This window comes from Haliotis asinina, chromosome 11 (assembly GCF_037392515.1).
Source record: "Haliotis asinina isolate JCU_RB_2024 chromosome 11, JCU_Hal_asi_v2, whole genome shotgun sequence".
NCBI lineage: Eukaryota > Metazoa > Mollusca > Gastropoda > Lepetellida > Haliotidae > Haliotis > Haliotis asinina.
This window is the reverse complement of record NC_090290.1, coordinates 43,890,941-43,951,888: the sequence shown is the minus strand read 5'-3', so window position 1 is coordinate 43,951,888 and position 60,948 is coordinate 43,890,941. Positions and strand designations below refer to the sequence as shown.

The 60,948-nt window shown below is 38.7% G+C and overlaps 2 protein-coding genes and 1 pseudogene across 2 annotated transcripts in view; all 3 read right to left on the bottom strand.

The window, feature by feature from the left end:
• Positions 1-1,947: 1,947 nt before the first annotated feature.
• LOC137255849 (sodium-dependent dopamine transporter-like) lies at positions 1,948-28,743 on the bottom strand. Its single transcript, XM_067793422.1, has 14 exons — positions 28,682-28,743; positions 17,233-17,360; positions 16,902-17,033; positions 16,206-16,461; positions 13,791-13,923; positions 11,536-11,670; positions 10,994-11,097; positions 10,035-10,159; positions 8,551-8,663; positions 7,973-8,101; positions 6,535-6,634; positions 4,588-4,688; positions 4,086-4,256; positions 1,948-3,635 (listed from the first exon to the last, which is right to left on the bottom strand). Exons 2-14 carry the CDS (start codon positions 17,345-17,347, stop codon positions 3,525-3,527), a joined length of 1,725 nt encoding a protein of 574 aa, XP_067649523.1. The 5' UTR covers positions 17,348-17,360; positions 28,682-28,743; the 3' UTR covers positions 1,948-3,524.
• A 5,735-nt stretch (positions 28,744-34,478) lies between these two features.
• Positions 34,479-43,124, bottom strand: LOC137256557 (sodium- and chloride-dependent creatine transporter 1-like; annotated as a pseudogene).
• Positions 43,125-55,167: 12,043 nt separating this feature from the next.
• LOC137256100 (sodium-dependent dopamine transporter-like) overlaps positions 55,168-60,948 on the bottom strand; it is an 18,845-nt gene continuing 13,064 nt past the window's right edge. Inside the window, exons 7-13 of the mRNA XM_067793799.1 lie at positions 60,380-60,504; positions 59,351-59,463; positions 58,888-59,016; positions 58,353-58,452; positions 56,894-56,994; positions 55,834-56,004; positions 55,168-55,333 (exon numbers count right to left, since the gene is read on the bottom strand). Coding sequence (XP_067649900.1) covers positions 55,214-55,333; positions 55,834-56,004; positions 56,894-56,994; positions 58,353-58,452; positions 58,888-59,016; positions 59,351-59,463; positions 60,380-60,504 — 859 coding nt within the window. The 3' untranslated portion in view covers positions 55,168-55,213. The remainder of the gene's footprint in view (positions 55,334-55,833; positions 56,005-56,893; positions 56,995-58,352; positions 58,453-58,887; positions 59,017-59,350; positions 59,464-60,379; positions 60,505-60,948) is intronic.

Sequence of the window (60,948 nt, the reverse complement as noted above, 5' to 3'; positions counted from 1 at the left end):
GTTGGAATGGAGTGTGTATCTATTTCATGATTGGGAAAGTGTGTCAAAGGTATAGCAAGCAAATATCTTTGGAAGCAAATATACACTATGCAACTACATATACCTTCCTTGGTATATACCTGAATGTACCACACATGTATCATGTAAACTATGGAAATGAAGATAATTATAAAAAAATAATAATACAAATCATCAATGGTATACCATTTGGTATTAATAACTGCAAAAGATAAGTGTTCGGTGGATGCTCATAGAGCTAACAATCTGATTATTATTACTGGGTAACCCAAGCTACGTAGGAAACGCGAGAAGGTTAACAATCACATGACATATCCCAAGGGGTACCCATTTTCTGCTGGGTGAACAAAGGCAATTTTGAACAAAGTCACTTGCCTAAGGTGAGACCACGTGCATCACATGTGCTTCGTTGTGGGGCACGACTGAAGTCCTAGAAACCATCAGAAGTCATGTTGCCATAGACGGTCACCCATTAAAGGACGTTGATGAACTTCAACTGATTCAGACTTGGACTCTGTGCACAGGACTACACACCACCACAACTAATATAAAGTTGTCATTTAGGGGGTATTGATAAGAAACACAGCAGGTGCGCCCGTTAAGGTATGTATGTCTACCCTACAGCGAGCGCCCAAGTATAACGATCAAATACAAACAAAATGTACATAGAATTACCGAAAAAGGTAGGGGTGGTTGGTTGGATGCTGATTTTAGGGGCGACTCGCCCATATTGTTCCCGGGAGGTATAGCCTGTTTGCAGCGGGAAAAAAAGATTAATTTTAATTTCACTTTAAACAAGAAAGTACATCTGGAAATAAAATTGCAAATCCTCATAATTTTACCCCGCTGATTGGAAATACAAATCTCAGAATTTTCATCAACTTACAATGTAAGTTGTTAAACATACGATCATAGTTTCAAATGGCTGTTACTGGTTTGTTTCACACTGTATATATTGTGAACAGTTAAAACCACTATTCAAATTGGTAACCATGCCGGAATTGGTACATTGTGTTGTTAGATACTTCGTTCTGGAACGTGGAAGTTTCTTCCATGGTAACACCATGTGCATGATACATTGGTATTTTTTGCCTAGGAACATTGGTGTTTGTTTGAGATTGGAATCGTTATATTACATTATACCCCAAAAATCATGCTGGTAGAAATTCACTACAGCATGCAGTTTGGATGTAATTATTGTCTGCATTTTAGATCCGGGTTCGATTTTCTACATGGGCACAATGTGTGTAGCCCATTTCTTGTGTCCCCCTCCGTGATATTACTGGAGGCGGCATAAAACAACACTCACTCACTTTATGTAACATATTCATTATGATGAGGAATTAAGATGTTGTACTGGAATATGTGGAATCCCATTGGGTATGTTATGATTTGCCGTCATTCCTGTACCCTACTTGCTCATATCCTGTAACCAACATTTAATCAGCTGTATACATCCCTACACATGTACCAAGAACAAGAATTAATAAGGAATCAGAACTGATACCTCTTGGTTATAATATGTGTATCTCCGCTCTACCATAACAGAGTTATTAAGCTGTAAAATACTCTATTGTGATTGTGTATGATTGCTATATAACGTGATTACATATCTCTGAATGACTAAATCAACCACAATCAAGTATTTACTGAAATCATGGTAGAAAATCATACGCACTGTTACGAGAGTTTTATTTGGCAAATCGTGTTATTGATTCGTATGATAAATGTTCAGTGCCGTATTGTGCTCGAATATTCAAGAATCAGTGACACTGTATATAAAGGCTGGTTGGTGTGTTGACACATGGACACACACATGGATTAACTGGAGTACATAATTCAGCTGTCATCAATCTTTGTGAACGCTTGTCCTACATAACCGCTGCTTGACCGCTCGCCCTGTTACATTCAGTATAACTGTTTCTCACTTTCAAACCAAGACTTTATATTTTGACATTATATTTGTGACCGCAGGGGGTCGAATCTCTGTTTGGATGATAATTTTCAAAAGTATATATCTAGACTTTTATAATGTTTGTAGATGCTAAAATTGACACATATTTCAAATTTGAATGAAATCGGTGAAGAAATGGATTTTTAGGAAATTCTACCACTACACTCATTACATAAAATACACAAGGGTTGACACTCGCGATCCTAGACGCCTGATCGAAAACCGCACTGCCCAACTATTTTAAAGTGCAGTTTAAAGTGCGGCTCATTCTTTGAACAAACGTCTGGCCTCTCTTCGGTAAACTTCGACAGTGTCAGTAATCTCTGAATGGCTCGGAAACGCAAGACGGCTCTCATTGGCCAATTTCCAAACACAACAAACAAACATGGCAGACAAAGCATTCTAAAACCATGTTCGAGTTTTCCGAACACAACAACATATCACCTGTCAACACAATATCCAGCAATATTTGCACACCAATGAGAGTCGTCAATGTGACTTCTGTAGAATTTGCTAGAGAAAAGGAAACATTGTTTGATAGGTGGTGTGGGTCTAAGGAGATCACAAATTTTAATGGTTTGAGACAGTTAGTTTTGATGAAGAAATTTCAAGTAGAGTGTTCATTCTGATCTCAAGACTTACTTGTATGAACAAACGGTTGATGACATACATGAGGCAGCGATTCTGGCACATGAATATTGCTGTTATAGAGTTCTTTTAGCCTACCTTGCCGCCTCCCCAAATTAATTCATGCATCCAAATGCCCAGGCGAACATTAGTGTCATTATTGTTTGACTTGAATTGCTGAAGATATGTCCTGTGATTGTAGGGAAATTTCTTCTCAATGCACGTTTTACGTATAACATTTTGCTTTTAAAATATGGTATAATAATCATTCGTTATATATGTGTGTATAACCATTCTTGTCTGCGCTATGTCTGATTCTTTGTGGGTGTGGGTCAAGCCAAACATCGCTCTGGACTTCTGGAATTCTCTTCGTTATAACACATCTTACAGTGACCCGTGAAGATCCGGGTTAGAATTGGTCTTCAGAAGCCCATGCATGTAATACGAGGTGACTAACGGGGATCTGGTGGTCAGGCTTTCTGACATGGTTTGATATCCCAATTAATGCTCATGATGTTGATCAGTGAATTGTCCATCTTTGCATTCAAACCGTAACATGTATAGACATGTACAGTACATGACCAGTAATTTCATTATTGAAAACGATAAAAATGTCACATACAACATAATAAAAGGTTGGAGTTGTCTGTTTGAGACAACATAATACTAGCGAACCCTTTCATGATCGGAAGTCATCACCATTTGACTCATACACCAGGAGAGGGATTTGGACTGATATTCAAATTGGCGCCAGATGTCGTGGGAATCCTTGATAAATCAGATCGCATGGTACACCTCGTTGATTTGATCGACACGTGACATATCCCACTTGTGCAGATTGCATCAGGGATGTAGTATTAAATACATCTAATGAACGTAAAATGACGATACTTGGGGTTGTCCTAGACGTAACACATTTCCCATGTCAGACTGTGTCATTCTGAAGTGCTTCCAATGCTTGGAACCTATCCAGGACACCTTCATCCGGCGGTGACCTGTCCCAGTATTCACTGTGCTGGAAGGATTTCTTAAATTTCTGAAAAATTGTCAATGTGATATAACAATATTGCTAATTATCAAACAGTTGGTGATATGTGATGAAATATTGCTTTGGATGCTAGGTGACATGACATGTTCATGTGACAGATTCCCCACAGCCCGGTCTTGTAAGCGATATGTGCACGGACATTTATACACGTTATCATAAACTGGCTGTATTGAGAAATTATTGAAAAACATCTGAAGCAACGAAGAGTACACGCCTAGGTCCCTAGTTCTTTGAAGTTCTATAAAAAGGGAAAGGTTAACATCTGAATGCCTTTCTTGCGACCTGTAAGTTACAAACATTTTGTTGTGGCATACCGTCACTTTCAATGAAAAAATACACGCCAGAATACATTAGTTATACATTATATAAGTGACAACATACAACAAATGAGTTGTAGAGTGAGAAGCAATAACTTCGAGTCTTTTAGTTGTTTTTTACCTCTCTCATGGTTGCTCCTGGGGTGTTGTAAATCGTCCAGATGAAAACAACTGGAAACGGCAGAAGTGATGAAAAGGATATGAGCCACCCAATTGCTGTTGCCCAGACTGGGTAGATGTAGACCTCTAACTTCGGGGGTCGGTAGGAGTAGAAGGAGTAGCAGCAGATCACCTGGTACAACAGTTGGAACGTAAAACATACACAAAGTCACCCTAGGGGGAAGACAAAAAAGAGGATCATATGGTGCTTTAAATACAAATAGCTTTCTTTCAGTACTATAATAAACTACAGTTTGGAATCATGTTCGTCATGTTCAATATTTGTAAATATTCATCACTCACAACATTGATAAAATTTCATCACTTACAAGATTTGTAAATCTTCACGCACACGTTTCTGACCCCTTGCAAAGGGAGGTAATATGTATCATGACTGATTACTTGCTGCGAATTTGCCCTCTTGTTTGGTAGTGTATAATATTTAGCAGTCGAGAATTACTTACACATAGAAATAGAGGGCACACAAACTTAAAACTTATGGACATGGCCCGAGGTATCGCTTTTCCCCACATCGTACGAATGTCCTCTTGAAGCCGCTTTGTGCCTTAGGGAGAAAAATCGTCTTGTAATACTAGTCTTTTCACATAAAAAATAGCAAGCATGACAATTTTGCAAAAAACAAACAGAAAACAATGCACCCAACGAAACGAGCATGGCCAAAGATAATGTGTAGATAGTTTTTGGAATTATTCACGTCAATCTTTGAGAAACAGGTTCTAAAACCAAAAACAGGACTGACTGTGAGTCGTTCCTGAAGCAGGGACCAGGCAATACCAGCTGTTACTTTAAAAGCATTACCTTTTCATCTTGAATCTGAATCTGAAGGTCAAGCTACAGTTTACTACAATCGGCTACTAATATGTTGAAACGTGGGTCACTCTCTTCAAAACTGTAATAACAACTTTTGAAATCTTTAGCTTGTGGACCTCGGTTAAAGCAGGCGAATTTAATAGTCCGGCGAAGGTACTTAGGTCCCATGACAATAATAATGTTTTGTATGCCCTGTGGTTTAATAGTAGTGTTTGTATGCGTTAGTTGTAACTATGCAAATCACTTGGCCTAGCTTTTCGACACTCTCTTAGCGCTAAGATAGTCGTAAGTGCCATTCATTAACATTATCTTACGACAATCTTAGCGCTAAAAGAGCTTCGAAAATCTAGGCCCTGGAGGCCAGTGTAAATCCTGGTTCAATGGTCATGGTCCAGTGGTCTAACTATTTTACTGTCCTTTGTTGACGGGATTGTGTTTGAATTGTATTGGTTTAAATATATGCATTATTAAATATCTGGTTCAAGTCAAATTACGTCTTAATGTAAACTCACTCATTCACGACAGTACAGATTTAAGTTGAACACGAGGATTTGAACAACTCTCTCCATTCTGCTACTGGAATTGAGCTAGAAAATATATCTACTTCCTTCTCCTACGTGGCAGTTAGTGAGGTCTCATGCTTACTTAACACTGACAGTATTTAAAAAGCAGGAACCAATTAATATATACAAGAATTTAATCTGTTAAAAAGTCAATATAATACAATCATGAATATTTGTTGAAGGCTAAATATCCTGCATTGAGTTTCCCTTGTCATGATAGAATCAAGGTCTGCTTTTTTCATTTTTCCATGACAAGAAATACATAATTTAATGTCAAACAATTGAGGATCTTTTGTAAAATGTTTATTATCAGTTGATAACTATGTAAAGGAAATAGTTAAATTTATTTTGTAAATCGATATATGCTATTTTGTGTAATGGTAGTATAAACTAGCAACTGCGATTGCTAGTGGTTGTATCCTGCAATGGGGTTAAAATATCGGAAACTTATTGCCCTCTTGTGAGGATACGCACAAAGTAAACCTAGACTTAAAGATTGTTTAAACGTAGTAAAATATTGTTTAAACGTAGTATTTTTGTTATTTTAAATTATTACTAAAGTTGCAGTCGCTAGTAGTTGAAGGGATGGTGTAAATCCAAATAGGACCTATAGTCCCTATAGTGTGGTGATCTACCTTCAACTGTTGGTGAAGTAAGGCCTGTTTTTACATTGTATTGGCTGCGTAAATAAAACAGTTTCACATCCACGTTAAAGTTAACAGAAAAAGGTGAGATGTTTTTAACTTTATTTTTCAACCAAACCATTCAAAATGCAACAGGAGAGTTTATATGTACGTTGATCAGCACTCCAGTATCTCCTGTCTTGGATGTCTACATATCTCAGATATGTATGTGCCCAAAATAAAATAACAGATTTTCAAGTGGACGGACCAGTGACTAGAATGATGTCTGATGCAATACTTTATTTGACTTATTTATTTATTTTATTCATCTGAAATTATCGAGATGTAAAGTAATTTGAGATTTTTAGGGGCGTCCAAAAGAATGCATTCTTACCATAACACCAACCCACAGCAATGCACTCCAGGACACCAAACACGGAGGTCGTTGGAAAGTAGGCGTACCAGTCCACAAGCGTCATGGCATATACCCCACCCTGAAATGTGTAGATTGTTCAAAAGGGATGAGAGACATGGAATAACAACTGCCTGATATTCATATGTGTGCATTGTTTAGACTAGTATATTAATGAATTCGTCATTTTTCGGATGCGACTGCGTGACGTCGGTGGTCAAGGAGACTCTTTTGCGCCGTAATGATTATGCTTTGTATCTGTTGTCAGGTCTGGTGCCCCATACACGATCTCTATGTACTTTTGGTATAGTGAGTGAGTGAGTTTTGTTTTACGCCGCACTCAGCAATATTCCAGATATATGGCGACGGTCTGTAAATAATTGAGTCGGGACCAGACAACCCAGTGATCAACAACACGAGCATCGATCTGCGCAATTGGGAACAGATGACATGTGTCAACCAAGTCAGCGAGCCTGACCACCTGATCCCGCTAGTCGCCTCTTACGACAAGCACAGTCGCCTTTTATTGCAAACATGGGTTGCTGAAGGCCTATTCTACCATGGACCTTCACGGGTCACTCTTGGTATATCACATATGGTTCGTGTGTAACACTTGGTGCCATTTTCGCATCAACATCGACGTCGAATTGTGTTTCAGAATGCACAGTGTTGGTGTCGGAATTGAGTGTCATAACATCTAACTATGGACATATGGTCACACGTTGCCGCCCATCAAACATATCAACATTAACAACAACCAACCCCTTTCCAAGAACTGCAGAGATAATGGTTTAGAATGAATCACGTTGAAACTACACATCTGATCAGCAGTATCACTCAACGAATCCGGAATTGTATCGATGACTGAGACGGATTCACTTGATATGCATAAGCGGTAATTGATATAACTGACAGGGAATTGACTTTTGGCCAGTCATTGGATTGCATCGATGGTCCCTTTACAATGTTACATTAGTAACGATAGATAAAATCAAAAGTTGTGACACCTTTTATTGAATATCCCTTAAACTGTGTAATAGAAGACTACATATTCCAAACGAGTTGAAGCTGTTCACTGTTACACGTGAAATGTATAGTGAGTGAGTGAGTGAGTTTAGTTTTACGCCGCACTCAGCAATATTCCAGATACATGGCGGCGGTCTGTAAATAATTGGGTCGGGACCAGACAATCCAGTGATCAACAACACGAGCATCGATCTGCGCAATTGGGAACAGATGACATGTGTCAACCAAGTCAGCGAGTCTGACCACCCGATCCCGTTAGTCGCCCCTTTCGACAAGCATAGTCGCTTTTTATGGCAAGCATGGGTTGCTGAAGGCTTATTCTACCCCGGGACCGTCACGGGTCCGTGAAATGTATATCAAAGTAAACATGAAGAGACTTTAAGAGTACCATTACCCGTGAAACATATATCAATCCAATCAAGAAGAGCACTAGGAGCACAGCAGCGATGCTAAGCCAGCGTCGCCTCGTCAATTGCGGAAACATGTCCTCCAAAGCTGAGATGACTAGTTCAGCACCGGGTGCCTGTAATATGCGTATTCGTAAACACCCACAGCGTGATAATTATGAAGTGTTTTGTGCTAGAAGGCTAGCAGTGAAAGTGTCCACTCGTCACACCAAGGACCCGGGTTCGATTCCCCACATAGGTACAGTCAAGTCTATTTGTGTTGTCCCCTTCCGTAATCCTTCTGGGCTATTGGTAAAACACATGAACAGAAACGCTGAACAGAAACTAAGTGGTAGTTTCATATTTATCATTTATGTATCGTAATGACCGTGGGTTCCTCGTCGATATGTCAAACAGTAGCCAAAACGGAGGTAAAACACGTGTATAACATATGCAACATTTAAAAGTCAGGACATCCATTCACACCAACATGTTAGTACAAGGGTCAGATAAGTGTCAGTATAACTGATTCTTTGGTAACTGAAACAGTTCAGTGATTCTGAGAGACCTGAGGCGTCATCATTACCATAGAATCAATAGCCAAAGACATGAACATCAGGAAGGTCATCACAGACCATAGCTGAGGCAGTGGGAGAGCGGAAATGACCTCAGGGTAGATGATAAAGGCCAAGTCAAGCCCTGGAACACAGTAGGAGTAGCAATTCAATGTAGAGAGTGATAATTGTATTAGTACCCAAATGAAAGCAACAAAAATTATAATCTCATTTGTGTTTTGACCAGTCGACATAACATCAAACAAGAAGACAACGTCATCGCTATCCCTCACAATGGCAAAATACTGTTATGAATATGTCTGCTAGTTATGATTTTACGTGCCAAATTTAGCGAAGAAATAGGGAACGGTTTTAAAATTCTGCTCTGGAAAAGAACACGACCACCAATTTGAGTCTAAGTTAAACTGTTGCCATGGAAAGGACAAACGTATTTAATTCATAATTCCTCAACTACCAAAGAATAAAAGTTCAGACTACCGATGTGCCAAATTTGGTGAGGAAACTTTGAATGGTCATAGAGTTCCGCTCCAGAGTAGAGCACTACCACCAATTTGAGTCGAAGTCAAAACGCGTTGCCATGAAAACACAAACCTGTTTTATTCAGAATTCCACAACTACCAAAAGGCAGCAGTACACTACCAGACCTATATATGTGCCAAGTATTGATTTCGAAAACGAAACTAAAAAGAACTGATTTTCTTAAAAAAGATTCTTAAGAAACTGTGTCTTGAAAACGGTATGTGATACGCAATATGTTTATCTTTATTCGGACGATTTTAATTAAGTAATTAATTTTCTATTTTGATAAATCATTGCCTGTCGATATAAAATGTTTACATATGGTTTTTGAAAGGAAGGTGGGGATAAACTCAATATGCCAGACACTTCGCGCTATGCTGTTTTCGTGAGGTGCGATTTGATAATTATCAGCGTAAATCGCGCGTCCTAGAATAGACATTGATGGTCCACAACAACAAAATACTTCCTCGTAAACATCTCTGGCTGTCGCAATATCCTAAAACGTAGAAAGGAAGGAAACAACTGTCTTAAACTTGTGTTTCTACGTAGAAAGTTATGCATGGTATAAGAGCATGCAATCGTTTTAGATAAACAGTCATATACATAGATACTGTACGTAACGTAAGTACATATAATTTCCGGTGTTAGCTAATTTCTTGTTTGGCATAACAATAAAATGCACTACTGAAAAATTCTTTTATCACTGAATGTTTATTATGAAAGGAATACCTTGTTGATAGCTTCAGTGTGACTCTTGATATGGCTCGATGCATCCTACATTTTAAAGGATAAATGATAGTGATGCTGGCCTTGTATATTTACTGTTTTGATTACATTTTTAACAATATTATTACATATTGTTAACAAACCATAAATCATCAGTTTTAAAGCCTTCGACGACAGAGTCTTGGTACCTTTGTACCACTAACTTCAGCAGCAATAGATAACAGTTTCGAGATACCCATATGTTACTCACCAGAGGATTCAAACGCTTCAACAGTTACTCCACGTTGGAAGGCCACGTGACCAACGACAGAGAAGAAAGCGAAGCCAAATAAAACGTTGGTGAGTGAATCAATCATGCAGAATATTATTGCATCCCTTTAAGAAATAATACATGAACACGTTATTATTGAAATAGAATTAAAATACTGAATGTTTTAATAAATGCAAGAATATCAAGCTAATCATTAGTCCTGGGTTGGGACGTACATTTATACTTATCTTATATTGGTTAGCATCTATTCCAAGATGCTTCGGTGAAAGATCAAAGGCCGACAATACTTTATCAGACGATAATGTGCACTTTTTGCATTACGTCACAATGTGTTGACGTCACTGCGCCATTCCAGTCTGCCCCCTCGAAATCGAACTTTTTTGCATTACGTCACAATGTAACCGACGTCACGATGGATGTCAGTTGTCATCGCCTCGTACAGCCTCCCACAGTAGACTGCTTCGACGCTTCCCATTTCATGCTTTGTAGTTGCATCACACAGCATTCCCACGATACAATCGTGAAATGTCGCATGACTAGTCAGCTTCAGCTGCATGTACTGATCTAAACTTTCGTTGGTAGTAGAAATGAGATGGTCATATTGCCATGTATGGTTTAAGAGAATCACAGATGTAATTAAAATGATTTAGAGAAGATATTTAACCCGAACATAAACCGTCACCAAACTGTGATGTATAGTGTAATGAAGCACACTTCCGCCCTGAACTATTATATCGTTAAAGCTTTAACAATATAATAGTTCAGGGCGAAAGTGTGCTTTGTTACGCTATACATGGTAGTAGAACGAACTCTATTTACTAAATACTGTCCTTTGAAAATACGAGAGCTTGATTCTGACCAGTCACAATCAGTGCCTTATTATGAACTAAAGCAACGTCTGAAGCATATGTGTGAAATTTGTATGATCTTAAATATACCTGAAGCAGTTGTTATCCTTTCTGTTGTGTCCAGACAAAGTGATGATACACCCCATGGCTATACCCATCGAAATCACAGCGAAGTTGCATGACTGAATCCACACCTTAAAACCATACAAGCGTGTCATGTATATACATCGCTGATCAGCTTAATGAACTGTAACATTAGCTTTGAAAATTGCATTTACGTTCATCACAAGGTGATCTTGAACCCCTTCTCATTGATTCTGTTCTGCACTTTTCCACATTAGAACACCTTTTCTAATCCTTCATCTCTGGTGATCAAGGTGTAATCTTGAAACCTTTCTCATTGATTCTGTTCTGCACTTTTCAACTTTTGAACACCCATTTCTAACCCTTCATCTCTGGAGAAAATGAATAAAATGAACATACCTACAGGTAAGCAAATTATTACGATGTAAAGGAAAATTGTACAGATAAAACAAACGCTGTGATAAATACGAAACAGGAATGCAACCTACGGAAAGAGAAGACCAATGCAATTCCATATGTCACATTTGTGTAAACATGTTTATCCTCACTTTGGAATCTTTGAGCTTGTCAAATTTAGGGTAGATGTAGTAGTATATTCCTTCTGCTGAACCCGGAAGTAGAGAGCCCCGGATGAGGAAAACCAAGACGAGAGTATAGGGAAGGATTACAGTGATGTAGACAAGCTGGATGAAAACAGTTATTCAGTGATCAGCGAAACATGTTAGCTATTTTATAGGACACTGTATATCGGTTTCGAGTAAACTAAACATACCTACCAAATACATGCATCAGAAATATACGTTTTCAGCTTCCTTATCGAATCTCATAGTACCCGGTACAGCTGTCTTCTGTTAATCCACATATTTGTAAAACATGGTTCAGTACCGAATGCAAACTGACCAAAGGCCAGAAAGCTTAAGTGCTTTTCGAGGACATTCTACAGTCCATAATTTAAATAAGGTTAAAATTTGGAATGTAGTTTTTGCTGAATAAGCCTCACGTTTGAAAGAACTATGTTTCTAACATAAATTTACACCTTTTTAATAAAGTTTATCCTCATTTAGTTCTTAGTTGCTTTAAATGTAATTGATTTAATTGATTATTTTTATTTCGATCTGTAATTACTTTATAATTTGTTATATTGAATACATTTGTGTTTCAGTGGAATAGAACTTTCCAAAAAGGATCTTATCACTCTTTCATGTGTTATCTTTATCAAGGACCTTTATGACTTCCGGAAATATTTTCAGTTCAAAATGGCGTCGATAGCAGAGGATCTAGTCGGAAAGCACAAGCCATGAATCTGAATTTTGAGAAATTAAATGTGCGTGAACTATACACCTACTTATGGAAAGGATCGATTAAAGATACACGTGGTTAGTGTAAGACAAAGACGATTGGAGAAGTTTGTCAACCTCTCTAGGAGCTATTACCACACCTGCTACGCAAGAAAAATGTCTGGAATAGCAACTTCGAAATTTGTGTAATTATTTGGTTTTTCAAGCAGCAGACACTAGACACTGACCCAAAGAATACTGAACATCAGTTGAAAGCTAAAGTGTTCAATAATGATAGACTCGTTCATTCAATCCGATATCACCACACATCCGCGGACTGTCCTCATTGTTATGGCTATGTCAAAGTGATTCAAAGTGAATTCCATTTACTGACAAAAATCTAAAATTGTGTATATATGATCGTGATGATTGTTCTTCACTTGATTTATAGAACTGTAAGATGAATAACCAAATAACGTTGAAGGTTTCGTACTCCTCACGGCTAATACAGAGGTGAACCCGGTTTACCCCGGTTTGCAAAACTTAATCCTACAGTGTATGTTACGCTAGTTCACCCAATTGTCGAGTGAGTTCAGCCAAGTCGAGACGAGAATTCATATCATACATTATAATTAATGGTAAATCGTTAAACGTTGTCAACGAAGGACAGTAAAATAACTAGATTATCACATATTCGAATTTAAAACTAGTAATTAGATCTAAAACAGTTGAATTTAAGATGACAATACAAAGTAAAAAGCTATACACTGCCAACGACTGAAGGTAGATCATTATACCAGGGACGGATATGAGATTAGATGTTTTTGTACATGTTCAGTTTGACAATCCGACAAGGAGTTATCTGTCTCACTGAAACTGAAACATGCACCCATGTCGCTGTTATCCTGTCAGCTTTGGCTGACATCTCAGAAAATAGACTTGAAACATGCATCTATTTCAAAGGAATGGGCATTAAACTAGGCCGCATTCACAGAACACATGTGTAGTCAGTGTCATTGGTAATGGCTACGCCTTCTATCAAAGGCCTTTGAGCTTTTGAAACTGATCTCTCTTCCCTTCGCCCTAAACATTCATTCAAAGAACCTTTCTTTTAATCGCAGAATATATGTTGTTATTGTGCTTGTGTAAATCAGATTATAATCGCTACCAGCCGAAGGGACGGCAAAATGTACACCGGAGTCCATTCCAGAAGCAAAAGAAGTCCCTATTGTCCCTGGTGTACGATCTGCCTTCAGTTGTTTGTCATCTGTATCGTCCTTTTTATACTGCGTTGCATTAATAGTTTAAAAAGCGTTTAGGGTTATACGGGAGCTTTACAACTGCATTTGTTATCTCTTAGTTCTTTTATTGTTCTTTCCAGGTTTGGGGGAGTGTATTTATCGTGCAAGTTGAACCTCATGAAATAATTCCAATGTGACTTTAAACCTTCACTGATGCGCTGATGTAAGCTCAGTATCAGAGATGAATTAGGTTCAAAGTTGCATAGCTTTGATTGCGTAAATTACTTTTCCTGATACTTTGATTCCTTGAAATATCCAAAGGAATAAGATCACTATGGTGACGGCCAGACATCCAACAAGAGGCCATCTTAGACCTCCGAGATTGTGCAGTCCATCGCTCACTTCCAGCGTCTTGAATCTGTGGATTGAATAACCGTAAGTCATGGACAAGATCTTGTGAATGAGGTGGGCGTTACGCAAACAATATGTAAGTCAGGAGAAAGAATTCAACAAAACAGATTAAGGTCTAGCTCTGTGAAGCGTATGGCAACGACAGCACGGGTGTGGTGCTGGGAAAGAGGCTACAGTACTGTCGGAAATTCAGAAAAAAAACAACTTTTCCACATTTATGCCTACAGTTTTTGTAGTTCATATGTGTGAAATATCTGTTAACCTTAGTCTGGCCCAAATATAGCAAACGTAGAAAAAAGGAGAAATTTACAACAGCGAAATTAGTGTAGAAATGAGCAGCTTATTTGGAACAGACCATGGCTTTATGCATATTTATGAGCGATTATGTAAGCAACTAAGTATTAATAAATCTCATGCTATAAAACCCTGGTGTTGTCAGTTCAGTTTTGAGGAGGTCATCATGCGACGATGTCGCATTGCCCACACAAGATACACACATGACGGAGGTGATGCTCCGTTTTGTATCCTTTGTGATGAAGGAATATGTGAAGCATGCCCCGTATTGTAATAGTATTGTCCTGCTGAGTGACAATCGCCAGCAGCTGAAGGGATGGTGTAAGTCCATCTCGGCTCCATGCAGGAAGCTCCTAATATAGTGATACATCTTATATATACATATGTAAAATTTTCTTTTATGTTTTTTATATATTATTATATTATATATATAATCATCACTTTTGCTAGTGTTAATTGTAATTGTGATATTCTAGTTGTTTTACTGTCCTTTGATGACGAGTTTATATAATATATATGTGTTCCATTTCAATATCATATATCTTCTCGCACGATATGGCGGCAATATTGCCGATGGGACGTTAAATGGTATCTCACTCACACAATCATTATTCCATACTATGATTACAAAGCTGGCATCACAGGATTGATCCGTGATCTGATGCAGAAGTGGAACACTTACGTTGTTAAAAATAAATTAAATTAAATAAAATCCTATATTGCTTTCACCTGTCTGGATTGTCAGTCCAGATTTGAGAAGGTCTTTATGCGGTATAGAACTGGCCACACTAGATATACTCATAAATACTTGTTAAAAGGTGAAGATCCTCAGTTTTGTATCCCTTTTGATGAAAGAATCGCTTGACAGTGTTGACGTTTCCCCCACAAGTGATAAGTATTTCCCTGTGCGAACTGTCAGGAATCTTCACAGTACTGTTACGATTTACTGTTAAGTAGGTTTAATTAAATTATTGATTTTATAAAAGAAATACATTATTAGTTTAATTTTGATGAATAGTTTGTAAATAGAGCAATATAATATTTTTGGGGTAGTTTACATAAGTAACTGAGATAGTTTGTGGCTGTACCCTGAAAGTGCGTTGAAGTATTGTAAAATTATTGTCCTCCTGAGAGGGTAAGTAAATCCATTCATTGTTAATGTAAACTTACTACTATTTCTAATCGTAGTATATATTCTGTTTTAATGTACAGCTAGATTTATCTAAATTGCTAACGGCTGAAGAGATGATGTAAATCCAGTTAGGATTCATATGGAAAGCAAAAGTACTGTAAGTTCCCATTGTCCCTGGCACGGTGATCGTACCATAGGTTATTGGTAGTCTATAGCGTGTTTTTATATGGTATTGCCTTCTCAGCTGATAGTGTTTAGCTTTTCATATTACTCTTACTTCTATATCAGTGATATACTTATTTTCCTAGTTATCTTATTGTCCTTTGATGACGGCTTTCAGAATGTACCATTTATTACTATGTATACAATATGGCTGAAGTATTGCCGATACGATGATAAATTTCAACTCACTCACTCACTACGGTAGCCATGCAACCTATATACTTAAGACATTACAAGAATGTCTTGTTTTTGGTCTGTTTATATAACACTTTTTTTACCATTACATATAGTCTGATCTATTATTTTCAGCCTGCCAGTTATTCGTATTTTCTCGATTTTACGAGTAAATAGGCTTTTCTGGATATCCTAACACGCATCCCACTAAACGACAAGTAACGTTATTTCGACCTATGCTATTTGCAATTGTGTAATTTTTATGGATTCAGAGTAACAATATGAAATTATTTTATTCTGTTTCAGGCAGTACTTTAATGTTAATGTTGTTATGTTTTCATTCAGCTCAGATCATAGAATAAATTGTCAAAAGAATTATGTTCTTACGATCCAGACTCATTTGGAAGGAATATACTCTCCACCTCATAAACAACACCTTGTAGAAACCTAGGTATTCAGAAACTAACTTCCAGAATTCCTCGGCAGCTGTCATCCCTCCGTCCGTTGTGTTAGACGTTGTGTTAGACGTTGTGTTAGACATTTTGTCGTTGGATGTAGGGATCTTGTTCCATATGCATGCTGGGGTGTTCCAGGCGTTGTCGCATTTGTCCCAGGGCAGGTTGTATGAGAACGAGTGGTAGAAGTAGTACATATACCATGTGAACTGGGCAGTGTAAAAGCTAACATTCATCCATGTAACGACAACAGAACCGACACCTAACCCTGCAACGATGTAAGAAATGTGTATTAAAGCCCAGCGTTTTGATTTACGAAGTATTGTTACAACTGAAAATCCCTGTTCCTTTCGAGATGTTAGCTGCTATTTCACTTCACTGATTCACCGACTGCCATGACTTTGGACGTTGTGGCGACAAAACAAGAAATATAAAACCTGTGATTGAAATCAATATCACCGGCTTACCTGAAGGATGCCTCACAATCGTAGCACCATGACGAATAGATCACCCATGCAAACGTTACATGTTGAAACTAGGGCATATTTAGTTTCAAAACAAGACTGGTTACCATTTGGGTATTCATTTTATCTCAAATTTCTTTCCTGATGCACAGTGAAAGTTGCCCTCATGTTGCAAGTCGAAATACATTACTTCATTCTTCTAGGCAGTTTGTTTTTTGTCACTTGAATGAATTGTATTTGTTACCTTTGAAAGCAGGACACATATTCCAGACTTTTATAGGTCCACTCTGAGAGAACTGTCCAATTGTCATCTCCAGAAACACACAAGGGATGGCTCCAATGATTGTGAAGAACGTGTAGAGTATCAGGTAAGCTCCTTGCAAACAAGCAATACGAAATATATTTACTTTCCAACATATAGCTGCTGTGTAAACATTAATGCCATTGTATATCAAGTATGATAAACAGTCGGAAGTTAAAGCGCTTACCTTTTAAGAAGTCGATCATTATAGTCTAAGGCATGAAGGTGTGTACGTTTGTTGGTGTTGGGATACAGATCTGAAACTTAGGATTACCTCCTCCGTTGCGCATGCAGTAGAAAGGGAATTTGATGAATGCTCCCGATCCCACTCCATATCCAACTAGGGTGATGATGTAATCCACTTGACTACGCCATTGTTCGTGAACCATGGTTACATTCAAACTATAACAAAATCCACAATAACAAGTGAAGTATCAACAATGTTAGCAATATGCTATATTTTACTATGCTTTTCTTATCACGACAATTGTTCTGTTCGTTAGTGAAAGGTGGGATGCTGTCTGACTTTCTATTTCTGGCTCACATTAAGTAGTCGTGGGTTGGTCAATATACTGAACAAAGCTAAACTATGAGGTAAACAGCTTTGCTTGTACAATTTAATAGAAATGTTTGAGATGATTAACATACCGAGTAAGGAAATGAAACAGATCCAAATGCAGCCAATGTATTCCCGAATGACTGGATTTGCGTATTATTTCCGATTTGGAGAAGTTTTTGTGCCCTCGACAATACTTGTTTGATCAAAGAACTTTGTATTTATTGATGAAGAACTCTGCCATGAGCATGTTCACAAGAAGGTTTTTGACATGAGTGGAAACAATACTAAGGAGATTCATAAAAGGGGAAAAGACGAAGATCAGTTATGAGAAAACGTTTGATTTATCACATGATAGCCCACTATGCCATATGTTGAAGTAAATCAAACGCTTTAGTCATATAGTTTTTGTCATGAGACATGGTAAATAGAGATAAAATTAGATATCTGTTTGGAGGTAATCCTCAAGGTTTGACAAAAGTGGAAGCAAATATCACATAAAGGGTTACTGAAAAAGCGATTTTCGAAATGCTCTAGATCTATAAATTACAGACCCAGGCCTACTGAGTGAATTTTAAATGTCGGCCCATTATGACCTCTGTGGAAGTCATCATTTTCAAACGGTATTAACCCATTTGACAGAACAGCACGAAGAACGACGTGCAAAATATATGCTAAGAGTCCGAAGTGCTTTGTCATCACTCCGAAAGTCAACACAGAAACACCACCACTCCACTCCATATTTGTGCCTGTTAAAATCTGCAGCCTGTTTGGAATTGACACCATCATCTCCCTACAAGAGACACCAGGAGGCAACAAGTACATTGTTGTGGTGACCGACCATTTTGTCCTAATGGTCAACTGCTGTCCTGGAAATCGGTTCGACTGTGATGCATGGACATATTGATCATTGATCAACAAAGTGATTGACTCACCAATAGAACATTTTCATTTCGCATAACCTCGGCTTACCATCCTCAGTCAAACAGCCATTGGGAAAGCTACAACATGACTTTAAACGCAGCTCTGAAGGAACCCGTCAGTGACCATCTTGATGACTGGAACGAAAACATTCCCGGTGCCTTGTTCGCACACCACACACCAGCGCATGCTTCGACTAAATGCACACCATGGTAGCCCAGCAACCGACAGACCTGAACCCGACGGCACAGCTACAGCACCTTCACCAAACACTTCTTGCCCCAAAGTGCTTGAAACCTAGATCTATGCAAAGGCACCTGTTCCATTGTTTCTGACAATATTTCCAATGCACAGGATCACCAGAAGGAAAACTATCAGCGACACACTACCAACAGGGAGATAGAAGTTGAATCAACAGTGTATATCAAGAACAGCCGTCGAGACCAGAGGATGGGAGGCACGATGGATCCATGATTAAATGGACCATACTCCGTAGTTGAGACTTTGACCAAAGGTCGTTCGAAGCTACAGAACCAACAAGATCCTGAAAAATCCACATACCACGCCAAATCTACTCCAGTGACCCATTCACTAATGGCAACGCCGAAAGACTCGGTGATTCTGTTAACAATCTGAAGCCACCACAAAGACTCCGAGATGAAAAGAAGTCCTTACTACTGTAAGTATGTGTGTGTGAACAAATATAAATATATAAAATATATAAAAGCAAACAGACAAAAAAATCACAGGCTATATATCGCCATCAACTGTTGGTAGATCTGTTAGGATGAGTCGTTTGTTTTTACAGTGCAGTTGGTCAGTCAATGCAAAGGCTGACATACCATCCCAGCTTCACCTTGAAACCCAGACTAGCTCAGATTATACCAGGGCCTCATTTCACAAAATACTAACGTGGTCGTTAGTCAGCAAGGTAACCTTAGTAAAATGTTAAATTGGAATGAAGGTTAACCTCCGCAAAGGCTGCTTCGCGTAAGGAGACCCAGGTGTGTGGTCTGGGCTGACCCCGGGTTAGAATTGACCTTTACCAACCCATACCTCAAACGGCTGCGTCAAACGGGATCAAGTGGTCAAGCTCCATGACTTACTTGTCACATGCCATCGTATCCAGCTGTTGATGACTGGACTGTTAGGTCCATACGTGATGATTTAACGACCTCCGCAATATGGCTGGAATGTTGCCCTATTCGGCGTTAAACAACAGACGAATCATGAACTTTATGTTTAGTTTCACTTGAGGTGAAAACCACATGAGTAGCTGAATGCTTCAAACAATGTTCATAGGGCTCTAATGACTCTAAAGTAAAAATATGAGGAATTCATTTGAACCATCACCTCGTCACTTCTTAGAACTGCACTTTATGGGTCCAGGAAAATTTGAACACTCTTCAGTGTATGATAGTCGTTTGAAATAGCTAAGAAACACATACCGTTTATGCGTGGTTTCTATACCGCCAACAGGAAAATCAGAGAAGAAACAGCAGTTCCACTTGGTATTATATGTATATTATGCGAGACTGTGCAACAGATGGTAATACAGGTACAACAGTAATCGTGCTTAGTTCTTACTCAGCATCTATTACTCCGAAATCCATTCGACATACAATTCATCTGTCTGTTAACGCCTTGGGACAAACATGTGCATGATTAACAGACTTTACAATAAATAAAGCCATATTTATGAGGGCAAAATATCCTACCGACCGTCTGGCGAAGAATGTTTCGAAATGGCTTATGTTTTAGCTATATCAAGTCGGAACTGAATTTGGCATTAGTTACGAGAATTAGACATGTATTATGGGTAACCGCCCCCTCCCCCCAAAACATTTGCAACGGGCAGTTTTAGATTTTGTCTCGTCTTCTGGAAAATATGATAATTATCTAGACAGGCTCTTGAATGGCTTAGATGTAAGTCTATGTTTTTAAAACATTTGAACATTTGAAAGTGGTTACTTAGGGTTTTAAATGCATAAAACCAAGCAGAGGTTATTCGATATGCTTATTTATCTATCTAAAGTAATACTGATACTGTTGCCGTTTCTTTTATTTTGATTAAACTATTCCCTTTGAAAATACAATGCAATTTCATATGGTTGTTATTTAAATGAAGTCAATGTGTTGGGCGCAAATAGGCTTTTTACTGGCCCATGTCGCCCTAAAACTGTAAAACCAACCAAGCAACCAACCAACCAAGCAACCAACCTCAAGACCAAATCAGTTGTTTTGTTCCATAAAAATATCCACAAGCAGACAAACTGACCTAATCCATGTGACCAGGAACAAATCGCTTCCTACATCCATGATGTAAACTCATGGGCAAAAGAAACTTATCACTTTAAAATTTCCATTTACGCTTCTAAACAAAACTGAACTAGGTAAAACATACTGAGAAAACATTCGCTAAAACACATTTTTAAGCTGAGTAGCAAGCAAAAAACCCGAGATATTGTGATTTTCGTGAAAGCACGAAAAACAGTGAAAAAGGTTTTTTGAGTGTAACCAAAAGTTCTCGTGCACATTGGTTGCATAAATACAGCTGTTCGACAGTGCAATCATGCATTATCAAAAAGCATATCAAAGTTATGCCACGACTGTCATCGGAGCAACGCAATAGGGCCATCGGTATGGCCCATATGGGGGCGTCACAACGTCAGATTGCCAGAACATTCCACTGCAGCCAGGCAACAATCAGCAACCTCCTGAGACGTTTTCAGCAGACAGGTCAGACCACTGACCGTCCAAGATCAGGTAGACCAAGGGTTACGACGCCCGCCGAAGACCGCCATATCCGTACGATACACCTACGGAACAGATTCGTCACAGCGACGTCAACGGCGACCACAGCCTTGGGACACCGCATCAGCAGACGAACCGTACTAAGACGTCTCCGTGCTGCTGGTATCAGAGCTCGCCGTCCATTCCGTGGAATGCCCTTGACCCGCCAACATTGTCAACGTCGGCTGCAGTGGGCACGAACAGTACGTCGGTGGCAGCGACGTGACTGGCAGAGAGTGCTCTTCACTGATGAAAGTCGTTTCAACTTGTACAGAAATGATGGCCGAGCCCGTGTATACCGACGTAGAGGTGAGCGATTGGCGAGGAACTGCATTCAAGAGGTGCACCCATTTGGAGGAGGTGGTATCATGGTGTGGGGTGGGATTTGTGCTGATCAGAGGACACAGCTTGTCATCCTGCATGGAAATCTGACAGCCCAAAGGTATAGGGACGAAGTCTTGAGGCCAGTTGTTTTGCCCTTTGTGCGTCAACAGCCAAGAGGTGTTCTTTTGCAACAGGACAATGCACGTCCGCATACTGCCAGAATCGTTGAAGATTACCTCAACAACGCCAACATCAACGTTTTGCCCTGGCCAGCACGTTCCCCAGACATGAATCCCATTGAACACCTCTGGGATCATCTCGACAGACAGCTAAGACAACGACAGCAACCACCAGCAAATCGCCAACAATTGGAGCAAGTTCTCTTGGAACTGTGGCAGAGGATTCCTCCTGACGTCATCAGGCGTTTGACGACATCAATGCGGAGACGTGTACTAGCGTGCATTGATTCAAGGGGTGGACACACTAGGTACTGAGTGCTCAGACACTTCCAAGATTCAGTTTTCCACACACTCTGTGAATGCAATCCTCTGTGTAAACTTTCACGTCCACCCCATGTGTCATCTACCTCACTTCCTGCATGCATGAACATTGACAGGGCATCAACAAATACAGTTTTTGCTGTGTAAATGGCTTATCTTTCTTATATAAACATTCTTTCTGACATTTTTTTGTTTTTGTCGTTTTTAACACAAATAATGTCGGGTGATAAGTTTCTTTTGCCCATGAGTTTATGTATGCTAAATACAGACTCCATTGTCACCACTCTGACACTAACAGGATATGGGGCTTACTCTTCCAATTCACTTTCAATGAATCGATATTATTTTCATCATGGCATTTGGGAATAACGTTATGGTGCAAATATTCATGAACTTAGACATAAAACTAATGTGCCACGAGCAGGGAGACAGTGTGAGTGAGTGAGTATGGTTTTACGCCGCACTCGGCAATATTACAGCTATATGGAGGCGGTCTGTAAATAATCGAGTCGGGACCAGACAATCCAGTGATCAACAACATGAGCATCGATCTGCGCAATTGGGAACCGATGACATGTGTCAATCAAGTCGGCGAGCCTGACCACCCGATCCCATTAGTCGCCTCTTAGGACAAGCATAGTCGCCTCTTATGTTAAGCCTGGGTTGCTGAAGACCTATTCTACCCCGGGACCGTCACGGGTCGTAGGGAGACAGTGCTAAATGTACTTTCATGGTAGATTCACTACTGGTAAAGCAAGCTAATAATTATTCTCTTGGGATAACATTTATTATTCATAACATTTATCGCACAGCTGTTCAGTAATACTTCTGATGTCACATAAAACGAGCATAATACATTGGCTATTCACACAGGGCCGTAGGATAATCGAGTATAATTGATTTATTAGGATATTTCTTAATGTGTTGGTGCAAATAATAATAACTTTATAGTGTATCCTACTGAAGTGATTCTAAGCAAAAAAATTCACCGTGAATGTCTCGGGGTAGAATAGGTCTTCAGCAACCAAGGCTTGCCACTTAAGGCGACTATGCTTGTCGTAAGAGGTGACTAACGGGATCGGGTGGTCAGGCTCGCTGACTTGGTTAACAAATGTCATCGGTTCCCAATTGCACAGATCGATGCTCATGTTGTTGATCACTGGATTGTCTGGTCCAACTCGATTATTTACAGACCGTCGCCATATGGCTGGAATATTGCTGAGTGCAGCGTAAAACTAAACTCACTCAGTCACTCACTAAGGAAATAATTCATTCTCTGGGGTTTTAGTATATTATACTACTTGTTATTTGATTAATGATTTTGATTGTCCCTGTGGGGAATGAAGAATGACACTAACACGTTCTCTTCTTTTAAGTTGAGGAAAGCATAAGCCATAATTTCACGAGTTATGTATGCATATTCAAAAAAAATAATAAACAATTGTCCTTGACTGGAAACCTAAACAACCTAAAACGGTGACGAGAGCGATTGACGTGGGCGTTGGTGAAACAATATGTCAGAAGAATGAGTGCAAAACTGGTGCAGTTCAATGAAGTTTATGGTATTTTGTGCTGAGAAAATCAATACCCACGATTAAATGTTATGTTGCAGTATTGTATTTGCGCACGTGTACACCATGCATTGCTCATTGGTAGTGACAAAGAGAAATGATTGTCCGCTCAAGAGCTGTCTTTCATTGAAAAGTGTGTTGACGCTTATACTTCCTATTCTAACTGGGAGTTCAGTTTCCCCGACCTTTTTAAAGAGTATTTTAATGGTATTACATGGGACATAGTTTATTGTTTTATCTATTACTCACACAACAGAATATATCGAGCAAAATGCTTCTTTGCTAAGAATTCAACGAGCGTGATGACTCTCAGTTTTTGGCTAGTCAAGCAAAGTCTGATACTATTGTGACGTATGTACTAGCATTGTAACGTCATAACCGTAAACCACTAGGACGTACGGCATCTGTATTGTGTGATAACATTGTAAAATTATTAAATATTGTAAACCAACATTCCCGGAAACTGCAAGAAACATCGCATCGCAAACAATTGTTTTGTCACTCAAATCATATTGTGACGTAAAGATAGAATGACGTCACAAATGAGCTACTGCTGTACTCGTACTCGATATAAACGAGTGCAGACAGTAAAACCCTTTGGTTTGCTTTTTTGTTTACAATGTCGATAACAACATGACGGTTGCACGTCGGTTCCAAATGTATTCCCGTGCTTCAAATACACAATAACATCCGAAAATTGGCCAACACATGATGTTTATCTCCTAAGTGATATCTTCAACGAGTGAGTAATAATTTTTTACGTTACGAAAGTTATTCATGGTAATTTCAGTATGTATATTTGTTCATTACCGAGCATGATTATATACATGATACATCTCATTAGAATAGTTCCATTACACGCGCTGATAAACGTATGTGACAGTAACATATTTTGTACGATTTTGTTCTGTTTTAACATGCTGTGTATAGAATAGAGTTCATGTAAATAATTGCTTGAAGTTTTTTGCGTAGTTTTAGTCATACTATTTGTCCTATTACTCAGCCTGCCTTAACTTAGTCTATCACTCAAAGCTAGTTGACTGAGCATGCTTATCGTATATCGTAACACAATAACATAAGCCCTTTCCAACTTAGGTAATTTTGTCTTCACAGCCAGCTAGGACAATCAGCTAAGCTTTACACTTCTACATATTAGAAGGTTTGTGGTCACTCCACATTTAAACGTCAGTGTGTTGAAATGTCTTGTTGATTTTCTGGGACAAATCTTTTGATAAAGTCTTTGGATCGCATTCTGAGGTAATTTGGCTGCTTTATTTTGTTATTGTTCATATCATATTTGGATATGTCTTGAATGGTGTATGAGTGTTTGTTTGTCTCAGTATGCATAGCACTGTGAATTTGGTGTTCTTATTGCTGTAAATGGGCCAATAAATACTCTGCATTCATTGTAATGTAACATTAATAACATGATTGATAAAAGGCAAAGTTAACCGTGTGATGACTGCATAAACACAAATATTGCTTTGTAATCATAAATGGGTGAATGAACACGCATGAACGAATGAATGGATGAATGAGATCTTATTTTTGCATTGTCTTATATCGTGTTCAGCTACAGCAACATTTGTATGTTTGAATACTGTATCATTGCTGATGATTCTTTATCTGTTCGTTATTAGCATGGCTTTGCATATTATTATTTTCTCTGGAAACAAGCATTTGATACGTACAGATACAGCAGCGTCCCCAGGTGTGTAATGAACCTAGGCCCACAAACCTGGTACGTTTATGTATTGTTTATATATCGTGTATTTCAAATGCAAGACATTTTGTAAATGTAAGTGGTTTCTGAAGCAACCATTTTATAAAGTTATAGCATATGTATGAATTATATGTGTATATCTATGTTAATATGTGATATTGGTACATTTATTTTATTGTACACCTGTTTGTTTCAGGGTTGGTGTTTTCACCTATACACATCTCCAATGAAACGTCCACCACTGAAGAACAACAAACCTAGTTCATGAATGATGTGCGTGTGCGCAACTGACGCGCAGCCCTGCTACTCGTTTAATGGTTTAACTTGTACACATATACAGGAATCATGGTTCCGTATTTATATGCTGATGATGTATCCTGTCAGAGCTTTAGATCAGTGCAGATTGAAATCAGCATGAATGATGGACCACATGTTTTCATTGCGTCATCAAATTTGTTAATGACGTATGACTATTGTGTTATATTAAATAGCCATATATGGAACTGACACATAAAATACATCAGTCATTATTATGAGTCACGCAAAATAAAGAAATGATAAAGTCCGAAAATAAGAGACAAGAAGTATGCAGCCTAGATCCTTCTCCTAGCAGACGAACACATGGATGTGTTCAGGTTATATATAGGGTCAAGTGTCACACATTACACCCCTATTAATTTTGCATACGATTGCATCTTCCCACAATATTTATAATTTAACAAGTTATGTTTATCAAGTTATCACATCCATATGGATGTGATATGAAGTGTCTTCAATAATATATGGTAGCAAAGTTACTGTAAGTCCCCATGGCCCCTAGTATGGTGGTATGCCTTCAGTTCTTGGCAATCTATAGCCCATGTTTTATATTGTATTGTCTTCTTTAATTACAACATTTAGTTTTTCATACTACTTGTGTGTTTATGTCTGTGATATACTAGTATTTTACTGTCCATCGTCGACAGGTTTTTTATATTGTACATGTATTCCTTCCCAATCTTAAATGTTCTCGACACGATATGACTGAAATATTGCCGATGTGACATTAAATTCTAACTCACTCAGTCACTAACTCTTCAATAATATATAAGCAATTACTTTTTCAAAGTTACTGGATGTACATTTTCGCTATGTTGATGTTTTCTTTCTTTTGGGGCATAAAGTGATATTCCAAGAATTAGCGACAATGGTCCTTCTTGAGAATCTCACTAAAATTCAACATGGTATCTTCCACACGATGCATGAAAAGATAACATGCGCTATCACTTGTGTTATTTGATGCAACAAATATATGCACCGTCGCTTTCAACTAACCTGATGTTTTACATATCGTAATGCATCATGGAAAAGGTAGTGGTAAATTAATACAAAATGCGCAATGTATCTTTATTTCCAAACTAACGTTAACTTTTATGAAAAAGTTCGATATTTTTGCACTTACAATCATGCGACGACGAATTAGGGTGAAGGTGCACGTTTGGTGAGAAGGAGTGTTAACACTACCATGATAGTAATGTGCGACAAGTGAACATACTTACAAGCAGACAAATCAGCCTACTTCATGTGCATAATAATGTGCTCTCTATATCCACAATGAGTATATGCCTAATTCATCATGTTTCCATTTAAATTCAAACGCCTTCTTTCAAACTTGAGATCAGTGTAGACATCTCCACTTAAACGTCTTTCGTGTAATTCACCATGACAACCATACGATTTTTGCCACCAAATCAAACACCGTCGGTGTAATTGCTGCATTTCCTTATTGCAATCACTCAAACAGACATTGAAGTTGGGATGAGAACGGTTCATGAACTAAATGGCGTACAAAGTGTGTACAAGCCATGACAATCTTCCCCAGTAGCACATGCTAGTGTATTACCTAGTACTTCTAAATGAAATTTATGTCGTTTGAGTTTGATTGTATTCACAATATGCTGGAATACTCTAAACTTTAACGCTCCCCTTCACTCTAAACAAACATATGCGTTTGATGTCTGATGCGCTTAGCTATACGTCCACGCATTAAAAAGTGAAAACACATATGCATTGGAGCAGACATAACCTTTCTCATTTTGATCAGTGGAAAAAGGTTAGGTTCACTGTGTATAATACACCACAGGATATCTACACCCTTTTACACAAAGATTAAAAAAAAACCAAACACCCACGTAGTAACACATTCGCACCCACCTTTTAAACCGTCTCAAATATTCTAAATTCGCTTCAAGTATTCAAGTTAAATAGACGAAAGTACGTACCACAATTGATTTGGCATAAATAAAGTAAATAACTACGAATTTATGATGAATGAATGTCACATTGTTCTGTACGCATGCTTTCAACCGTGCCCGTTCTGGTGTGTACACCACATTAATTTCACGGCTAAAATAGATCGTACTTAATTAAACCATAAAGTGAAACCACTGTGAAAATCTTCTCTTAATGATGAAATGAAGACAGAAGTTATACATTTTTGTGTTCATCATCTGCTCTGAGGTACAATCGACCCTCCTTTCTAAAACTGAAGTCTGTGATGCAGCGTTTTTTATCTTGATGTTGACGGCTATCGATTATCAATGGTATACGGCAATGCAAGGGCCAAACATCATACTTTCTAAAAAACTGTTGAATTACAAATTTGTAAACCAGGGGACATGAGTTCGATCCTCACTGGAGGCTCCAAATCTGTAACTGGGATAGCTCGACAACAGAAAACCAAGCTCCGTTGAGCCTGTAGTTGGGATTTATTGCTGTAGTTGACTGATAACACAAGTCTGAAACAATGTATATGGATATGTAAATCTCCGTCAAATAACCCTTTTATCACATTCAAGGTATTGCCCATTGTTCAGATAACAATGGTTCCACTACCACTGAACATATAAAAAGGTCTCAAATAAATGGACATCATAAAATTAATGGTTCAGTTACATAACGAGATTCTTAGCAGGGCAATTATGGAACACTTTTGGCATATTCCAGACAACGAAATATGAGATTGTCGTACCATCTATGGAACAGCTTGCATCAAACTGTCCACATGTTGTGCGGCACCAAAATTATACCCCTGATCCAAGGACCTAAAATACATATGCATGGAAATGGAAATGCTAATTCTCACCAGAAAAGTAAGCGTACAATCTGCTTGGACTCAAATATTAATCTGAATCAATTGTAAGTGAAATTATTGACAACAACAACTGCCAATCCTGAGTCAAAATATACCTCCATCAAATACATTAATTCAGCTAAAATAAATACTGAATGAATCGTTCAACAATTAAACGTATTTTTGTAGTTTATTCCTTTATGTAAAATCAAATATAACTAACCTGAATTCCACCAAAGTCAGAATCTCCTTCCCATGACTTTCAAATCACTTTGCCCACTTGGGAGAAAGACAGCAAGTGAACAAACTTCACACTTTCCAAATGCAACTACATTCAACATCCAATCAAGATGCTGCACATCTTCAGCCAATGAAAACCAAGGACAAAACAGCCGGCCTGACCTCATTAAACCTTGGCTAATTTGCATAGGAACTACTTTCAACCCATGAAACAATGATTTTGAATACATAATGGACTTGTGAAAATGTGAACCTTTTCACTGACAGTTGTATTCCTGTTAAAGGTGTTCTAAATTGATCCAAAACAGATAAATAAGACAAGACATGTTATTATACTTTATTTTTCCAGAACACTTTTACAAGTTGTGTTTTTTGTACTTGTTATATATTTTGTACTTGTTAAGTGTTTTAACCTTGTTATATATTTTGTACTTGCTATATATTTTGTACCTGTTATATATTTTGTACTTGTTATGTATTTTGTACTTGTTACATATTTTGTACTTGTTATGTATTTTAACCTTGTTATACATTTTGTACTTGTTATGTATTTTGTACTTGTTACACATGGGACTAAATATAATGTGTTTATAAGTTCATTCTTCCAACCTGGTTGTGATCCTAGGATACCTATTTCAAGATGATAATGCATGTGAAATTCACGTTATGTACTTTTGACACAATTAAACATAATTAAGCATTTGATATTTGTTCGTTTTCCAGAAACGGAGTGAAAACCAAGCAACTCTGATCCCGAGCTTTACAATCGTTCTGACATAAACGTAACATACTCCACGTCGTGACTCAGATGGAAAAGAGAAATACTCTGGAGCAAGTATGTATCTTGTAAGTTGTTTCCTCTTCAGCCTCACTGCCATGTGTATTCAAAAAGATACAAATCTTTGTTGAATACCATTAATTGATACTATTCGCCAAACTTAAGCACGTGAAATGAGTGAGTGATCGAGTTACGTTTTACGCTGCACTCAGCAATATTCCAGCCATATGGCAGCGGTCTGTAAATAATCGAGTCGGGACCAGACAATCCAGTGATCAACAACATGAGCATCGATCTGTGCAGTTGGGAACCGATGATATGTGTCAACCAAGTCAGCGAGCCTGACCACCCGATCCCGTTAGTTGCCTCTTACGACAAGCATTGTTGCCTTTTATGACAAGCATGGTTTGCTGAAGACCTATTCTACCCCGGGACCTTCACGGGTAGCACGTGAAATGAAGATTTGTTTATGTGCATTGATCTACTGCAGATTATGGCGTAACTAGGCGTGCCCGGCGTAACTAGGGAAGCTGTATGAGAACGAGTTGTAGACTTAGTACATAAACCATGTTAATGTGAAGTTGAAGGTTGACGTTTCAAGAATACCGCCAATACCTAGACCTGCAATGGTAGGAAATATGCGAGATAGCATACTGATGTATGCTCTACTGACTTTACGTCTCTTCGTTTGATTTCGAAACTCCCTGAACTTAGAGAAGCGAGGGACATTTTAACCTCCACATAACATGGCGTCATCACCACAAAGGGGTGATGAAGACCGCTGATAGGAGCGGATCCTGGTGTGGAGCGGATTTCAGTTGCAGCTTCCATTCACGGTCGATCAGGATCATAGTCGCGATACGTGGGTTCGACGTAATTTTTATCTTGCTTCAATGCGTCAATCGACGACAGAGAAATGTTTTATTGTTACGTGGATCACTGGAGAACGGAGAAAGAGCTAAGGCATCTGTTCATCACTGGAAAACGGAGAAAGAGCTAAGGCATCTTTTCGCTCAACAGTAAAGCGACTCGGCTGCTCATGGAATACGGCTTCTCGCCAGATCAGATCACCAAGACGTACGGGAACCAATTTTTCACATCGCAATTTTGAGCTGCTCGAAGGACATGCACCATCTTACCAGGCCGTGCTGGGTGACAGGCTGGAATATTTCGCTTGATCTTTCCCTTGGATGACTACGCACCTTTCGAAGTCAAACGATGACATGTTTCAAACATTCGGCAAGTCCGACCACCCAGTTCCGTTAGTCGCCCAGTGGGTTGCAAATCGAATTTAGACCAGACAAGCCAGTGATCAACAAGATGAACACTGTTCTATACAACTAGTAAACGATGACATGCATCAACGAATTCGGCAAGTCCGACTACCCAGTTCCGTTAGTCGCCCCATGGGTTGCTGAAGATTAATTCTAACGTGCATCTTCACGGGGCTTCTTGGTGTGAGGTATGTGTTTAATATTCAACACAACACAACCCAACACAGGCTGGAAATACGAAATGAAATAATCTGTTGATTCAAAATGTCACTTTTTAATGAACGCGAGCTTGTCCTAAAACGTTTACATAAAAGCTAGTCAGAACATATTCGTACGTTCCGTTGCACCGAAAATACGCCATGATGAAAAGGCGTCTAATTGCATTTGCTAACGGCCGGTGATTTTACGCTATTTAAAAGTTAATTCACTAAGGAAAAATAATATTTAAACGAATGACTAACCAAGCAAACAATTAGAATCTGTAATTACTGAAGAGATGCAATTGTAAACCATGACATGTGAACGCATGCTGATTGGAAACTAAGGTATGATTGACTATCAATTATGATTATTATCAAACAGGATGTTTTTTATTGTACAACTTCTTTTATTATATATTTATTTCATTTTAATAATACTTCCTTTAACTACATTGCTAACGCTGAGGGAATGTGAAGAGAGGGAGGGAGTTACAAATTTACGGCACATGGGCAATATTTCAGTTATAAGATGACGGAAAATGGGATAATAAACTAATTGTAGTAAATAAGCATGCCATCGATGGACACAATATCACAGATACAATATAAAATTAGTTGACATAAGTTAAAAGAAAACATTATTAATCGACAAGACCATGTAAAAGTAGTCTATAGAGAGATTGCACGCAATGTTACTAGATGGAATGGGAACTAACAATGTCAAGCAGCTGACAATGGGAGACAAATGGGGTGTCTGCATCTTTTGGCAAGTCCACCCCAAAAGTTTTGATTTCGAAAATCAACAGTTTTCCAATTTTTGGTGTAGTTATAACTTGGATTTAGTACGCATGGATCTTCTGAAGCTGATGACAAATTTAGGGGGTATATGTTAAATACCTATCTCAAACATGACTCTTTTAAAAACCGTCACTCGGCTTTTTCGATATCACCATTTCCGATTAAAGTGATGTCTCAAAAATATTTGCTTCATATAGTATTACTGTAACAGCTATGGCCAGGAATCATGGGATATACTCATTTCCTTTACAAAAACGTGATTTAACCAAGATGTAGATTTATTTGCTGTTAAATATTTCATTAATGTCTATTTTGTGTTTATTAATAAATAAATATACTAGACCCTTTATGAAATTAATAAGCTCAGTTGAAGAAGCCGATATCATTCTCTTGCAGGACGTAGAACACTGAAACATACTTAAATCATTAACGATAATAATTTCCGATATCGAGTACATTAAATTAAACTTTCCTCAATCCAGATAAATTGCTAGTTCTTTTCCGCTATGTATGCATCCTTTAAGCAATTATGTCTGTGAGTTACGATCTATGAGCTATTGTCACGTCACAGTGCCATAGACTTCTTGGATTGGCACTCTAGAATGAGGACTATTTCATGGATATACAACTTCTTTTATTTTGTGTTAGCGACATTTGGACGAAGTATGTATGTAATGTCGGTGTCAAGCAAGTTATACATGGGAAGTAATTTCGGGGTGATACACACACACACACACACACACACACACACACACACACACACACACGCACGCACGCACGCACACACACACACACACACACACACACACACACACACACTACACAAGTAATTTCCGAATACACCGCACGGATCTTCTTAGAAGTTATCTCCTTTAGATACAATATTCAAACATGGAGGAGACGATCCGTGCTGTTTTATCATTTCGGAAACTACTTGTTATATACATATACCACTGTACGCTCGGTATTCTCAGCACTATATATATATATCCAGCAGTCTGTACATAATCGCGTCTTTACCAGACAATCCAGTGATTAACAGCCTGGGCATCGACCTAAGCAACTGGGATACAATGACATTTCAGCGATCCTGACCACCCGATCCTGTTAGTCGCCTCATGGGTTACTGAAGATCAATTTTTCCCAGATCTTCACGGGAAACAATTTAAGAGAAGACGGGTGCTTGTAAGACACATACTGTGCTTTGCGATCAATTCTAACCCGGATATCCACGGATCGATTCTAGTTGAGCTCCAGATGAAACAGAAACGATATGACTAAACATGGCGAGTTGTATGCCGCCAAATACTGTTTCGAAATTTTCAATCAAATGCGTAACGGGCCTGGCATAGCTTAAGGTGTCGAACAGCGATGGCACCAATGATCTTTTTGGCAGTTTGATTCCATATTTAACTCTTGATTCATACCCATGAACAAATGTACATAGGCAGACTATGCTCAGGACTAACTATGCTCCTTAACACAGAATCCCAACAAATACTTCTATTCACCAAACAGAAAATGGGTACCTGGTGGGAAAATCATTGCAACCTTCTAAAGCTTTCTTATCGCTGCTTACTAGAAACCTCTTCACGACCACTTGGGTTTAATGAATAGATTCCCTGACGTCTGACGGTTTGTAACCTCAGTTAGCATATAAGAAACATAATTTTGGTAAAAATAAAACACATGTATTTCACATGAAAGGGCCAGATGAATAAGAAGTCATCTTCATAGTCATGCAGACAAGTTCTGCTGAGGAATCATTCTAAATTTCGGTTTGGCTACTTAGTACTGACATTTTATGACATATGGAAAAAGAACCTGAGCGGGAGACCCGTGAAGATCCGGGGTAGAATATGTCTTCAGCAATGCATGGACCCGTGAAGGTCCCGGGGTACAATAGGTCTTCAGCAAACCATGCTTGCCATAAAAGGCGACTATGCTTGTCGTAAGAGGCAGCTAACGGGATCGGGTGGTCAGGCTCGCTGACTTGGTTGACGCATATCATCGGTTCCCAATTGCACAGATCGATGCTCATGTTGTTGATCACTGGATTGTCTGGTCCCGACTCGATTATTTATAGACCGATGCCATATAGCTGGAATATTGCTGAGTGCAGCGTAAAACGTAACTCGATCACTCACTCACCAGGGTGGGAAACAACATTTTGTGGCACACTTCAGTTTATTTCACCACCTGTTCAGTACTTTATCCCTTCCCCTTGATTCGCATTTAAATGGTAACTAAGAGGCCGAAAGAATAGTTCTATACCGAGCAATGAGACACTTTCGTACAAAATGGCACCCACTAGCCAGATTAAACGTATTTCGGTGGACAATCAATTAGAAATATTTGAAAAGAGTAAAATTTGTTATATTTTAAATCCCTGAAAAGTAATTATATGATCAACTGTATACTACATGATATGATATGTGCAACTGGACAGTTTTCTGTTCGTACGTTTCTGTTTTTACGTTTTCTAGTGGCAGTCTCTGCAGAGTAGGCGTGTTCCCGATCATAAATATATATTTTAGATTTCAACAACATTTGCAACTGCAGTATAACCGGGCTGTCCTGGCTGATAGTCATGTTGTTGTCAGGAAACTGATATTTAATTACAGGAACATTCGCGCTTATTTACTTCCGACTTCAACTGATGTTTGGCTCAAGGTCTACCATTGGCTGTGAAGCCAACGGTTCTGAGTGTCTCCAGTATTTGTTTGGTTGGAGAGATCTCTTCAGTTTCTGAAATGTATGAATGTGATAGACATTTAACACGTCCGTATAAAAATATGAAATATTAATATAAAAATGAAATGTAAGTAACAGTTGTTATTACTGATACAATATTGATGAAATATCTTGCTTGACATATACTTTAGTGTAGTAGGGAGTGAGTGAATATGCTTTTACGCCGGTTTTAGAAATAGCCCAGCTATACCCCTGCGGTGGACAGCAGAAATGGGCTCCGCACTCTGTACACATGTGGGGATTCGAGACCGGGCTTTCACCTTGACGTGCGAACGCTTTAAGCACTGGACTATTCCACCGCTTCTTTAGATGCTCAACGGCTATTTAGAAAAGCAGCATGTTGCAATATATCAGTCCACCTATCGTGATAGTCCTGTCAAAACCACGTATCTGACTTGTACAAAGCTATCAGATATTCGAAAAATAACCCATTTCATTCTTTTAAGCGCAAACGTAACCCGATGAGATTTCAACCTTAACTTTGCATCATTATTTGCAGTGAAACGAATCATGTTTGCCAACTAATTTCGGGTTTTGGCCGGAATGAAAAATAACAGGTTTTGCATGAAGTTTATTCTTGAATAGGGTATTTTGAAAAACAGTTAGTTTCACTAAAATGTAGTCAAATAACACGTTAACAGGAAGAAGAGGCGATGTGGTGCCAGAGCCATTATTCAATTATAAAATACAACGTTAATCAAGAAAAAAGATAAATTGCTTATTTGCAGGACAAACTCCATCGGTGTAAGAAAATACTGAACTGGCCCATTATCCATCATTATTGACTGTAGTAGGCCATATTCATTACAAATCCATCTCAGTTACAGTATCGTCTCTAAATATGTCTAACACAACGGGTCCCTGACCTGTGCTGATGTACAGCCCAACTCCTTACATAGAGCAAACATTGTTACAAAACCTTTGTAACTTAAATATGAAGGATGGATCAAATTGTAACATGTTCTGTATCAACTCTGGCGACTTAAATCTTAGCAAAACCTGTACGTCTATACAGACGTCTATGCTGATGACTGATAGAACAAATAGGAATGAACCGTTAGGTCATATGGTTCAGTCACCATATTTCAACAATAAGTCTCTCATAATTATATCGTTTCTGACAACCCGTTAAATGAACACACACACATGAAACTCCTGTGTGGTTCGATTTGTAAACACAAAAACAAGTTCCCTCTTCCAGGGCTACATTCTGAATTATGAACATTATCAGCATAAAAGCATACAGTTTGTCACTATTTCAAACAAAATGTCGGTAATAAGAAATGTGTCTCTTCTACTCATCAGTATGATTCGGCATCCCTTGTTTTATGTCAGTGACAGATATGTTACTGTTTCTGCTAATAGAGGTATAAGTCAAACAAGGAGAGGGTTCTTCGACATGGTCGTGCATAACCAACTTGACTTCACAGGGCTTGCTATCACTGACATTTTAAGAACATCAACGTGATCAGCTGGGGTATAGGCAGACCTATGCCGCATAACTCGCTCGATGACATTGTGAACTGACTTCTTCAAAGCACTTCTGGGTGACAATCAGCTGCTTGACTTAAAATCTCAACTCAGTGACTCACTCGTCATTTGCTTCTCAGATGCTAGACTCAACAATGCGTTGACCAGAGTTGCATTTCTATTTTGATATGAATAATAATAATGAGACATTAAAAGTACAAACAGTAGAACATTATTACCCCAGATAACCCTAGCTGCCTCTTAGGCGGTAGAAGGTTATAGTCATATGACCTTTACCCATCAGGTACCCATTTTCTGCTGGGTGAACACAGGCAATTTCGAACAAACTCAGAACAGATTATCATTATAACATGTTTCATTGTGGGACAGGACTGACGTACTAGATACTCTCGGGGGTCGAGCTGCCAAACACGATCACCAATCCCAAGACTCACGGAGCTCAACGTTGCTCAGCTGATTTGCTGATTTTGAATTTATGTTCAGAACACACCAACACGTACATATGCATAGCAGTCACTGCATCGAATGACTGTGTCACCTGCAGAAACTATTCTTTTGGTCTAGTCTGTGATGCAGGAGGAAAACAGAGGAACAACCAGTTCCCCACGACCTTCATGCAAGACGTATAACATGATGTCATGTGAAGCAAGATAAAAAATGTTAAAGTTGTCACAGGTAAACTTGCTTTTATACTACAATGCCAGTGATGGAGTTGTCAATACTTCATGTAGATTCATTGTGAGAACGTCCCCTTTGATTTCATTCCGTTTGTCAAAATGCATTTCTGTTCTTGCTTTTCCCCTGCGCTTCACATGAATTGAAATACGTATTTAGATACTCTGCCTGCTTTGTGACCGACACATATAAGTCATTGGTCTTTTCAGGCCTGAAGGATGCAGTGTTTTTATTGCGATACTAATCTACAATTACTAGTCGACTCATGGCTGTAGCTTCATGCTCTGCACATGACTTACAGCTCAGTCATTGAGTGAATGTTGGATTCTAGAAACAGTTTATATACCGGAATTTCTACAATAATGGGATAGCAGTTTTGAGTATGAGATACAACACGAATATCAAGGATCAAATGTTATATCCTAGAGGTGATAAAAACATACAATATCAGTTACCCAGATTCTTCAGTTCTAAGTCAAAACTTGTGGTTTCATGTTTATTTCACAAGTCATCATTTTATGAATGTCATAAATTAGGTCGTGTTTCGAGCACAATACAACTGTAGTAATGTAAACAGTATTGAAACACGTCTTCACAAAATGGTGGTTGCTGAAACTTGTGAGGTTGGGGTCCAATAAGACAGGTGCTTTTGAAAAAAGGTCATTTCAGGAAAATCTTCTGGAGGACTGTTATGAGAGTTTGACAGAAAATGCATTGTTACAACATAAATGTAATTTTTTTTATCTAGAGTGAAGTGTGGCAAAATGCCGACTTACGAGGTTTTGACAGGACTACGACGCCATGTTACATGTCAACGCCATGATTCACAGTATCTTTACTCGAATCTAATCGGTATCATTTTTAAGTTATACACACACACAAGTTTTGTCTTTATGTTAAGTGTATGTTTACTTCCTTCACGTTTGCCCCTGGAGTGTTGTAGGTCGTCCAGATAAAAACAGCCACTAGTGGGATGAATGTCGAAAAGGATATGACCCACCCAAGAACTGTTGGACAATTTTGCTAGTCATCATCTTACCAGATGACTGGAAGGTATCCAAAGTTACCCCACGTTTAAAGGCCACGTGACCAACGATACCGAAGAATGCGAATCCGAAGAACACGTTGGTGAGAGAATCGACCAGACAAATGATTATGGCATCCCTTGAAGAAACAGTACGTGGCTGATGAATAACACATTATAACAATACTGGTGAAAACATTTGTTACAGATGTTACCTCGAGTATTCTGTGTGTCAGTGTTCTGGTGTTACTGGCATGTGTCCCGTTCCTCAAAGCGATCGTGACGCTACGATGGTCGTAACTCCCATACTTTAACATAGACTTACGACAGTCGTCACAATACAACCGAGGAACGGGGCACTGGACAGTAAATTGTCTCATCTTGTTGTTTCATATCTAATATAATCATGACATAGTCAAGGTTTCATCACAGAAGCCAGTCGGTATAGAAGAGTATTTGTTTCATTCTTTCTCGTCCCTAATAAGGTACTGTACCTTCAGTTGTTGGAGATAATAGCCAGTTTTTATATCGTATCAGCCTCTATGCTAGATTTAGTTATTAGATTTATATATTTGTGATAATCCAGTTGTTTTATTGTCCATCGTTGGGAGGTGTTTTGTATGATTTATTTTAATTATTATAAATCTATTGCTTTTTTAGGCACAATGTGGCTGAAATAATGCCACTTGCTAATACTTTGTCGATAAGCACCACTAGCTGTGCTTTAATATGCACGTTGTGCTAATTACAAAATTCAAACTGTGGGTGCATTGAATAGAAAGTGCGTGTTCCAGATTTTATCTTTGACGAGTAAAGGTAGTGGAGTTGGTGATAGACATAAAATATACCTGAAGCAGTTGTTATCCTTTCGGCTGTGTCCAGACAAAGTGATGATACACCCCATGGCTATACCCATGGAAAACAGGGCCACGTTACACGACTGAATCCAGATCTGAAAGTATATCATTTATGTATGTTGTCAGGAGGAGCGCTACTTATCACAAAAATTACAATGACTTGATAATTGTTCCGCTAACAGTGTATATAAGTCCCATTACATTCGAAGTTTTAATGTGCATGTATGGGACCAGTGTATAATTATTGCTGTAGACCCATCATGTTTGTAATCACCAGAAACATCTGTTATCCAACTTCGGCCATAGCGATAATCCTTGCACGCATCACTGTGTTTGTACGAGTCGCCGTCCTGGTCCAAGATGCGCGTACCTAATCACTGCACATGCGCTATGGGCGCAGCGCAGCACAGCTGGTGAAACCACCTTTTTCCTTTGCGCTGGAGGAAAATTAGTGAATCGTTTGAAATTCGATTTGGGATGATTTTTTCAAAGCGTTATTTTTAAACTTTATAATTTGAATTGGCATTTTTATAATTCGTTTCTGTAAGCCTAATCTCTTTCTCCACACACATACCACCACCACTACCACAACCACACACTAACATTAAAAGAAAAACAACGAAACATAACTCTAAGTGAGTAAATGACTATTATCTTACTTGTGGATCTGTGAGGTCCTCAAACTTGGGATAGATATTATAGTAGTATATTCCTCTTACTGATCCCGGAAGTTGACACGCCCGGATGAGGAAGACAACGATGAGTATGTAAGGGAGAACTACAGTGATGTAGACTGTCAGAAAGAAATCAGTGAGCGAGTGAGTGAAGGGGGACTCAAGGATCATCGGAAGAGAATAATCAGCCTCGAAGATCTGGACATAAAGGGTAAAAGACAAAATAATCCTATTTATTTGAAAAATGAGTGAGTGTGTGAGTTTAGTTTTACGCCACACTCAGCAATATTTCATCTGTATAGTGGCGGTCTGTAAATAATGGAGTCTGCACCAGACAATCCAGTGATCAAGAGCATGAGCAGCGAGCCTGACCACCCGATTCCGTTAGTAGCCTCTTACGACAAGCATAGTCGCCTTTTATGGCATGGGTTGCTGAAGGCCTATTCCCTCCACGGGACCTTCACGGGTCTATAAAGGATAGGTTGTCACATGGGCAAAGGATTCCCTAAATTACAATCATATAATAACCCAGGCAACGGCTCTGAAGAGGTCATCGGAAGTATTAGAATGATTGTATTTGTATGATCAAGTGAGATGCTCATTAATTCTCTATTACAGGGAAAACAAAGACAGTTTACTAAACGGGTGTCTGTGTTATTCCATTTGTTCTACAATTTGATTCCAAACGTATCTAAATGGTGAAAGTGACCGAAACAAGACTTCAATAATTTACAATCAAGAGAGTAGTCTGACCTTAGGGCACCACGGAATCTTAACCATTAACGAACTTGGAACTTTGATCTCACACATATATTTACGCCAATTATCTCCTATAGATTTCACAAAAGAAAAGACAGCGCATCTTTAAACTGCGTCCAGCAGTATTCCGTTATTGGTGAACTCCTTCAACATTTAACTTCTAGGTCACCGAGTGTTTAATGCATGACAAATCTCCAACTCATTTAATATTGCAAAGTTCAAACCGACAGACGCATCGTATTATATATTGTATTGTGAATTGTATTTGTAACAATTCTTCGTGAAACAAAAACATATTGTTAATATTGCTATGAGGTTAATAAATTTTCCACCAAGTTTCAGTCTTGACCAGAGAATTATGCGTGGGATTATGCAGTTTACCTTCCCTGATACTTTTATTCCTCGAAATATCCAAAGAAATGTGATCACTGTGGTGACGACGAGACATCCAACAAGATGCCATCTTAGACCTCCTAGATTTTGCAGACCCTCGCCTTCCCCGAGCATCTGGATTCTGAAAACGGAAACACTCTCTGGTTTAATGTCGAATGTACACCGCTCTCAGCTGTTTTCCAGCAGTGTCTGAAGCTTCACGCAATGGGACACCAACCCGGGTCAATCGAACGCTTTAAGCGCGAGGCTACTCAATCACAAGATTGTAATGTACATGTATATGGTCAAAACATTTGAGGCTAGATGTTTCAACATAGTGCAAGGAAGTTATTATATGATTGAAAAAGAGCAACGAAAAGCCATTCATAATCATACTTCCAAAATTCTTCAGCAGCTGTCATCCTGCCGGTTGTACCGTTAATGGCGTCTCCTGTTGTATTTAACGCTGTGTCAGGTGATGTAATCTTGTCGTGAGTGCATGTCTAGGTGTTCCATGCGTTGTCACAGTGGTCCCAGGGCAGGCTGTGTGAGAACGAGTAGTAGAAGTAGTATGTAAACCATGTGAAGGTGACGTTGAAGTAGCTCACGAATATCCACATCACCACCACACCGCATATGCCTATACATGCAATGGTAGAAAGACATAGAATAGTATCGAGAGTGACGTCTGATTTTACGTCTCTTCGTTTGATGCGTTTTTATCTATTGTCCTTACATTTTGTCTTTGTGCGAAAAGGAAAGTTTGTGAATGCCGAATGCTAACGGTAGCGCAGGACATGCACATCGACGATCTTCAGGTTTTCATTCATGAAATTTTCATGACTTTCCTTAAATTAGGCCTAGGATATAATTCATCAAACACTTAGTACTAATGATATCTTTCTTTCTTAAAATCCTTCATGAACTGACACAAATCCAGAGGGTTTTGGTTTAGCTTAAAATCTGTTCATGTCCGTAGAGGGGGCTCAACAACTTATTTTTCATTATGTATTGCATGATGAGACACATACTAAATGGTTTACACTTCGTGATGTTAGTGAATACAATTTAATACACAATTACAAAAAGTAGGTCAAAGTGAAGGCACGTTTCATACACGTGTTATGGTTAACTGGAGTACAAAGAGAAAAGAAACAGATTTCCGACTAATTTCATCCTTTCTCTTCTTTAAGTTACAGTGTATGATTATCATCTTCTGTCTTTAATCATTGGACAGTAATATGATCTTTTATCTTACCTCACAAATAAATATCGTTTTCTGATTGTTAAGAGCTCTTCTATTATTTTCGACCCCCTCCCCATCCCCCCGCCCTCACAAGCGAGGTACACTGGAATGTACCCCGCTGCCAATGGCAACTCATTCGGTACATTGTGGTAGTACTCCTTTATCTCGAATAACGTTGAATCATGCAAGATGTACGGAACGTGCCGATGATTTTGCGAATGCATATTCATAACAGGGAGATAACTCTAAATCTGTTTGTCTCGTATCTTCTGCAAAATGTAGCCATTGCTAAGAAAAGTGTCTCTCGCATTTCAATAAAAAAAATTTGTCAAAACTTTCGAATGTAGTCCACGTGAATGTTAAAAAGGGGAATTACGCCGCGGGAATTACACAATACCTGCGTGAAAAACAGCAAGACGCAAGCAACAAATTGTTTGCTTCACATAGGTCGGCTGAAGTGTACGATCCAATACCCAAGCTTCAAACAGTTCAGCATTAAAATTGAGGTGTTCGGCAAGGTGAATACGTTGTTCACAGGTCCATCGGGGCTCATGGGTTGATGTATGTGTTTATGTTCCCGGAGCCAGATCTCTTATGCCTATACATAACTAAAGCCATACCGAAAATATAAATCTCAAACAATTATGTCCCCCTTCGGCCATGTTAGTCAGAAGCTATTGGTTTGGCTCCCTATTATGTATGGCATATTTCCCTGTTGCCAGAAGGGCATGAAGAAATGGTTACCTTTGAAAGCAGGACACATATTCCAGACTTTTATAGGTCCACTGTGAGAGAATTGTCCGATTGTCATCTCCAGAAACACACAGGGGGTGGTTCCAATGATTGTGAAGAACATGAACGGTATCAGGTAAGCTCCTTGACAACAGACAAATAAGCTTTTAGGGAAATCTTTTAACGCCGCTTCTGTTAATATCTTGGAAGATACAGATGATGGATTGCGAAGAACTGCTCAGTGGTTGGTTTGGTCTCAGTTATTTACATATTTTGTGGCTTTCTGTTGTGAGAATTATTAAGACCATACGGAATTAGCAGTATTATAACTGACCCATTTTCAGCATGCAAGTATACAATCAGCTGGGTGGCATTTGTGCATCCTCATTGTTACCTTTATCCAGTACTTTCAACAAGTTCAAAATTGGGGATCTATTTCTCCCAATTCACATGGGCATTATGAAGTGGCTTCCACCAGTAGTGTTCAAAGTTTGAAAGTCGTGCAAGGCAACATGGTAAATTCTCTTCTCGATGTGATAACGAAATGCCCTTGATTATCCTTAACAAACATTGAAAGAGTTGAAGACATCTGATCGACCACGGTGCTTTATGAGTTTGGTTTTTGTCTATTCCCTCTCAGATACGTGGGTGATATAAGTTTTTTTATTTAGGCCTACCTCCTCCGTTGCGCATACAGAAGAAAGGGAACCTGATGAAAGCTCCTGACCCAACACTATATCCAAGAAGCGTGATGAGATAATCCAGTTGACTGCGCCATTGCTCATGAGTCATGGTTGTCTCCACCCTGTAACAGATTCAACGTCCAGTTGTGTGTGTAATTTTATTAGTGATTAGTGAGTAACGTTATTATTTCCCTGAAATCCATTTCCATGTTACTCTGTTAATCAGTTTCTGTTTTCAATAATCACTCATTCATCCTCTGTACGATTATCAAAAATACGTTCTACTTTTTTAAAAAGATTTCCCTATCCATTTAACCTTTTACGTCGTTACAATATGTTGGAAAACAAAATCATCAATTCATCATTTTCTAGGAAACTGCAGCGATGGCTAGAGGGGATAGACAGACACGTGAAATTATCCAACTGGTTCTCCGAGTAAGAGACTAGGACAAGATGGACCAGGAGTCCGTGCTCAGTGACCTCTTTAATGGCATGTAAAAGCATTTTAATTATGAATTTCAGTGGCATCATTCATGTGAAATCTGATCCATATTTGATGGTTTACATACCTCTGTCATAGGGCTGTAACACTAAACAGCAACACGTAGATATAAGGTCACAAGACAGCATGTTTTTGCTAGGAATACCATTAGAAAAAATAGGACATTTAAGAATTAGTCGTTTGTGTATAAAAGTGTGATTAGGAAGCCAGCTACGATGTCTAATCTGCCACCATTATAACATTTTGTCGGTATTTTTCGCCCACTCTACTAGTCTGCATTCACATAACTTGGACTACGGCCAATATATATATTTAGTACACATAACTCACAATACTGCTACATATTTCAAGACTAGATACAAGTTTGCAAAGTGTAATGATTACAGGGATTTAACCAAATTGTATCTACGGCCATACTAAATTTTCTTCTCTTATTTTTTCTAAAACCGAAATAGTTACCACGTAACATGGTTGTCTGCATGGTATTTCAGAATACAAATGTACATGACAAATACAACAAGTTCTTTAAACAAATACGACTGATAACAGCAGGATAATTCAGGTCAGCCTAGCCTATGAGCACCATCTAATATTTTTTTCCAAACAATAGTAAATAAATGTATTAATACACGTACCAAATATAAACAGTTGATAATCTTTTCATGATTTGGGTCACTAGTATCAACTTTTAATCGAAATCATAAAGGTATATAAAGTTATAATAAGACACAGTCCTCTGCTGGTTATAAAACCCTGTTAGAATCATTGGAAACATTTGCGGCTGCTAGAGCAATACTCAAATCGATGACGCTTTTTCTGATCCCATGCATAAGATAGCTGTTATTATTATTTTCTATCACAAAGGATAATCATTGCAAAAGTTGCATCCATAATGACCTCAACGTACGTCCTCGTTGGTTTTTCAAAGAATTTTAACAAGATAATTATGTCCAACATATTTGCAAATTGTGCTGCTTTTTAATATTGGTAGTGTTAAATGTGCAACTGTGTGGCTGCATGTTTGTAGTGGTGTAAAATTATTGTCGTCTTGAGATGATTTATAAGACCCCCCATCATTCAGTGTATGGTATCTCTATAACGTTTGTAGTCGGAGTATATTTGAGAATCGTAATTGTCTAAAATTGCATACAACTGCTTGCAGCTGGGGAGCTGATGTAAATCCAGTTAGGGAACCGTGGAATTACAAGTACTGTAAGTACCCACTGTTCCCCATATGGTGATCTGGCTTTTGATTACTGTCGATTTGTCGTCCGAAATTAAATTGTGCCTTGGAATACTAATTTAGGTTTCAAACTGGTTTAAATATAATTTGTGCTGTTTGTCAGTTGTTGCACTGTCCTCCAACGGCAGGTTGATGTATAGTGTAACAATATATTATGTTTACAGATAAAGATGAAAATGCAATAGATACGGATCGGGTGATCCTTGTACAGTTAGATTGGTAAGGCTCATCATCAGCTCAGGGCACTCTCCCGACCAGCGCCAAGAGATCAGGAGGTACCAAACCAAGGCCACCGAGAACAATGAGGAGGCTGACGACAGTGTACTTAGCATGCAAAGCGAGACATTTCAAACTCAAGGCCCGGATATTTAGAATGCTTTACCCGAATCTTACTATTTACATGGTGGAAATGCACAATATTTTATAAAGATTCTGTGACAGAATATTTTATTGAAATATCGAAATGCTACACATTCCACATCTTCAATCTGCCAAGGGTCACACTGATAACGAAGGTCCAAGACCAATATCTTGTAAGTGTCAACAGATAGAGATAGGCTAATCCAATTTATCGTGGTCACATTGATATCGAATGTCCACGACCAATATCTTGTATGTGTCAGCAGATGCATCATGTCTTTCGTTTGTCAACGCCGTTGTCGTCAAATATGTTATGAAAATCTTTATGTAATTCTGACAGAAAGAGTAACTTAACTTCGCAGTAGGCACGTTATCGGTAATCGAATTATTCAACAGGATTTACATACAACAGCCTATCAGCAATATTATCAGTAAACCCGATTAGCTATAACAACTTGGAAAGGGTATAAAACAGGGACGACCACAGTCACAAATCATCCTGTGACTGTGGCGTAATACACTCCTTGTTTATTCACTCAGGTAAGACCCTTTTCTTCCTTCTACCTTGACAAATCGTTACCATTACTATTCAATGTTTTCTGCAATACATTTTGGCCTCATGTTAAGATCCTTGGCAAGGTCGTTATCTTTATGTGGAACGTGGGTCGTTAATATATTTTAGACTGTATTACTCTCTATTGCTCTGTTCAGGGGCGGTGGGGTACCCTAGTGGTAAGAGCGTTTGCTCGTCACGATGAAGGTCCGGGTTCGATTCCCCACATGGGCACAATGTGTTAAGTCCATTTCTGGTGTCCCTAGCTATTGCTTAAATATTGTCAAGAGCGCTGTAAAACCCAACTCGCTCCCCGTATTGCTGTTCATATATGCTGTCTGTTTGATAATAGTGGTTTCGTGGCTGTCGTGGAGCGTGTCGTGTATTGTTTCAATTATTATTGTATTATGAGTAAATACTTTCCAGTGTTGAATGATCCTGGTATAATGTATAGAGTGTGTTGGACACTGTGTATTTCATTATGTACTGCGTAATGTTGTTTTGGATATGCTAGTATTATAAGATGTATGAACGAAATTGGGTTGATGTTATGTGTTAGAAAATGTATCTTGATTTATGTAGTATGTGTCGTGTATATCGACGTATGATGATTATGTGTAAGAAAATGTATCTTGATTTATGTAGTATGTGTCGTGTACATCGACGTATGATAATTATGTACTTTGTATATCGGCCTATAATGATAATGTATTTCGACAACTGATTACCGTGTCAATATGTTCTAATAATTATTTGTACCCTATACTATTGTGACTAATTATGTAAACATGATCCTGTGACTGTGGCGTAATAAACTCCTTGTTTATTCACTCAGGTTCTCGTGTTGTGTGTGGGTTGGTATAGTTACACCTCCTAGCTGCCCAGCGAGCTAATTCCCCAAATTCGCGAGTTAACATTACAAATGCCCTTGCTGTAAAAAGGGACAGAAAGATCAATGATATAAATAAATTCACTGGTTTTATCAAAAGGACAAGATCAGGTTTGTTGACAGGAATTCTTCTCGGGTTGTAAATGGGCCTATACCACAAGAGTTTGAAAGCATCATTTTCCATGACGTCTTGGACATCTTCAGGGTCGTAGCATGGATGGACCTCAGAGTCTAAGCCACAGGCATGGCGAAGACGGTGGTAAAAGCAGAGAGCCATGCCATCATGTCTCTGAAGATATGCTGTTTTTGACCACGGAGGAGCATCCACTGACAGGGGTGTTGGACAGTCTCTGTAAATTTATTACTTAATCGAAATTTCAGTTTAAGATTTTCTTTCAGAATAACATTCTGGCGATTGCGAGTGGGAAGTGACTGGTCTTGAGCAGCGAAAAGGAAGCCCTCAGTTTCACATTTAAGACCAGCCGACTTCACCCAGGCGAAGGAGTCAGCTATTGCTATTCTGTGTTACACACACTGCATACACACACGATGCAGTGGCTTCTCAGATAGCTTCTCCGCAAAGGACCGACTGAGGGCAGACTTGGTGTATGACTTCACCTGGTTTCCTCCCATCGTTGTACCGTCCCGCAATACATTACCATCACGAAAATCAACCTCAAATTTCAAATTTTGTCCAACAACTTTAGCGCACTTAAAATAGCTGTGAATTCCTTGTTTTCATCATGAGGCTTGAAATGCATCACCAGGGGGTCATCCGATAAATAATATGTGCACAAGTACAAGAATTTATCGTGAAGGGCCTCGATATTAATCAAACCCCAACCTCCCTTTATTTTCTTATACAAATGATAAAGAGAAGAGGGAGGTTTTCAGACTCTGGATGTCTTGTTGGGTCCGATGAACTACTCCAATAGGAAAGGACGGGCGGATCAAATGTATTGGCGATTTTGACCTTCGAGCATTTATCACTGCGATCCAGATTTTCTTGAAGAGAGATCTATACTCGGCTTGAAGTTTTTCTTGTCTCGAACTTGCCATCCAAGGTAGGTGCAGACTTTCTGTCGCATGGCTGTATATGCAGATTGTACACGAAATCTTAAAGTCAAACTATTCCTGCCGATTGACTGTCACAGTGAGGCCTTCAAGATAGATACCTACATGAAACCTGGGTGAATACTATCGATCGTTTCATGCACGCATATTATCATCGTTTAATCTTTTAAAACACTGTTAAAGACAGAGTTGGGATAAGAGACATTGTGTGGATGTGTTTTACCTTAATCAACTTAATGTCCTTAGATATTCATACGATTCGTATTTATTTTAGTAGAGCATGAAAAACATTTTGCCTCGACTTCCAACCATACGCAACCTTCAACCAGCGCCCTTTATGAAAGTTGATATCACGTGGCGTTGTCTCTGGCCGTGTACAGTATACTCCAGCCGTGGTTGGGATGGATGGTTGTCATGTAATCAAGATCGCAGACAGGAATATAAAACTAGCATGGAAAAGTAAAAAATTATATTTATGCTTTAGATCGACAATCAGTGAAAGTTGATCACCATACAAGGGACTATGGGGACTTACAGTACTTTAGCTACCTGCATGGACCTTAGTTGGATTTCCACATCCCTTCAGCCACTTTTGATTGCAGGAAAAAATAGCCTTACATTAAAAATCACATATATTCTGCGAGCAAAAAAGTGGTACTTCATCAGCAAATGTGGCTGCAACTTGTATGACATTCAGACCAAGAGTAGTCTCCTTGAAATGTCTCCCGAATGGGCGCTCATCGAAACAATATGGAAACCATCAATCATGACATCAAAATCGATCACGTACACTGGAGAACTTTAGTTGTTCTACCGGCAACTTGCGTCACTCACGTAATTTCAATGAAAAATAACTCAGCGTGCCAGTAAGTCGGTAGATGTCTATTCTCCAAGTACTAAAAGTGCATCAGAGACTTGCATCAGGCATCATGTTGATAATCAACGTATTCTATTTATGACCATTACCATGATTATTAGTCCGAGATGGTTGAAACATCTTCAGTATTGGAAATTCAACCCCATGGGTTTTCTGGTAATTTTGAAAAGGGTTTTTTCCTATTGCTGTTTAAATTAATTGCGAAAGCTTTCGCCTTTTCGTTAATAGTGTAAGTTCCCATGGTCCCTAGTATGGTGATCTACCTTAAGTTGTTGGCGACCTTTGGCCTGTTGATATTGTATCGTCTTCTACAGTTGCAATGTTTTAGATTTCATTTCTAGTTTTAAATGTATATATCTGTGCTAGACTAGTTGGTTTTACGGTCCTTTCTTGATAGATATTTTAAATTATTAACATTGTCTTCATCGCCATATGGCTGTAATATACGATTTAACTCGCTGAATCGGTTTTAGTGATTTTTCGCCATATGCTGTTTGACACAAACCGGATATTAGATGCATATATTTTAAAGAATTCATGCTTTGACTGAAATAAGGTTCACGCATAACCATGCTCGCAATGTAAAGTGTACGAGCATGCTCTCGCCGAGAAGAACTATACTCACCACAGCTGAGAAGATCGCTTTGTGCTGCATACAGATGCGGTCAGAACGAAATTATTCAGTTGAATACATGCTTACAAAATTACCCAATCACAATAACAGACATGGCACTTCCACACGCAACTGGTGCACTTTAAACCATGTATATAAAAACAAGAAATGATTGCACCTGTTACACCAATTATAGTCGACTATATTTGACTTTATTGGTGGCTGTTTCATGTCTAAGTACTCATAATTTGTAATGCATGCTTCCATGTACAACATGTGGACAGTGGAAAGCATGCATACCTTATGTCAATCAGAATGCAGTCCACATTCGTCCACGCATTCTTACCAGCATAATCATTCTTCATACCATCACAATACCAAGAAGGTAAAGTCTTCGTTTGTTTCCTTTAAAAAAGCACTTGCTACTGACGACCATTTCCTTTTGTATTTTCACGCTTTGTATGCATAGCTGTAAATATTTTACATATAATGTATACCGCACATCAAAAGTTACCGCTTAACGCTAGTAACAGTTCATTCTACTGGGCGTCCATTCACTGTTGTGTAAACGGAATGTGAGTACTTCCCTTTACTTTAGACTCAATAGTGTAAAAACACTCACTTACTTCAGTCAGCTGTTGTAGAGTAAATTGTTGCAAAATAATCTATAATGTCAAAAGGTACAGTTTGTACATGAACTGGTGCATTGTAAAACAGCAGCTGTTCACATGCAGGATATTTGCATATACTTATCACTAATTTGATACATGATTCTCCTGTAATTAATCTGCTTACGATTTGCAGTTGGTTTATCCGAGTTAGTGGTAAATTAATCTTCATGTAACCATATATACCAACATAACATATAGTCAGGTTTTAAAGTGAGTCTAGATTTTTATTGAATAGTTTACATGCAAAAGTTCGTGAAAACTCCTGCTAGAATTGGTCTTCAGCAACCCTTGTTTGTCATAAGAGGCAACTAACGGTTTCAAGTGATCAGGCTTGCTGATTTGTTCGACACATCCGAATCTCGTAGATCGATGCTCATGCTGCTGATCAGTGGATTGTCTTGCATATCTCTGCCACATAGCTGGGACATTGCAGAGAATCTAAAAAGCAAACTAGCGAACATATTTTGCAATTAACCATAGATAACACTTATATGACTAACTACGGATACCACTGTGACGCATTTATTCAATATTTGCGATTTGTAACTCATTGTACTCATTTCAAGTATGCGACCTGTTTGTACTTAACTTGTTCTCATCGATGTGAAGGTGAAACAGTCGTACTACATATGCATATACGGCGTTTAGCATTACTTATGGATTCTTAAAAATTATTGTTGCTTTGAATTCGCGCTTGATATCGTCAGCTGCCTTATTTTAAAACATATACAGTGGAGAGTGTGGCATGGTTTTGTTTCAAGTCACAGAGTTGATTTTACAATTAGCGAATATAATTACATATTGAATATAGCATGAAGTCAGCAATACCTATTCATAAACGAATAACTATTAGGTTCCATAACTGAATACTGAATTGCTTATTCCATACATCCTGTCGCCAAGGTAGGGAACTGACGTTCGCGATCAACCAAAGCCTGTAATATAACATGTTCCGTTCAGCACCAGCTTTGGAATACACCCTTCATGTTGCGTACATCCACTCATGTCCTTTCTGATACTAACATACCAGCATGCCGCACTCATTAACTCAATATGTTAATTTAATTCAATTTAATGTGTTTATAGATACAGAAGCGTTTATTTAGGTCAAACATGATGTTCATGCAGTAAGTTTAGGACCAACTCAAACTCCTAGTTGTACATATGCACTGCAGATACTCATTGAACGCAGCAGCTGACGGGATGGTGTAAATCGAACCAGGATCCATGCAGGTAGCACAGGTACTGTAACTTCTGTTGATGGCAATCTATAACCGTTTATTATATTGTATTGTTCAAATAGGGCCATTAGTTTTAACTCTAACTGTGATACTCTAGTTGTTTTATTGTCCTTTTACAATGTATAATATACATATATTTGCTTTCAGTGTCAAATATCTTCTCGTCAGGATATGACTGAAATATTGTCAAAGTGACTCACTCATTCATTAAACGAGTGTAGATACTGAACATTATGTGTGCGGATTGTTTACAATGAGTGAGTGAGTTAATATTTAACGTCACATCGGCAATACCTCAGCCATATCGTGACGGGAACATTTAACACTGAAATGGAATATATGTGTATTTTAAAGATCTGTCGAAAAAGGACAGTAAACAACTAGAGTGTCACAATTAGCGTTGAAACTAGCCTAGAAAGTTAAAGCTAATATCGTTATATCGACAATACAGTATATAAATAGGCTATAGATCGCCGACAACTGAAGGTAGATCACCACACTAGGGACTATGATGACTTACAGTACCTTTGCTACCTACTTGGAAGATAGTTGGATTTACACCATCCCTTCAGCCGCTGGCGAGTGTACGGAATGCTAGCCAAAATTAAAAGAATAAAAATACTACGGTTAAAGAACCTGGTAAGTTTACATTGACTTGAAAGTTTGGGACTTATGTACCCTCTCAGGAGGACAATAATTTTACAATACTTCAACCCCCTTTGAGGGTAGAGTCACTAACAAATCTAGTTACTAATCTAAACTACCAATCATTAAAATACATCTATCTACAGAACGTATTACACAAAATTCAACAATAAAATCAATTTCCTTTAACAAATAATTAATTAATAATTAAATGTGCACTGACTGTGTTAAAAAGATCCTTAACGGTTTTTACAGTAAAATACTAATCCCTTATGATGGAGAATTCAACACAGTCAAACAGGATATGCTTGACCCTGACTCTCTTATCACAAGTAATGCAATACGGAGGATCCTCACCTTTCAACAGGTATGCATGAGTGTATCTTGTATGATCAATACGACATCGTTGCTAAATGACCTCTTCAAACCTGGACTGACAACCCAAGTAGGTATAACCAATGTAGGGTTTTGTTACATGTTGTTTATTTATAAATAACCATTTGGGTCTCACAGCTCTTCTTCATTCGAATTGTGTACACATTAACGATGAGTGTAACTATTTATCCCGTTGTATACAACAGAACAACTTGTTCAGTAAAGAACTTTCTCAATCAATTTAAACTTAGTGACTTAAACCTAATTGATGAAATTAAACTTAGTATTATTCATTACACTCCTCTACAGAGTCTAACTAACCCTAGTAGAAGGTCGCGTCAAACAACCTTTGAGCGACCTATGACCGTCCAGTCAAACGCGAGATGACCAAGCGGATTTAACCAATCAGATAACCGTCAACAGTTAGGATTTGGCGGGATAAAAGCAAACGAAAACCACAATAAAACACATACATTTAAAATGCAGTATATACGCTTTTGGCTCTCTGATGATCTTTAGCCAATATTTTCGTATGCTGACATCACTGAATAAAAATGATATTTTCAGCGACTGTTTACTCACTGCTGAGCGTATTGTGGCGCACTCCACAATACGAATACGCGATCGTACGAGCAATAGCTTTCGGAATCGTTCGGATATAAACCTTTTCGAGGTAAAATGTATGTTTGCATGACCTCTTTCGCGATTTGGTAAGCTGTGTTCTGAATGGTCAGTCTCATGGTTACCTGACGACATCCTACTAGGATTTGTTGGACTCAGTAGGGAAGTGTAACGAATAATACTGAGACTAATAGTACTGAGGTTTCCTAGACTGAGAACTTTCTAGAATGGTTTTCAAACAGAAAAGGGGAGTGAGGACTGATGGATAAGCCATACGTCAACCCCTTTTGTCGGGATCTTAATTTGATATATTACAAAATTATGTGTCACAATTAACATTTTGTAATCTTCTATTGTTTGAAACAAACAATGGTGTTTAGGGTGAAGGGGCAGCACACCGTATTCGAAACAGTTATATACTGAACATCAAAAGAAAGGCAGCTCTGGGTTTTTGTCAAGTTTTTAAATAGAAGGCATAAACACGAATGCTTACTTATATGAGATTTCATTTTTTCGACACCTGCGTTTCTTTTGCTGTTCAGTATATGTACTCAAATAGTCTGAACTTGGACAAATGTGACAACTTTGACATGACATATGTATGATTAATATGACTGACATAGTGCACGTATACACGCAACTAGGACATGCTCAAAAGGCGCAGTTGTTCTTCCAGTGATCATTGGATGTCAATCTTAACGACGTATCGCATGAGGAGTTTGGACTGACAAAGACATCTTGGATGATGAAGCTTTGGTTTCAGTTGAAGGCAAAAAAGACGTTTCTTTTTGTTTTGTTTGTTGTGTAAGCCGCAATTTTTCAGCTGTATGACGATTGGCTGTAAATAATGGAGTCTGAACAATCCAGTAATCCACTTCATAAGCATCTGTCTAATAAAATCCCGGGCGGGACAACTTAGGAATGGCCAGCGAGTCCTAACTTGACACACAGAAGGGAGCAAGCTACAAAGACATATTTTATATCATTGGAAATATCTCGAGGAGATGAACACGAAAGGTTTATGTGCCAGTGTGTCCATGTGTTAATAAGCTCACAAATTGGCTCTGAAAATGCATTTCTGCAGAAATTTCGTATTCATGCGTGTATTAAACCTAACTTCATCGGTAACAACTACGGTATGGAAAATAGTTCCTCTCAAAATCGCTTTAAAATACAGCAAAATATGTTGTTACGGAATAATGTATCAACATTTGTTACTCTGATAAAAAATATCATGCAATATCATTGAAAATAATAACAGCTAAAACGTTAATTTTAAGTTGTAACCCCTCAGGTTACATGTTCAATAACACCCCGAAAGCAGAACATGAGCAGAATTAACATGACACGCGCACTGATCCTTTGCTTGGGGTAAACAAAGTTTTAATATCAATTGTAACAAATGTCAAAGGATGCACTATACCAAATAAATAAGTTCTCTACGTAATAATGTTGTTGGTGACATATTCAGATCTGAAGAATTTTCGGGCCTTTTACGAAACCACAGTCATGTCCTGAAAAAAATGTTTTCTGTTTGTCCATGGTCAAATGTTAACACTATGGCTGTAACAATGCATCAAACTATCGATGGCTTGCAATTAATCGATTGGAGAAACGAAAAACTATCGATGCATCGATAGTATGTGTGATCATTGGTAGTTTTGTAATTGATTATAACTTCCGTTGATAAATGTGCAGCGAAACATTTTTTGAACATTTATGTTGGTTTGTATTTTTTTTTACAACAAGAGACTTGCAACAAGAGGCTGAAACTGCTTCAACGTCTCTTATTTTAAATACGCTATACATTCATTTGGGACCTGACTTCAAATGGGACAACTGAAAAGTAATAGTATCACAATCAATTGTCGCAACCGACTTGCTATCATAACAGTTGTTCCCCTCATCTGTACATACTCTACCTACTTGATGAATCACGTTGAGACAGCATCGCTATCGCCCTTTTAGGCAAAGGCAATTCCACTTCAGAATACGAATGTTTCAGAGTGGTACATTGTTTAAACTTAAACTAAAATGGAGATCGTGTTGTTGTGCCAGTAGAAACAGTTTACTGTGCATCAAAGATGTTTTTGCCACTTTGTATTAACTGACCGTAGTATATAGTGAACAATGCTTAATACCTCTTAAAAGCTATAATTTCTTCACCGTGCTTTTACTATAAATGCCTTTTGAATACCTTGCCATAAGAGGCGATTTAGGGGATCGGGTGGTCAGGGTCGCTGGTTGACAGATATCATCGCACCACAAGTGCCTAGTCCGATGCTCGTGTTGTTCATCACTGGGTGTCTGGTTAAGACCATTGTCTACGGACCGCCGCCATTTAGCTGGAATATTGGTGAGTGCGGGGTAAAACAACACACAACTTTTCATAGCAAGCAGTCAACACGTGTAAGAACATATCCATACAAATTGAGTAAATGCTGGAGAAAGTAACTCTGAACAAAACACAACAGCAAAACACAAGGAAAGATCTAAAACGATCGTTGGTCACAGACATTTGGACACGCCGAGGGTTATTCTCCTTCGACTGAGTTTTTTGCCAGTTTGACCATTGGTTGTAAAACGTCAGTGAAGTCTTCTGTTAGCCCAGATCGGTTCCAGTATTCATTGGGCTCGATGGATTTTTTTAGTTTCTGAAATGTGTCGAATGTAGCAGTAAGCATCTTGATCAAATATCCCACACAGATTTTCTTACAGGTTAACAAAGCCGCAATCCTTAAATTATTAAAATGATGTTAATCCATAGTGCTTTTGAATCACTATGCGTTTAATTGGTGGTAATTCAAAGTGTTCGCGAGAACGCAAACTGCAGCATGAATAAAATATTGCCTGGTATTATGGACATTACTACACTATTCTTCCGTTTATCAAGGGATTTGTAATGTGTTCGTTTTGTTAAAACGTGCCGGATACTTTTAATCTCTCACAAATTGTTGGGTGCATGCGGTGGGAGAGCCGAATGATGAAAGCGTTCTTTCGCAACCACGGTGACCTGGGTTCGATTTTCCACATGGGTACAATGTGTTAAGCCTATTCCTAGTGTGATATTTCTGGAAGTTTGCTACAAGCGGAGTAAAACTAAACTCATAAAGTCACCCACGCGTTGTAATTCGTGTGTTTGGGTTGTATTTACCTCTTTCATTGTTGCCCCTTGAGTCTTGTAAACCGTCCAGATGAAAACGATCGGAAACGGTAGGAGTGAGGAAAATGATATGAGCCATCCAACAGCTGTTGCCCAGGGGGGGTAGATGTAGTCCCCATACTTCGGGGGTCGATAGGAATAGAAGGAATAGTAGCAGATCACCTGTTACAACAGTGCAAGTATAGCACAAACACACAGTCATCCTGCGATTTTCATATTTGACTATACGTAATCTCCGTATATTCCTCATTACCGTTCACATTGTCTTTAAAGGTCTGAAGTATCTCTGGGAGGTAATGTGGAACGTTACAGAGCATAAGGATTTGACCCAGTGTGAAGTATTTGTTAGAATGTATGCCAAGCAACGCTATATTTGTCGTTTGACTATTTTGACATTTGCGTGTGCCTGGTTTAAACACCGACAACGTACACAATCCTCACGGTATTGATGGATATTATTGATGGCAACATTTAACACCATTTTGTCAAATTCGTCAAACAGAGTAATGTCTGTTTACATCGTTGTTAATATATGGTGATCACAGAGCACACAAGTTAGTTTTGTGGGATGCATTACAGCCGGTAAAGGCTGACGTGATGAAAACGATATGAACCACCCAACTGCTGTTGCCCAGACTGGGTAGATGTAGACTTCTAACTCGGTGGGAGTTGAAGTAGCAGCAGATCACCTGGTACAACGGTTGAAACATAACATGTCTTATGTCCTTCACTTTGCACGACAATAACGGGATCGCGTAAACATCGCCTCGTATTTCTCGTCTCTTTAGAGTTGTACTTACCCTGTAGAATATCCGATATGGCAAATCATGTCCAGTTACCCATGTTTGCCGCCATCATGAACTTACATTTCGATCACTTGTTTATTAAAGAACTCGAGGTTATATGGCGTTTTCCTGACAGATGGCTGATAAGGGAAAACGCCTTGTCAGCAGAAATATTTATGAAATATTTATGTAACCACTTCCGTTGACTATTCAATATGTTTTAACACAAGTTCATTAACAAGCTTTACATATTGAGAATGACTTACAACTAGAAATAGAGGGCACATAAACTTGAAACTTAGGACCATGGATCGAGGTATCATCTTCCTCCACATCATGAAGATGTCCTCCTGAAACCGCTTTATTCCTTTAAGGGAAAGTCACCATGAATTACCATTCACATACATGTTATAAGCACAATATTAGAATAAGAAGAAGACACAGTCATTAACATCCCCCGCATTACCTCCAAGTTCGGTCAAACTTGTTGCCATGGAAACGCAAAAAAACTATTTTATTCAGAATACCAAAACTACCAAAAGGCAGGCAGCAATACACCACCAGATCTAGCTATGTGCCAAGTTTGGTGAAGAAATATTGAATGGTTTTAAAGTTCGGATTAGGAAAAGATAAACGTGCACGGGGCTGGGGGTGGGGTGGGGTTGTGGACCGATGGGGTGCATTTTAAACCCCCACGCAAAACGCGTTGCGGTAGATAATGAACGTAGAGCCAAAGATAACGAGTTCGCATATTTCATGGGGCTATGTACTGGATTTTGATTACACCATTCAATGCCGTCCAAGACGTGTTATTGTATATATGGAGTAGCGTTTCCAGATTTATAAAATCAGTGACATCCGACATCCGATGCAATTTCCGATTTTGTCATTTTCAAAATTTTGTCATGTTTGGTATCTGTTACTGAGTTCACAAATGTAACCGAACACGTTCATTTGGCCCTTAGGTGGGGTCGTCTGGCACTTAAAGCGTTCACTCGTCACGCAGAAGACCCTATGGGTACAAGCACATGTCCGCCGTGATATTGCTGGAATGTTGTTAAAAGCGGCATAAAACTAGACTCCCTCTCACTCATTTCATGTTTACACCTAGTATCATCATTGTTTCACATATTGGTGCTATTGTCGTAATAGTAGATTAGATTCTGATTAAAAAATATATCTCTTCACTCTCCAACGGTACTGTCGTGTTTCTATTTGACAGGTGCTTGAAAATCTGGGTTAGAATCGATTTTCAGCAACCGATGTTTGTCGTAAGAAGTGATTAACAGAATCGGGTGGTCAGACTCACTGGCTTGGTTGTCACTTGTTGACATCGTATCCTAGTGTGTAGATCGATGCTCATGCTGTTTATCACTGGATTTTCTTATCCAGCTAATATTTACAGATCTCCACTCTGTAGTTGTGATATTGCTTTGTGCTTCGTAAAACCAAACACACTTTATTGAATGATAGCCAAACTTCAACCCTACTAGATATTTCTAGACGTACGAATGTTTTTGTGTTATGCATATGTTACGAACAGGAAGTTGACCAGTGTGGTGTCAGAAAATGCTAAATAATAATGGTTATTCATATCTGCATGTGTTAAGAAAATAACTACAGTAACATATACAGAAGGGCGGTTTGAAATAACGTCCAGCAAAAGTAACAAACACAATGTGGATAACCTTTTTTAAAGGTAGCGAGTGTAAACTTCATTCTTACCATAGCACCAACCCACGGCAATACACTCAAGGATGCCAAACACGGCCGGCGATGGGAAGAAGATATACCAGTCAAAAAGCGTCACCACGTATATCCCACCCTATAATATATAGGTTACGCACAGAGGTAGAGGCATCGGACATACATATATACATACATACTTAATCGAGAGGCGTTACTTACACATACGTCATTTGAGTCCAAAAATCCATGTAAATGATAAAATACTATATGAAGTTTAATAATGACTGCTTTAATAATCAAATCAAATGAAGGCATAAATAGGTACAAACATACAAGCAGTTTATCCAATGACCTTTTGTTGTTCACAGGTACATGTATAAAAAATGAGCACATGTCATTGTATCTCCAATGTGTAGATAAATGTTCATGCTGTTGATTGTCTGGTCCAAATACGGACCACCTCTATATATAGATGGAATATTGCTGACTGTGGCGTTACACAACAGCATGACAAACAAAACATTACTTTACCTGTGAAATGGTACTGTACCGACTTGAAGAGCAGCATTACCTGTGAAATATATATCAATCCAAACAGGAAGAGGCTGAGAAGCACAGCGCCGATGACAAGCCAGCGTCGCTTCATCAACCTCGGACACATATCCTCCAATGCAGAGATGACTATTTCAACTCCCGGTACCTGCACATGTTATAACAACCGAAAGAGCGTCACGTTCGTTACTATTTGAAACATTTCCCCTAAAGTGACTCAACACTTTGTGTGCTGGGTATGTTGCTCTCAACGGGCTTGTTCAATATGGATCATGAGATGGAAGAACAGATCCAGACCGTACAACATGTGTAACAAAGCGCATGAAAAGTACGTAGCGAAATTTAATAGTTAGCATCCTTGATGGGGTGCTGATTCCAAACCTTTCGGTCATCAGTTAGGTTATTACAACATACCCTTCATTAACAATCATATATTGTTTCATTTTGAAAATGACTACGAATTAACGGAGCTTCTTTATTACCGCAGAATCAATAGCCAAGGACATCAAGGTCACGAAGGTCAACACTGACCACAACTGAGGCAGAGGAAGACCGGAAATGGCCTCGGGGTAGACGATGAAGGCAAGGTCAAAGCCTGAAACAGATACCATATCAAATGTAACGTGTAGTCTCAGGTTAGTTCGACAGGTAATATTTTATGAAGTTCCAAATAAAATTCAAATCTACTGGATCAGGATAGCAATGTATGACTTTGTTTATTTGATGTTAAATGTGGGCCGGAGATGTTGCAGGTACACGGCTACACGTTGCGGAAAAACGTTCATGAATTCAGTGGCTTTGATGGTTTTCATTTTTTTACACATTATGAATAGACGAACCGAAAACAGGCCCTCATTCTCATGTGATGGCAATCGTTGTGAAATATATCAGTAAAACGGTTTTGACATCATAAGGGCGAAAGTAATTCTTTACAACGTTTCATGTATCGTATTTTTTCATATGAATGTGACAAAGAATTGAATTCCGTGGCACTGGTTGTATCTGACGAGCAAACAGATCGCAATCCAGACAAATGAGTGAGTGAGTGAAGTTGGTTTAACGCCGCATCAGCAACTATTAGCGGGGAGACAAATATTTGCAACACGTTATGAAAACAGAGAAAACGGGTTCAATTTAAGTGAACCCGTCCTAAGTGAGTGAGTAATTTTGTCACACTCGGCAGTATTGCCGCTATTCGAGGGGGGTTCATAAATGATTGAGTCCGGCCTAGACATGTCAGTAATCAAGAGCACGCCCATCAATCTTCGCAGTTGTGAACTGGATACGATGATATGTGTCAATCAAGTTAGAGTCTCACCCTCCGATCCCGGCAGTTTCTGAAGACCAATTTTAACGCCACGTGTATTCCAAAAGGCGTAGAGGCACAATCACAGATTTGCTCTTGTACAGTTTGAGACAACCTGACCACATGTACCTCTACATGCGTTCAGATTGCAGTATAATGCATGTCATAAAAATAAAATTCCCTAATGTATCAATGCTGTACTTGCCGGAGGACTGAAATGCTTCAACAGTTACTCCACGTCGGTAGGCCACGTGACCAACAACAGAGAAGAAAGCGAAGCCAAAGAAAATGTTGGTGAGTGAATCCATCAGGCAGATGATTATAGCATCCCTTAAAAAAAACAACACTTAAGCAATATACGATGATAACAATAATAACAATTGAAATAGCAAAATGCATTATAGGCATATCGAGGCACTTCCAGGCAGTGAAGTTTATTACAGCTAATTCTGCGACATGGGTACAATGTGTGAAAGCCATTTCTGGTGTGACACGATGTGATATTGCTGGAATATTGCTAAGAGCGGCTTAAATCTACACTCACTCACTCAATCTAAGCTGACAATCTTCATAGGTCCCTTTTTCACATTCATCCAAACAAAGGGTGTAACAATGCATGGAACTGATCACGATTGTGAACCACCCCTATACACCCCCAACCCCCTCGTTGATTGTACTTTATCGATAGGTGTATGAAATGACGATATATATGGTTGCATGAACTATCAATACTATCGCTAGAATATGTTACAAAAATAGCGGTAACTTTCTCAG

What these genes read in the sequence shown, in the direction of transcription:
- LOC137255849 (XM_067793422.1), bottom strand. Translation starts at nt 17,347, where the DNA reads ATGGTTCACGAACAATGGCGTAGTCAAGTGGATTACATCATCACCCTA. An exon ending in TGCTGTGGGTTGGTGTTATG is followed by an intron (nt 4,689 to 6,534) that starts GTAAGAATGCAT and finishes TTTCTCCCTAAG; the next exon opens with GCACAAAGCGGCTTCAAGAG. An exon ending in TGTGCCCTCTATTTCTATGT is followed by an intron (nt 4,257 to 4,587) that starts GTAAGTAATTCT and finishes CTGTTGTACCAG; the next exon opens with GTGATCTGCTGCTACTCCTT.